Genomic DNA, 72,089 nt, shown 5'->3' with positions numbered 1-72,089 from the left:
TGCCAACAGCAATGACATTATTTAAATAACTGATCATATATTTTGCAGACTATTCCATCAACATTTGCCCTTAATCGATTTGGATGACCATGAAATGTCGCCTCCTCACCAAACTGTATTATCATTGCTGCTGCAATTGGGAACTGCTAATATTTTGTTCTCTTATGCACCACCTCGACACAAAAAGACGTCCGCGTCTAAAATGGTTGCATGAAGCTTCAGCTGACGACTTTCGGATGGAATTTTATTAAATTCCAAACTTGCCAAGCTTATGCACTCACACACCCAAACGTTCAAAAAAAATCTCACCAATCACCAGCTATTTTATATTATTATTCTCCACACAATCTATAAATATTTAAATGAAAACAATCAAATACATAAATCCATCCAAACCAAAAAAAATATAAATAAAATTGCGATACTTTTCTTCCTCTGTAAGCGAAAATCTTGGGTATGGGTGTAATACCAAACAAAGGCCAGGTCACCGGCATTGACACAACCCTTGTAAAGTTCCAGAATTTTTGGATGCAAAAATGTTGTCACTTTTCCCTTCATCATAAGGCAAGCAGCAAGCAAAAAAAAACGCACCACCATCCATTCAATCCTCCCAAAAATATTGCCACCGTTTTCTCCCAAATTCTTCTTCTTTTTTTATTCTTCATTGCCATCGTCCCCCCCTTTATTTTTCAAACAAAACGTTTTCGCCTGTTCTCTTTTTGTTCATTCACTCACATTCCCTTTACATTGATTTTCGTATGCACGCTACTCGTTACTTTTGTTGTTTTATTTGATTACTCGCTACACTGTTTTCGTTTTCATGATACTTTGGCAATTTCCAATAAAAGCGCCAAGCCAGTCCATGAAGAAGAAAAAACAACATTTTGTGTATGAGAATGGAGTGTGGATAGGAAAACACAAAAGTATAAAACACAACGACGACAAATCGTAGGGGGAGAGTGAGAGAGAGAGAGAAGTGTCGTTGGTGCAGTAGCAGCACCACGTACAATAACCTTGTACCTATAACACACAAAATAGCAAACACTCAACTCAATGTAATAGGAAAAAACATCAAAACTGAATGCACAAAATTTCCATGTTTCCGCAAATTGCACTCCAAACGTTGACACTTCTGTGTGAGAATATTCTATTCATTAGTTTGCCTTGAAATTTTCACAAAATTGCATCATTATTTTCTACTACACAAAACCACCTTCTTTTATTCGTTTTTCACAAAACCACCAACAATAACATTTAATTTTTTTTTCTTCTTTCCCATTTCCCAATTAGGGTATGCGAGCCAAGATTCACTTGTATCAGGTGAAAATGTTCCTCCAACAATTCTTGTATATCTCCGTACAAACACACACGCATACACTACACAATGCTATGTTAGGCAGTAGAATGACACCAACTTAGTTTGGGGAATACTTTTTTAGGGTTTTTGGATTTTTGCACACTTAAACTTTTTCAATTTCATGACATTTAGCTTTGCCTCTGTGTATTCTCCATTTTTGTCCATTGTTTTATTGAATAATTACCTTTTAAACACAAAAAAATAATAAATTTCTACGCGATCGATTTGTAAATCGCGATTCCGATTGCATAGTCGAGCAAATTATAACGAATGAAGAGAAAAATCCATTTATTTTGCCAATAAGAAAAAATTCACAACAACGAGTGAGAGCGTCGTGATGCCAGACTGTTGTGTTTTGGCAACAGTGGTGCCAAGTTGCTGTCACTTCATGTGGTTGTGGCAGCATTTATAGCAGGGTTGTATTAAAATCCTTTTAAAATATGACTTTTAAGGCATGACTTCTTCGAATTAGTAATGCTGCATTTACATCGAATGTGTTTTAGATGGAAATGTCAAACAAGGTCAATTTATCATGAAACACGTTTGATGTATAATCGTATTCTCAAAAAAAATTACTAAAAATGCTATGGACTGCTATTACTATAATAGTCATTAGTTTGCGCGTTTGTAAAGGGTGTAACAATTAGAACGCCATTTTGAAATTCTAATTAAACTTTAGATTTGTTCTTTGGGGCTTTTTTGAAATCGTTACGCGAATAAACCGATGATGACTCAAGCCTTAAATGTGGAAATTGGACGCTGCATTAATGAAATACCGCAGCATGTATCCAAAGCGGTTAATGAAAATCTCATTAAAAGGTCACGCGTGTGCTAGCTAGCCATCAGCACGATATCTTGTTTCATAGTATTGATTTAGATTAGGCGAGTTTACTTGCGGCGATTCTTATCGTTCTCTTTTGAACTTGCTTCATGCGTCTATACAAGGCAATTCGGTTTCAAAAACATTTTTTATTGCTTGCAAATAGTTTTTTCACATTTAAATAAATATAAAATGTCAAAAATACGAAATACACAAAACGAATTGCCAGAAAATTGTCGGTACGAGCAATTTTTTTACATTTCTATTCCCCTTGCCCCTCTCTCCAACAAACAAAGACTTGCCGCAAGTAAACTCGTCTAATCTAAATTGGGAGAACATAACCTCATTCTGTCTACTTTGCGATATAACAGTTTCGCGATTTTTTCTAGTTTACCCTTTAGTTATCTGTTGAAAAATGTCAAATAAACACAACATTCTGTTGCGTAAATTTGTTTTATTTTTGGCAGAAGAAGCTAGCCATCAGCACGATATCTTGTTCCACACATAACCTCATTCTGTCTACTTTGCGATATAACAGTTTCGAGATTTTTTCTAGTTTACCCTTTAGTTGAAAAATACCCTCTGTATAAAAATGTCAAATAAACACAACATTCTGTTGCGTAAATTTGTTTTATTTTTGGCAGAAGAAGCCACTACCTACAGAGTTATGTTTTTATACTATGGTAAAATGCTCGATCGTTTCCCTCTCTTCTTTATTTTCCCAAAGGCGGTTATGGTCCCAACTATTAGTTTCATCTCTATCTTACCTAGGGATATCAGTGATTTAGGTCTGCTTCTAGAAATAACCAGTCAGATGGATTTTGAGGTCCTGCATCTAGGTTTCAGCTTCTTCGAAATAAATCTTACGGATTTCGCCAATGTAGTACCTAAAACGTAGTTTAACAGTACATATATAGGCATCTGTCATAAGTCACTGTCTTCTACCATCTTAGAATCGTTTACTCACCCAGGACTCCCTGCACATATTACCAAAACAGAGGATTTACATTTAGGTTCGATTCTAATCAAAAATGACATTACTTCAATTCCGTTTATCAAAATTTTAAAAAAAAAAGGTCAATAATTTTCAACTTCCTGATCGTTCTTCTAAAAGAAAAAAAATTAGTTAATATTGTTAGTGGTCCCAGTTCATCAAATCTAGGCTTAGATAACTTATTTAGTCTGTATTCGCCTATAGTGGTCAATCGCCCCTAATATGGATATTGTATTTCCTGAAAATAATCAATTGCCTGATCCAGTTTCTAATTTAATTTAGCTACTGAGCTTAATTCTGAATCAACTTCAGCATCTACTTCTACAACCACAAATAAATTATCCTTACCTCCTGCTATTGTCGTTAATGACCAACCTTCAAATTCTGTAATTCCCCTTAATGTAGTGCTGGGCAAGCATGGGCGGTTTCTCATTTACTCTCCCAATATTTTCTGTTTTTCAGGCCTAATACTAATATTGTTTTGAAATTAGTACTAGAATATATTAAATAGTTATAAAATGTCCAAATGTGAAACTTCGCGTATAGCTTTTACTATTGCGAATAGAATACTATGCATATTTTGGTGATAAAAAGTACTAAATAATAAAACACTATGGAACTGGTAGAAATAGAAATCTGAACATTAGTATGTAGCTACCTCTATAATGCATAATTCTTTCGAAATTAGTACTAAATACTGTAGTATAATGGAACCGGAAGAAATAGAGCGGTACATGTATTTAAATATTACAAATACCATGTTATATTTATATATATAAAAGAGCTTAGTGTTAAGTGAGTGAGTGACTGACAGATCATCGTCCAGACGAAACGGCTAAAGCTAGAAGCTTGAAATTTTGAGTGTTGGTTGTTGTTGGTTTGTAGGCTTAAGAAAAGGCAGGGTTTTTGGAGATTCGTACTATAGAAGGGTACGAAAAGTACTAGAAGGGTACGAAAAATACTAAAATGTACCAAATATGGTACCCTTTGTATTAGACGAACGGGAAGAGCTAGAATTCTGAAATTTGGAATGTGGGTCACTGATGGAAAGTTAGAAAGATGTACAAAAGGGTTTTTGGAAATTCGACCTATAAGTGTACTAAAAGTACTAAATTTAGTTCTAATTCTACATGTATTGAACATATATAGCTAAAATCTTGCAATTTTATATAGAATACAGGTTGGGAAGTGGAGTTGATGTATATAAATGATTTAATATTTTCGTACTTATGTTTTTAAAAAGTACTAAATGGTACTAAATTTGGTACTATTTGCATTTAGTTGAGTGTATAAAGATGGAATCCTGAAAATCGGAATTAGGACTACTGTTGGAATACAGGATTGAGGTAGCTTTAAAAAATCGTACCTTTGTGTACGAAAAGTACTTAATGGTACTAAATTTGGTGCAAGTTGGATTTTGGTTCACATATAGAGCTGGAGTCTTGAAATTGTGAATTAAAATGACAGTTGCAGTGTAGAATTGAGGTAGTTTTGAAATTCGCACTTATTGGTACGAAAAGTACTAAATCATACTTAATATAGTACAATTTGGATTTTGCTTAAACGGGTGAGCTTAAAACCTGAAATTTAGAATTCTCATTACTGTTGAAGATTGAGCTATAGAGACATCTGTGAAAATTCGTATTTGTGTGTACGAAAAGTACTAAACGGCACTAGATATGGTACAATTTGGATTTGGGTGAACGGAGAGAGCTGGAAACCTGGCTTTTAGAATATAGAATTAAGGTACGGAAACATAGTACGTATGTGTACTTAATGGTACTATATTTGGTACAACTTGATAAGGTGGATAGAGTTGGACTCCAGAATTTTGGAATTAAAATTACTTTTGAAGTGTAGGATTGACGTAGTTTAATTATAGAAACAAAAAGTACTAAATGGTACCAATGGATAGGGTTGAGATCCTGAAATTTTGATTAAATTAATATTACTGTTGGAGTGCAGGATTGAAATATTTCGGTAGTTTTGAAAATTTTCCATTTCGTGTACTAAATGGTACTAAATTTGGTACAGTTTAGATCAGAATGAATGGATAGAGATGGAAAATTTAAATTTAGAATGAAAATCACAGAATTAAAGTAGTATTGGAATTTCGTACTCTTGGATACGAGAAGCACTAAATGGTACTAAATAGGGTACAATTCGTTTTGTGTGAGCGGGAACCCTAAAATTTGGAATCAAAATTAAGGGTGGAGTGTAGGATTGAGGTAGTTTTGAAAATGAATGATTATGTGTACTAAATGGTACTAAGTTTATTTAGATTGAGATAAAGAACTAATATTTGAAAATAAAATTACTGTTAGAGTACAGGATACGAAAAGTACTAAATGGTACTAAATATGCTACAATTTGGATTTATGTGAACGGATAGGGCTGGGATCCTGAAATTTATGATTAAAATTACTGTTGGAGTGTGGTGAACGGATAGAGCTGGAATTCTTAAATGTGGACTAAAGGTTATTATTGGAGAACATGACTGGGGTAGTTTTGGAAATTCGTACTTATGGGTACGAAAAGCACACAATTTTGTACAAATTGCACATTGGTGAAGTTGCAACTTAGGTTACTGTGGGAGTGTAGATTTGATAAAGTTTGGAATATGGGTACGAAAAGTACAGAATGGTACCAAATCTGGTACAATTTGGTTTTTGATGAACAGACAGAGCTGGAATTCTTAAATTTTTGACTTAAAATTACTATTTGAAATAAGGATTGAGGTATATTTGGAAATTCGTACTTATGATTACTGATGGAGAGTAAGATTGATGTAGTTTTAGAAATTCTTACTTATAAGTATGATGGTACTATATTTGGAACCATTTGGATTTGGTTGGATCCTGCGATTTGGAATTTAGATTAATGTTGAAGTGCAGTATTTAGCTATAGAGATAACTATGGAAACTCGAATTGATTTGTACGAATAGTAAATAGAATAGCAAATGCACTAAATTTCGATTTCGGCAACGGAATCACATTATACGGCATAGAATCACATTCTATGTCGATTTATGCATGTCCGTCTGTCTGTCCATGTTAAATTGTTAACAAATACAGGTCGCATTTATGATCCGAATTGGATGAAATTTGGCATACGTCACATATTTGGCCCAAGGACGAACCCTATTGAAATTGAGAAAAATCTGTTCAAATTTAGATATAGTTCCCATATATATTTAGTCCTTCGATTTACACGAAATTAGGCACAGCTGGCTGAATTACGTCTAGAACGATGTGTGTTAAACATCGTGAAAATTGGTTCCGATTTAGATATAGCTCCCATATATAACTTCGTCCGATTTAATGTAAATGGTGTACCAAAGTCCCTATATATCTTTCGACATGCACGAAATTTTGCATGGGGTACTTTACTACTTTCCTTACTGGTTTGTATCTGTTTAGTGGAAGTAAGAGAGATTTTGGAACATTGTACTTATGTGTATGAAGAGTACTAAATCGCAAACTATAGTACAACAAATTTACAGTATTTACGATACCATATGAAATATTTTTTGTATTCCCTTTCCGCATACGAAGTAGCGGGCACTTTGCTAGTATTAATATATTTCTGAAATTAGTACTAAAATGGTTCAAAATATTAACTTATAATGGAATAGTTAGAGATTGAAATCTGACATTTAGTACGTAGCTTAACTATTACAAATAGAGCGATATGCATAAATATTTTTGGGAAATGGTAATAAATATTGTACCACAGTGAATGAAAAAAAAATATAAATGTAAATTTAGAGTACAAAAATTTCCAGCTCTTAGTACAAATGTAGTTTTGTATATTATAAACAAATGGAATACATGTACTAAATATTGTGTACGGTAGAATGGATAAAGATAGGATCCTGTTATTAAATACTTATCTGGATAAAAATTATACATACATATTTTGCAGATATAAGTTCTAAAATGTACAAAAAAGTACAAAACATTGTATACGGCGGTACGGGTGGATATGGAATTTGGGTACAAGGTTTTTTTCTTTGAAAAGCAAAGCTTTTCGCAATTTTGTTTGACAAAACTACTAAATATTGTATACGATAGAACAAGTAGAGGTAGTGTCCTGACATTTTGTATGTATATTTAGTTATAACAAATTAAAAAAGGTATTTTTTTTAATTTGTAGTAAAGAGTACTAAATAGATAAGGTTAGAGACGGATATCCGAATTTTAGTATTTAGCTTACACTATTGCAAATATTTATTTATTTTTATTTATTTTTTTGAAATATTTTCGTTTCTTTTTTACGGAAAATTACTAACGGTTGTATAAAAATATAATTTCCAATCCCACATGGATCTATACTACAGCAAATGATTATGTGAACTTTGGTTAAAACTTCCAATGTAGTGAAAAACGGACGAGACTTCATATTCAAATAAGTGAAACATGCCGCTGAACCCCACAAAAATGTCTAAAATATTAGTACGGATATTTGTTTCCAATGATGTTTCCAACTACACTGAAAATATATTATACAGCAGCGACTTTCGATGTCATCAATAATGGACTGGATCTTTATATCGAGGATATACTAAAAATACCGAAAATTTTGTCCATTGAGGATTTTGTACTAAATTTCTGCAATTTTAATGGAAATCTTCCCTATAAAGACAGGTCTCTGCATAATAAATGATGCACTGTGCAAGATTGTAATTCGTACTATAAGGGTACTACAATATGTACTAAAACGTGCTACATATTTCACCATTAGTATTAAATTACCGAAAGGAAGGAAAAAGGTAAAAGAAAAATCGATTAAATATATAATTTTTGTTCAACTAAAATGCGACATGCCGACTATTTGAACATAACATGCCGACAATTGGAAAAAAGTGCCGACTATTGGCACAAAGGCACTATTTTACATAATTATTAATTTAATCCATCGGGGAGTAAACAAAATTTCGAAACAGATGAACCTAAATACTATATCGTGGAAAAGATGCACTTGCAATGGTGAAACCTTTAAAAAGCGAAAATTCTTAAAGTGCCGACTATTGGTGCACTTACCCTATAACACCTATATAAAATATTTCAAATTTATACATAATCCAAAATTATATTGTGTAGCTAAATTAATGTTTATTTTTTAACTATAAAAAAGAATCGCTAACAACGTAGCGGGCCTATGCTAGTACATATATAAAAATCTTTATGTACACTTACAGAACCCAATCTCTAATAAAGAAAACATCAGTACTAGGTTCACATTTAGTTAAACAACATTCACATTAATTTAAACATATGTGTGTTTAAGCGGCACGAAACCACTGTTCTTTACAAAATCACCAACTTCCCTCTGTGCCGGCGGCTGATGTACTTGAAATGTTACCACAAATCTGTTCAACTAATTGAAGTCAAACAATAGCAACATCATGTGGTTTTTTCTCCTTAAAATCGTAAATATTGTATTGGAAAATCAAAAAGTAATAAAAGGCGCCATACAGACGAAGGAGGAATCAACTCAACGGGTGTATTTTTTTTTAAAGAATGACGTTTATTTGGGAACATGACAATTGTCGTAGAAATCCTTTAACGCCTATCACAAAAAAGTAAACAAACAAAAAAAAACAATGCACACACACAATACACATACAAGCAACAAGAAGAGATGAAGAGATATAATAGGTGTGTCTGGTTACTTTTCCAGTAACATTTATTCAGTAAGTTCTAGTTCAGAGAGTCTGCCGCCTTTACTCTCTTTCGCGATAATACTGAGAAAAGTAAACAGACAACATTTAGTAAGATTTAGCAAATAAACAGTTGATTCAAGAAAACATTTGATTTGCGCCAAAATAACCAACAAACAAAGGACGAACACAATTATTTGTATTGCATTTAATATTTAAAATAAAATAAAATAAATAATAAAAGAAAATTTGATTTGGAATGTTCCCCGGGAACATTCAAGCTTCCTGCATCAATACATTGCCCTCTATATGGAACTTGCCTAAAAATATATAAGGAATTAGTTTCTAATTTAATGAAACTTTGCATTACTTACGACTTTTCTTCCATTTTCTGTAATTAACTTCAAATTGAACTTTGCAAATTAAAAAAATGTTTTGAATAATGTTTGTGTTTGGTCATAAAACAGCTGATCTAAAATGGCTGAGTTTGCAAAATCTTACTGCATAAAATTCTTTCAGTAAACTCTAGCAACTTTGTTGTTGTTCAACTGTCAATCATGCTCTCTCACTTGACCCTCTTTTACTGGATTTTTGGGTAAACAGACAACATTAAGTAACATTTGGAAACAATTGTTACCAAATATCGAGTAAACAGACAGAGCTAATGGCAAAAGATTACACAGTGCTACAAAATATAAAAGATTCGAAATGTTGAAAGTGTTCCGATTATTATTGGACATGTTTTGTTGTTATCATCGTTTATGCTTGATATGATATTATTTTTAGTAGTGTTGTGAAAACTAAATTAGATGACAAAAAGAAACATATCAAATAATGGTATGTGTAACAACACTCGACATTGTTTATTTTACAACAATTTCACTATACCCTTCACCACACTGTGGCACAGGGTATTATGTCTTTGTGCATATGTTTGTAACAAGCAAAAGGAATCGAGATAGACACATGGTTCCTTTTGAGAACATGCATAGAATCGCTTTCTGAGTCGATTTACGCACGTCCGTCCGTCCGTCCATGTATTTTTGTGAACAAAGTACTGGTCGCATTTATGATCCGATTTGGATGAAATATATATATATATATTTTCGTCCGATTTAAGGTAATTGATGCACCAAAGCCCCTATATATCATTCGATTTGCTTGAAATTTGGTATAGAGTACTGATTAAGGTGCAGAATGATGTGTGCCAAGTTTCGTGGAAATCGGTTTAGATTTAGATATAGCTCCCATATAGTTTCCACCGATTTTATGTAAATGGTGCACCAAAGTACCTATATATCATTTGATTTGCACGAAATTTGGCATAGCGTAATGAATTAGGTCTAGATTGATGTGTGCAATGCTTCGTGAAAATCGGCTCAGATTTAGATATAGCTCCCATATATATTTATCCGATTTTAGGTAATTGGTGCACCAAAGTCCCTATATATGTTTCGATTTGCACGAAATTTGGCATAGCGTACTCAATTCAATCAAGAATGATGTTTGTTGAGTTTCGTGAAAATTGGTTCAGATTTAGATATAGCTCCCTTATATAGTTTCGTCCGATTTTATGGAAATGGCTCACCAAAGTCCCTATATATCTTCCGATTTGCTGGAAATTTGGCATTGCGTACTGAATTGAGTCTAGAATGTGTTTAGTTTCGTGAAAATCGGTTCAGATTTATATATAGCTCCCATATATATATTCGTCCGATTTTATGTAATTGGTGCACCAAAATACCTATATATCTTTCGATTTCGATATTTTGGTACAGGTTACGGGATTTAGTCTGGAATGATGTGTGCTTAGCTTCGTGAAAATATCCATAGCTAGGACGATTGAGACAACGTACTGAAATAATATAAATTAGTCTCTGGCAAGTTTCCCTGAAATCTGTTCAGATATAGGTATATATCAAAAACGCGACGTCTGTTAGGATACATATGTAGAATATACCCAAAGTGGTGAAAGGTATCATATAGTCGGCCCAGTCCGACTTTACCACATTCCTTACTGGTTTGTTGGTGTTGTTGTTTTTACAATAACAAAAGAAAATTAAACAACATCGAATGAGTCAAAAATGCGTTAAGTACGACCGGCAAAATTTCCGAACCGAAAATCTTAAGATCTTTATGCAAGACACATAGCAAAGAAGTAGACCTATGTCGACTATGTTTTCGAAGGATATTTTGCAACCCATAGGCCACAAGAAATTTTCGAAAAATTAAAATGAACCCAAAATATCAAATTACAGCCAATTCGGTTTCAAAACGTGTTCAGAAACTCTGAAAATAACAAAATTTCATTTACAACTACTAACAACGAAAGCTTTGGTAGGGAATTTTGTCACGCAATCCGAAATAGAAATTTCATCGAAGACACAGTTTATAAAAGACTAAATTCAAGGTAGATATATAAGGTAGCCGCATCGGCGAATTGGTAACATGATATTTCAACAAAGCGAATATACATTAATTCGCAGACACATAACATTTGAAGCGAATTATTTCCACCAATCAGAACACAGAATTTTTGCAATAAATAATTTTTTGGGATGCATAGAAGTGTACCAAACATCACTAGAGTAACTTCGGGCTAAATATATTCCAGGTCAAACATTATATATATTTGTCTATAAAAAGGTTATTGCATTATAATTCAAAAAACTCTAAACTGCGAATACAAATAACTTGGCGGGTATGTGTGAGTAATGAGGATCAGTAAGTTAAATGTAGGTTGTGAATTGGTTGTGATAAATTTCAATTTATTGCACTCTTGAATAACAATGAATGCAAAAATATATGGGTTAATGTTTTGGAATATCCCCATATAAGGGTACCGCCCCATTTGCGGTATTTTGAAGGTCCTTGCTTCATTATCCAACCGAAGCACCTTGAATTTCGCATATCGAGTTTTGAGAGGATAGAATACCTTCTCGCATATTAAATGCGCCCATTTTTCGAACTCGTCCTCATGAAAATGTCGCACTTTTTTATAGTGGTCCACATTACCCGACATTGAATATTTTTATTTAAAAATAATTATCGGCTTTAAAAATTAATAAAAATTAAAAATCAACGATTGTAATTACAGCTAAAATGTATATTTTTGTTAAAGAAAACAAGAAAACCACATAACTTCTTTATATTCGAGGGAAACAAAGTGTTCGTCTATTTTGCAAAAACGTTCGACAATTGTGCTAAAAAATGTTCAAAACACACTTTTATAATGAGAGCTACATTTTCTACTACTACATTTTCAACATTGCAATTATATATTAAAAACCAAGTTTGATGTTTGTTTTCACTAATTAGGAAAACATTTATCAAGGCAGCATTGACATATTTCAAGCATTACCCGAAGTTACTCTATGGTTCCGAAAGTTTTTTAAAGCATATCATACAAAATATCAAATATCATGTCTGTTAGAAGTTTTCGTAGCCAGATGGCTCCCTTATTCTGGAAGTGAACAAATGAGAAAGCTACGCAAGATTGCTTTCAACAACACCAGGAGACTGATCCGCCATTCAATTGAAAAACGAATCCTGCGTTAGACTTTGCGATCATCTTTGCCTTCTTCTCAATTTGCATCGGTATAGTCTATGAGACAATTATTTTGGAAATGTTCACAACATAACTTCAGATAGTGTTACGAAGTGCCTTTTAGATAGCTTAATATGTGTTTTAATGCATTCCAATGTTCTTTTGTTGGATATTCAATCTTCCTATATTGAATTGATATACTCGCTGCAATGTACAACAAAAACCCAACTAATTTTTGGTTAACCATTATTGTTATCTAATTTTTCTGAAACCCATTTTCCGCAACCTGGATCAACTGGGATTATTGAGATCTTCGCTTCTTGAAGACCATATTCCTTTAGAAGTTTGTCGATATAGGATTTCTGGCGATAGCAAAAACGACCGTTGTCTTTCTTAATTTCAAGACCCAAATAGTGATGCACTTCTTCCAGATTCTTTATTTCAAAATATCCATTAGAATTCGTTCGACTTCTTGTATTCCTCGTTTTGAATTGGGCTGCGTTTAAAATATCATCGACGTAAACCAATATGTATATTGGACTATTCGTATCTATCGACGACGGACTTGGCTTAATTGTCATAAAATTGTATTCTAAAATGTTATCCTGATGTATATACTTGCCAGGGTTGAATATTTTTATTTTAATAACGGAATAATAAACCTAATATACCCCCATATGATAGATGGTTTAAAAATAAAATTAAATATTATTATGTTGGGCGCCAAATATTACGGATGAGCCGAATTTAACATCCCAGAAAACAGGACGCTTTATACCCAAAATGTTGCGGTACCATAAAATGAGGGCATTGTTAAAACCTTGTCATTACACCCCAAGAACATCAAAATAAAGTCCTTTCGGTTTGCGAGTAAATCCTTAAAAATTCCTAAAATTTGGAGGTACTGTTATATGGAGCTACTCCTAATTTTAAACCTAAAATAACTCAGGCTTTGGTGGGCTTATGTACGTATATCGCCATTAACGATAAATATTTACCAATTGCAACAAAAAGATCTCAAAGCCCCCTCTTAATATATCCAAGAATTTTCTCATTCATAGCTTTAAAGCTGCAAAACACTAAAATTGTTCTAATGTGAAAAAATAATCAAGTGTTACCAAGTGTGAAAATTTACTATCTTTGGAATAGATTTGGCATTTAAATGAAAACGACCACCCACCTTAATATCCATGCATACTGTCTTATGCGGAAAATTCAAACAAAAATGCGAAACCATAATAAAAACAAAAACCAAGAAGAGAAGATACATATAACGTTCAAACAAGTGAAAACAAATACAACAACAAGAACACCAAATGATCAGACCAAACAATGACCACTCTTTTTCTGCTGTGTGTGTGTGTGTGTGTGTGCGAATGAGTGTGTGTTTTCTTCTGAGAAAGAGTTTGTTTTCGTATCTCAGAGATACAAAACAGGCATGCACATATTTCGTGTTGTTTCGAAGAGACGACAAGTTCGGTAGTTGTTGGGTTTTGTGTGAGGCCAAGAGTTCCAGATACATTACAACTGGATAAACCGATCGATCGACAGATACATAGATGAATTGCCTGAGCGGTTGGGTTGAATGGTTGCTTGGCTGGTTGGTTGCTTGGTTGTGGTTCGTTATAGAGTTGAGAATTGAAATTTTGTGGTTACTCTCATCAGTTTATTGCTGGACCTTTGTGAGTGATGCACGTTTACCATACACTAAGCGGATAAAATACAAAAACGTTCGGTTCTTTAATTATCGATAAACGCTTAAAATAATTGTAATTTAAAACGCAGAATATTTAAAAGAAATAAATGAAATTAAGTGCTGTGAAAAAAAATTAAAGTAAAAAAATCTATATACTTAAAAATTTATGGTATATGTACACCATTGTGAACTAAAACCAGTTTGTTCTCGAAGTTATTGAAAACAAGAGCGAAAGAAGAAAAATTCACTTGGAAAAAAACTAAAAAGCAAACAAACAAAGCTCTTCTTGTATCAATATTTTGCATGCCTTGAGATCGGAAGGGAGAGGCTGTTGCTATTGTTTTCGTTTCTTTGATTAAATACTGATTGACAAAAGAGTGTGTAAAATTTGAAAAAAAGAGCTAGAGAAAGAGAATAAAGAATAACTAAGTTGGTATTTCCACCATCATCCCGCAACGAAAGAAATCCGAACGCATTTCTTTTAATTAAACAAATAAATTAAAATCATTAAACTTAATTAAACACGCGCACTTACACGTTGTATCGAGTCGTATCGGCCAGCATCCCACATTTCGCAGAGAGCCGAATGAATATTCGAGACAAACAATTACAAATTGTTTACATAAAGAATATTTAATTAAATACAAAAATACAACAAATTGGCAAGCCACGCGTAAAGCTACCCACCCGTATAGTGAGTTTGGGTAATTTTCACTCAAGTCTATTGATCGTTTTTAAGGTAGCAAACGGCCTTGACGTTTCTTAGAACCCATCACAATTTGATTTTGGGGCTTGCCGCCTGCATCAAAAAACTAAAAAATCCATACGCCGACCGCAGAATATCTCTCTCCTGCCTGCTTGCAGTGGTATTTTGCTTAGCGTGAAACGTGTGAAGAATTTATGAAGAGTTCGTAATTGAAAGCCCATAAATATTGTGCGATTTCTAAACAAATACAGGCAGTCAGGCAGGCGGACAGACACACAACATAACAAAACACACACACTCAAAATAGCTACGTGCAAAATTTAGAAAGAAAATAAAAAAAGAAAGAAACAGCAACAACAACAACGAAACACATTCAAATGTAAACATTGAATCCCACAGAACCGGATAATCCAGCCAACCAGCCAGCAAACAGATACAACAAACAACCAGCAACAGCTACTTAAGTATTGGCGCCTTACCCCGCTCTCGTTCTCACTCACACTTTGTGGCGCCTCCTCCTCTTACACCCACAAAACACAAAAGCTATAACATTTCGTACAGTACGAACCCTTAAACGATAAATATATTTAAAATTTATATATCATCGATAGCGGAGAACGTCAGAACGTCACACTTCTCAGTAACAGTGTAAATTATTACCAATAAATTCTCAAGTCCCTCAACGAACCGAAAGTTAGAGTGTTCAAGCTTTAATGTCAAGCTCGTAATTATTTGATTTGATAAACACACACTCACACACAATTTGCAACAATGTTGTATCACAATAAACTTGCCATTTTACTGAACAATTTCTGGCCATTACATCGAAAATCGGCCATAACATCATACGCCACCAAACCCCTATGCCTTTCAACACTTCTTGCGGCATTTGTTGCGGCTGTCCTGCTCGATTGTATTAGTGTTAATCCTTCGCAGACATTTCCCAGTATTATTGTGAGTGCCACACAATCTGGCATCTATGTTGACAATGGTCGCGATCAAACCATAATCCATCACGTGCTCGACGAAGAGGAAAGAATGGCAGCAGCATATGATATTCTAGAGTTTTTGGGATTGCCCGATCGTCCAAGACGAAAACGTGGTCATCTATCATTGAGGTGAGTAGTAGTAGTACTAATATTAGGTGTGTTCGTTAATATTTGCTGTTACAAAATTCTCAGAAACTTAAATATGTTTTTAAATAAATATTAAGGGGCTCCGAGAGATTCTTTCCGACTTAACTGCTGACCTTGAGTCACTTAAAATTATCCTGCATAGCCGTATTAATTTTGCAGGAATGCCCAACGCAGACATGGCTTTATAGTCGACGAATAGGTGAAATGTGTCGATGTGTTCTTCGTGAGTCTTTTCCCGGATTTGGAGCAGATTGAAAATCTGATCAATGGGGGATTTGCCAGGCCTGAAGCCGCATTGGTATGGTTCAATAATGTCATTAACTATTGGCTTCAGTCGTTCACACAGTGCACTAGCGATGGGAATGAGAAGTATTCCTCTATAGTTGGCACATATAGTCTTGTCTCCTTTTTTGTGCACGGGACACAGGATGCTGAGGTTCCAATCATTGGGCTTGCATTCCTCTAGCCAAATTGTACTAATCAGCTGGTGCATGTTCCTTACCATCATCTGGCCACCGGTCTTGAATAGTTCGGCTGGCAATCCATCGGTGCCTGCTGCTTTATTATTCTTCAGTCCATTAATTGTTATTCTGACCTCATATTGGTAATATATACCATCATCTATTATTGGTTCTGGGGAATCTCTTTCACCGCCTCTATTTGATACCAGATAGAATTCAGATTTTATCTGTATATGTAACCCTGTGTATCTGCAGGTGGACGTGCCTGTATAAAAGCCTTCCGATTTTTGCATTAAAATCTCCTAGCAGAATTTTAATGTCATGACCAGGGAATCAGCCATATGTTGTTTCTATTTTTTTTATAGTTCTCATGGGTGAACTCGTGGCACATATCAGCTCACTATTTGTACGGGTAATGAAAGAAGCTACCCCAGGTGACACCTCCCCGGGGTGTAGGTGACACCCTAGGGACCAAGATAAGCCTAGGATTTGCCATAATAAAGCCAATCAGAGCCGTTGCTTGGTATCTATTATCCCCTGCTTCACCCACCACCAATTTCGCTCATAGAATGGTTTAAAGTTAGACGGTTAAGTTTTAAACCATGGACAATGAAATTGAGAAGCTTGACCCAATAATGGGGTCGTCGAATAAGGGCAGATGAATTCATCCGAGTTGCCAATTTTGTCTTAATCGTATGAAAACGGAAACAAAAAATGTACAATATGGAAGATTTTCAAACTAAATTGCCGATAATATTCGTATATTCCTTTCAAAGGATATTAATTTAATCTCCAGCAAAAGTTTGTAGGGAGGTACTGGAAGGAGTGTTTTGACATTCTCCATCTTAGAACATGATTTATGTTTGGAAGAAATATTACGGTGGGCAAAGTTTGGAATATTAAAAAGGTCAAAAAGAACTACCTAGTTGAACACCAGATAAAATAGTAATATCGATCTATAACTTATCATATACCACCTTTTTCCAATTTCTGTGAAGTACCTTCCAAGTAATTTTAACAATAGTACTACTAAAATTAGACTATCCTTGATTGCTCCATTAATCGAATTTAACTACATTTTAACCACTAAATTCGAATTAGTGTTTAATGGTTAGGTTGGATGTAGGTCCATTAGTTCTTCGGATATTATGCCTTGGCGGAAATTCTATCGACTCTCTCTCTCTCTCTCTTACTCGCTTATTTTTTCTGATCTAATTACGATTTTATTTTTGATTCCGATTCCTGGTCTTCGAGAAATCCAAAAATGTAATCATCTCAAGCCACAAGGGCAGCTAAATATGCTATCTATCGAAGGGTAACATTATACCATCCCTCCAATTGCAAAAATTACAACACTCTCCATTCGTATTAAATAACAACGAATAAAAGTCATTCGTTTGCAAATAAAACACACATATCTACATCATATTTCTTGTTTACCTTTAAAGCTATTTTTTATTTTTGATTCGTAGACAAAACGGAGCCACAATACAAGTGATTATTTTTCTATAACCAGAAATGAAATGTTAATTAGTCGATAATAGAAGAACACAAAATAAAAGACGAGCTTACGAACGATCAAATATTTGCAAACTTGTCGTATTGAACAAAAATTTGCATTTCTTATAAATAACTGAGTTTGAATACGGGCTTTGTATGTCACCTGGAAATTCAATCGTTTTATGAAGAAATATAATCAAAATATTATAATTCAATAACACTAGTCGACAACATTTGCTATTTATACAGTGGAGGATAAAATAGTAAACTCTATTTTATTAGAACTTATTCAAATGCTTTAAGATTTTTCTAACTATTTTTTGTTATTAAAATCTGTCGTCAAATTATTTAAAATCTTACGGTAGTTAAAATATGTCCACTGTTCCATTCTGATCCTCTTTAATTTGTTTTTTAAGGAATAATAAATACCTTAAGGAAATAAATAATCGGGTATGTTCTAGCATTCTTTACACTTACATTTTCATAGTGAGAGTCGGGTCTATTCATATTTTTTTATATGAAAGAAAATCTGTTTGAAATAAAAAACGTACATGATGATAGATTGATATGTTATTATTGCGTATAATTTGTTTAAAATCACAAAAAGGACGTGAAACACCATTAAAAACAAATTTTAAATAGATACTAAGGTTTGTCTTGAATTTTCTTCAACTGAATTTCTAGCTTGACACAAACAGCTGATTTGAAGTAAGGCCGAAGAAGATAGGGTTACCAAATGTTCCCCTTAAATCAATCAACAAATAAATGATATTACAGATGTTTCATACATATATTTTATGTTGCGAATAATAAAATATTAAAAAATAATAATAAAATTGTCGTTAGAATTAACGAAATTACTAAAAAATTATAGAAACAATGTTAAAAACGAATACAGTTTATATTGTATGGCAACACTATTTCTGTAAAGTACCATGTCGACGTTTATTTTTGTCGCAGTTCAAAATTTCAATTCACGCGAGAAGCAGAACGGGATGTAGCTTCTGAGGTGAAGTGTATGTGTAAAGTGAAAAGAACATACCGTGAGTTCCAGAACATACCCGAATACCTTCATTTTGTTTAAGCGTACTTATTTTATTTTTCATCGACTATCTCATTACCTTCTATGTTACTGTGTTCTGGAACGCAACATAATTTAACTGTTTCACTGACTGTCGTGTATCATGTGGAGCAGCGATAGTCAACCTGGTCCCTACCGCCCACTAGTGGGCGATACGGATATGAAAATGGCGGATATGAAAAGTTGTGGCAACATAAAAAAATACATCTTTTACATCCAAATATGTGGAAAGAGGTATTCACATTATTAATACCTTTTCCTACCTCATATTTAGTCGAATCAGGATTTAGTGCTGTTAACCACATCATGAACAAAGAAAGAAACCGCCTTCATCTTTCTGAATGAGGAGACTTTCGCTTGTTTTTGACGAAAACATAACCAGATATTAATTTTGCAGCATCAGCCTCAGGGATTCCATTATATACTTAATAGTTCACTATACTTAATTAAAATTATTTAATAAAATGTAAAAAGCTAATAAATAAAAGCAGTTTATCAATAAACAACACTTTGGATTAGGTGGGCGGTAAGAATATTTTTATATCACTCCAGGTGAAAAAGTGGGTGGTAATTAAAAAAGGTTGACTACCCCTGATGTAGAGCATCCTTGCAGTCACGAACCGCTTTTGAGTTGATAGTACACGACTTAAGTGACTTAAGCGCCGACTGAGTATCGACATATATAGTCACCGGTACTATGTTATCGACAATAAGTGTTTTGACTATCTCAGCCGATTTCGTGATTGTTAGGATTTCTGTCTGAAAAACGCTACAAAGGTCTTTAAGTTTATATGAGTTGTAGATGGCTTGTTCCTTGCAGTAAACACCTGCACCAGTACCTTCCTCCATATTTTACCCGTCTGTAAAAATCGATAGACCGGCCAGAGGTAACTTGCAACTTGCCCAGGATTCCCTACCAGGAAACTCTACTCTATTGTCGTTGAAATCTCTCTAGAAGGACACAAACTGACGTTGTGTTTAGAATAGTAGCATGGCCAAAATTCAGCGACTTCCAGGCATAAGTTTCCTGGAGCCTCGGGGCACATCTTGCAGCCTGGAATTTAACCAGAATGTCCAGTGGAAAAAGATTCAGGGTTGTATTCAGGGCTGTCTGAATACAACCCTGTACAGTAGTCATTTTGGCAAGCAGGGTATACTTATTGACATAATTTATTTTTGACAACATTCATTTTCAAAATTTAAATGAAAATATCTTCCTTCGAAGTGTACGAGCACAGCATGTGTTCAGTGCCAAAACAATATATATATATATTTTGAAGTTCCTGCCTCTAAAACCTACAAATATTGTTGTAACATCTATACTTAAATCTTAAGAATAATGTGCAGCTTTAGAAAATATAATTTAGAAAAAAAATTATGGAATTTGATAGAAAAATTGGAAAATTCGATCTTTCGAGCTAAGTGTGACCTAATATATTAATGTCGGTACACAGTAATTACGATTTACTAGATCATAGCGACCGACTCTCTTTGCAGTATTTTTCACTATTTCTTCTACACGTTATCCACAATATCAACAACAGTGAAAGGTATTATTATGGTCTAAAACATAGAGTGAAATCTTGGTCTCCAGTTCTTTTTTTTTAGAGCCCAGAATCCGACTTTACAAGTCCAGCTTCATGCATTTGGACTGACTCAAACTGATGTATTGTGCCATTGGTCGTGTCCTGAGTATGATATTTCTATTTAGGATACACTTCACGCATATATATCAAATTTGATATTAGCCTTAAAGCATTTACATCGTTCTCGCATAGTTGAAAACAAGTTCAGCGTGGAAAAAGCTTTCTACAGATTGTACTTGAATTGATAACTCATAAAAGTGATTAAATTCTTTATTTTGAGCTTATCCATTTGAAGAATCTATACAATTGCGCCAGCATGATTGTCTCTAAGAATTGAATAAGTGTTTCAGTGCTGACATTGTTAAAAACCCTTTTGGCTCGAGGGTTATGCGCCCTAAATTGGATCATAGTTTTTACCTGTTTTTATATTCAAACATTCGCGAATTCTCAAAACAGCTACAAGAATAACAACAAACGAAACGAACTAATGAACAAATCGACGACGCTTGTAGCGAAATTTTTCGTACAATGCGAACATCCGCGAGAGATTGCAAATACTTGTTCATTCAGTGTAACTTTATCATTCGCGATACATTGAAAACATTCTAATTCTCGCCGTAAAAGAGCGTATTTTAATCATTCTCTGCACCCTGGTTTTTAGCCGAATTTACAAGCGTTAACGTCGTTTTTTACATATTGAAAATCTTTTTATTCCGTTTTTATTTCCAGAAAATCTGCGCCTCAGTTTCTTTTGGACGTCTATCATCGGCTCAAGGAAGAGGAAAATGAGGATGAGCCGCCGGCATCAGTTCGCTCAAAACGTGATCTACAAGAGCAGGAAAATTTCATAACAGATCTAGACAAGAGGGCCATACACGAAAGTGATATCATAATGACATTTCTGAATAAAAGTGAGTACAAGGGGAACAACGTAAAAATACTTTAAGAACTACTTAAACAGAGTACCAACTCATTTGGACTTTGGCGGGAGTTCTTTTCCGAACCCGAAAAATAAATTTTCAGTCATTTCATGAAAATTTGCGGCTAGAATGTTTAAATATCATAATTGGGACGATACCTGAAGTTTTTCTGCGGTTAGGTGTTCTACCTATCGAGAATCAGAAATGTTAAATTGTAGCGCAACTGATGACTCGATTTACTGTCAAAATGCGTAATTTCTACTTGAATTCGATGTGCAAGGTTGCCAACCATATGAAATATTATATGGAAAATTTTGATAGATGGTCGAGACAAAACAATGGTTTTTGTTTTGATACACCACCTTATCATTGCATCATGGTTAATACGGCTAGAGGGAGGGGTCCGTGGTATAGGGTCTATTCTAAAAGTTTCACCGAAATATAAAACATCCTATTTAAAGGTTCAATCTTAAATATTGCGACATTCAAGACTTAATAAAAATATTGACATTTGATAACCTGGCAAAACAATTTGCCGCCCATTGTTCTTGATTATACATTTTATTTAAAAATACATTTTTATAACAAAAATCTGATATCGGTACAGGATATTTGACGAAGTTGACACAAAGCCCACATAATTCATACGATAATCATTTCCTTTTGCTAATGACTTAATTAAGACCACTAAAAATAATCATCATTATAATCAGAAAGAACATAGCCATACTAAATGGGCTGCAGATCACTCGCCAGACAACAGGTAATAATATCTGACTGAATGGCTGAATGAGCAGTGAGAGATGAGGTGACTGTATTCGCTTTGTAATATCCGAATAAACGTTTAAAGTGTACTGGCGCCTTATTTGCTTGACGTAACGAAATTTTTGTTGTTTTCTACCTGAGTATGGCCGCCAATAACGTTTCCAAGAAGCTGCCACGAAAGGAATGTCAGAAGATGATAACAAAAAATCCATTTAAAACACAGCTTGAACCCGTTTTTGTTTGCTTTGCCTTTGCATGCCATACAAATTGTGTCTGACAATGAGTCTGATTTTGTTTGAGGAGAAGCCTAACCGCCTACTCTATTGATTTTGCAGACAGCGAACAAAATTTTGTTGTGCACTCCTTTCATTTTTTTAAGTCATTTTCATCGTGCGTATCCTTCGTTAAGAATTCTTGTGAACTAATTTTTGGTATTTTATTTTTTCTTTGTTTTCTTCTGCTAGACCACCACGTCGAAGAGGTACGTCATGAACATGGACGTCGTTTGTGGTTTGATGTTTCCGAAGTACCCGAAGATAATTATCTGATGATGGCCGAACTGCGTCTCTACCAAAATCCTTCACAAGGCAAATGGGCAACAAGTGGCAGAGAATTCACCATAAATGTCTATTCGATAGTCAAGACCAATGGTCATGATGTACAGCTACAAATTTTATCATCCGTTAATACCACAGCCGATTATCAGGGATGGTTGGAATTGAATGTGACAGAAGGTCTGAGTTCATGGTTACATCAACCGAAAGAAAATAAAGGCATCTATGTTGGAGCCCATCCCACAAATAAACCGGAAAGGGAAATTAAAGTAGACGATATTGGTCTGGTACATCCCAAGGGAGATGATGAACATCAGCCGTTTATGATTGGTTTCTTCCGTGGTCCTGAGGTGAGTTTTTTTGTTAATTTATTGAGTTTGGAAATCTTTATTAATGGAGATTTTGTTGTTGTAGTTGTTAAAACAAGTGAAACATCATAGCCGCAGGAAGCGTGATACCCACTCACGTCGCCGAAAGAAGTCCGATATTGGCAATCCACTTGTAGATGGCCCCGGTGAGGGATCACGCAGCTGTCAAATGCAAACATTGTACATTGATTTTAAGGAACTTGGCTGGCGTGTAAGTAAAATAATTCAATAGGAATAAAAAGCGAGTAGCATGTTATAAGGGGAGGTTTTACGATCGTAATTCAGAACTTAGCTTGGGCTGCGAATTATTGGGTTAGTTGGAAAGTTACAAATCTTGAAAATTCTCCTTGAATTTCTCTGCGCCTAAAAAAGAAACTAGTTAAATTTCATGGGACAGTGGGACCAGATCCATTTCAGAAAATTTTGGCTGGAGTATGGGGTATATCCCCCATAGCGGTTCCGTCTAAAGGGACAGTAACTTGATATTCCGATTTCTTGGAGGGTAAAAACTTTTTCTGTGGAAATTTTTCGACATAAATCAATGTTTACGAAAGAGGCTGTGTTTAGGCATTCTGTGTTCTTTGAGGATAAATAACTTCTTCAGGATGGTTGAACATAGATCCCAGAGTCAAAACCATAACCAATGATTCATTGAACTGGAATAGTAATAAATCCTTTGCCAGGATTTAAGCAAGCACATAAATTGAAGACGAGGCATATCGTGTCTAACCAATACATCTATCACTATCCTACGTTTTCAGTCATTATGTATGTATGTACTTGAGACTTGACCAGTTTGGATTCCCTAATGTGAAAATTTCGAAAATCCCATGTAATATTTCTTGGCGTGAAAATTCTCGAAAGCTTAATAACCACAGATCGAAAAACGTGCTTCTTAGAGTTTTGCTTTGTTTCGGTGAAGGTAGAAGACATAAAAGAAAAAATGGGATTTCAATTTCTGGTTCTGTCTACAGCTATATCTAATGCGGTCCCTTGATTTTTTACTATGATATCTAACTCAGCCTTCTATAGAATTAAGATTTACGACCCTGTATTCATAGAACATGTCCATAAAGCGCTGATGTAAGATTCGGCTCATCTGCAACATGTGGCGCCCAACATTTGTATTTTGAACGGGAACATCTGCATTCAAAAACCCAATTTGAATCCGCATATAGGCAAAGCATTCCATGCAACATCCTCAAAATTATATTAAGGATCTTTTACGCCTATTCTAACAAACTTTTTTTTATTTAGAGTTCCAATTATAACCAACTCTCCAAAATTTTCTGCATTTGGGACACTTTTCTAGCCTTATTATTGGTTTAAGGTTGATATTTTAGGTTATCATTGAATATCAAGTCTTCATCCTTAAAATTATTAATATAGGTTCACCTTTAGGTATATTCCAGACATAATTTGCGAACCTAACTAAAGTTATTATTATCATAGTTATCTATAGCGTCCCTACAATGGTACTACCAATTTTCTATATTTTGAAAAGTTCTTAATTTTGTGAATATGTTAAAAAATTTGGTGTCTAATAAGTTTCAAAATATACTTGGACATTTTTTGAAAAATCCACTTTTTCAGAAATACTGAATCTTATGGTTTAGGGTAGAACGTAATTTTTTACTAGTTAATGTTAAATTTTTTAACTTCTTCTAATTTTCCTTTTGCAGGACTGGATTATCGCTCCCGAGGGCTATGGTGCTTACTACTGCAGCGGTGAATGTAATTTCCCACTCAATGCCCATATGAACGCCACAAATCATGCCATTGTTCAGACACTGGTGCATCTATTGGAACGTAGTAAGGTACCCAAACCATGTTGTGCCCCAACACGGCTGGGTGCTCTTCCTGTACTCTATCATTTGGACGAACAACTTGTCAATTTGAAAAAATATAAAAATATGATTGTGAAAAGCTGCGGTTGCCATTAGTTCCGAATGTATGAATATACATATATACAAGTCCGCAACAAACAATACTATACTGAGATTAATTATAAGCCATATTTTTATGTAAAATGTTTTAGTGATCTTTAAATGTTTAATTTTACTTAATTGTAGTATTTGTCGAATATATGATTTTTTTTGTATAATTGTATTAAATGTATGAATTACACACACACACACAACTTGAAATTGTGAAGTGTTGCGTCAATAGGGAGGGGGAAATGTTTTGGATTTATTAAAAGGAACGTGGGTATACCAATATACCAGGGAATATGAATCTAATTTATTAGAAGAAAAAAATTTAATTCCTAATGGAACAACCTGCGCCATCTAGCTGTGAGCATGCAAACGTATGAAACTATTAACAGGGTAACACAAAAAGTGATTTAAAGTGCTTCTTCTGACAATAGCTGTGTCTGGTTACTTTTCCAGTAAGTTTTACGCAGTAAGTTCTTTTTTAGAGAATACGCCGTTTTTATTCTCTTTTGCAATAATACTAAGAAAAGTAGACAGACATCATCCAGTAAGATTTTGCAAAATAACACGTAATTTCACTTAAAATGCTTGAAATTTACATTTTAGGCTTATTAAGTAATAAAATTCATAAAAAAATAATATTTTTGACTTTGGTTAAAATTATAAATTAACGACTAAATGAAATACATCGAATGTGCTGGATAAATCTGAATAGAAGAAATTTACCCAGTAACATTCAGTAAGTTCTTAGCTCACTCTTCTCCCTCTATTTTATTGGACTTTGGAGTAAACATACAACATCGAGTAACATTTAGGAACAATTATTACCAAACAGACACAGCTAATGACATTATTTGGTAAAGCTAATAAAAGAGCACAGTAAAAAGTTTTGGTTTAATTTTAATGCCGAGCCGGTGTTTATATATAACAAATCCAAAAAAGTATTGAATCTATTCCATAATGGAATACTTTTAAGTAGATTGAAAGAGAGAGAATGAGAGAGAGAGAGAGAGAGTTGTTGATTATTTTTTATAGCATTAAAATAAAACCAAAATATTTATATTGAATACCTAACTAGGAATTAATGTAATGCCCTGTGGAATAAATTATACACCGAACTAAGTGTTATTTTACTTCTTAATACGAATTTGATTAATACTATTCGGAATGTTTTATATTATATAAAATTTTGGGAAATGTAAGATTTATTTCCTAGGAAACTATCAAATTTTGCCAAATCAAGTATATGAAACATGTGTGTCTGTACCGTTAATTAAGCCTTTGTGGCCTAATGTTGACTACAGGCAGCAAAATGTTTTAGAGCTTATATTTAATATACTGCTAGTAGATATACAGTGGTGGTCACAGAATTAAAACATTTACTGTGGTAAACATTTTGTGATCAGCTCTCGATTCGTTTGAAGTATTATTGAAAATTTTTTAATTCAGAACAACTCGATATTCTGCACTTAAGAGATTTAGTGCGAAAATAGAAAATTATTGCATGCAAGTTTCCATAAATAACGGTTTTTATGAAAACACATCGGTTTTGAAGTGGCCATATAATTAAAACATTGTGTGATTTTTTAGTTTACTGCATTTTTTTGAAAATATTTTTAAAAAAGCTCTTTAGTTCAATTATGTAAACTAATCACTGATAGAATCATTCACAGATAAAAATATCGGAAAAAATCTGTAAAATCTATCAAAATTGCCAAAAATTTGTACAGTACACCTAACATTCAGAAAACACACTTATTATAGAAAACTAGCGGGACCCGTGGCGCTGCCCCTGCTGAAGTTATCAAATTCAAATTTAGATATGGTCAATTAGTAAGCATCCTATATGCAGCTAGTAGTTGTATAGTAGTTATTAAATAATTCGCTGTTTTCTGTAATGGTGGTAATTTTTGTTTTCTTGAAACACATTTTTTTCGCAAAGTAACAACCATTCAAAAAATATATATTATCACCTCCATCTGTTACCTCCTCCACAAATTGTTTAGAAGCCTTGAAGAAAGTGTTTAGCTCTTAGTACTACAGTATAAAGGAATAAATATGCAGCCTCAAAAAACCCTTCACCACACTGTGGTACAGGTCTTTGTCCATATGTTTCTAACAGGCAAAAGGAATCGTGATACACCCATAGTTCCTTTTGAGAATATGCATAGAATCACTTTCTGATATAGCTCCCATATATAGTTTCGTCCGATTTTATGTAAATGATGCACCAAACTCCCAATATTTTCAATGAAAATCGTTTCAGATTTAGATATAGCTCCTATATATATATATATAGCATAGCGTACCGAATTGAGTCTAAAGTGATGAGTTGTAAGCTAGGTATAGCTCCCATATATATTTTCGTCCGATTTAAGGCAAATAATGCACCAAATTTGTCCGATTGCACAGCGCACTGAATCAGGTCCATACTTATGTATGCAAAGTTTTGTTAGAATCGGTTCAGATTTAGATATAGCTCCCATATATGGTTTCGTCCGATTTTATGTGAATGATGCACCAAACTCCCAATATTTGTCCGATTGGGACAAAATTTTGCACAGACTACTGAATTTGGTGCAGACTGATGTCTGCGAAGTTTTGTTAAAATCGGTTCAGATTTAGACATAGCTCCCATATATAGTTTCATCCGATTTTTTGTGAATGATACACCAAACTCCCAATATTTGTCCGATTGAGCAAAATTTTGCATACCAAATGCTATTGAGAAAAAATGATGTGTGATAAGGTTTGTTGAAATCGGTTCAGATTTTGATTTAAGTCTTATATATATAATTTCGTTCCATTTTATGTAAATGCCGAAAGGCCTATGTCTGTTTGATTTACACGATTTAAACAAATGTTATATGCAACGGTTGCTCAATTAGATCCATGTGCTTATATATAGCTCCCATACATAATTTTACTCGATTTCATACAAATGGTACCAAAGAATCCAAGTCTGCCTGTTTGACATGCAATTTTTCATTGATTTCAAAATGGTATGTGTATGGTTTTTTCATTGGTGCAAATATCTATGAAGATCACACATTTAATTTCGCCCAATACCAATTCAATGGACCTTCAAAGATGCGAAGTCTGTTCTATTTACCAGATATTGTATATATTTGCATCTCTTGTATGTACCCAAAGTTGTGAAGGGTATCATATTGTCGGGCCCGTCCGACTTTTGAACGTTCCTTACTGGTTTGAAATAACAGTGGTGTATCTGAATTTACCCTATCCCAGTCTCTGACTTTTTCCAGGTGATAAAACGATTTATAATTAAAATGTTGTTTTTTTTTTTTTTTTTTTTGAAATCCAAATAACACTTTGTTTGATTTTGTTCAAAATAAAATTTTTTTTTCACAAACTGACAAAAATGAAAAATTATAATGTCAACCATTTTTTTTCAATTCTACACAATTTTTATTTCAATATACATACATGCATATGTATGTATTTCAAAATATATCCTCATCATTCGAAAGTATTTCCTCATCGGATGATGAGTATTTGTATCCATGTTACTCAACCATATTTTCAAGCCGCTACGTTAAGATATACCCATAGAAAATGTTCTACATATGTATGTACATTCTTTCAGATGTATGAATACTTCTGATGCTCAGTTTTTTCCAACCTATGTTACTTCCATGGGATCGTTTGACTTACTATGAACATTTTAATAAAATCTGCTTAATGGTTTTTGAGTCCACAAACAATATTTTTTTCTATTTTCTACGTATAAATTTAAATGCAATGAGTTCTGCATTTTCCCTTGTCCGCTGTCATGTTGTGTGGATGATGCGTATTTAAACTCACGTTATTCAGCAATAGTTTGAAGTCGGTATCTAAACCGTACCTAAGATATACACGATTTACATGTTCATAATTTTTGAGGTATGATAACGTTCGATGCTATAACAACGCATCCTCGGGAAATCTTAGAAGTGGAATCTTAGCATACGTTATTCCCAGGGCATGTTATGACGTTCTGTGAAAATCTCATTCAAATCTTTTCAGCATTTTAGAGTCTACAAACAAAATATTTTCAATTTTTAATATGCTGATTTTTAAAATGCAGTAAAAAGTGCATTTTCCGTTGATCGTACCATGCTCATTTTTGTATGGATGGTGTGTATTCACACCTTCGTTATTCAGGCAAATTTTGAAAACGCTATCTGTAACCGTTCTTAAGATAAACGCATATTATATGTTGAGAAATTTCGAGGTATGTTTACTATTGATGCTATAAGTGCTTGGTAGTTGTGCCCTACCTTATAATAATTATACCATGGGTGGTACGGTAGATGGGAAGGTTTGACACCCCATTAAAATCAAAAGTATCGAATTATAGTCGATTCAGATATAAAACTTGGCTACATACTCAAAATGTCTAATAATGGGAACTACAAAATGCCTCTGGGGACTACCCCTATATTAATAATTCTTGGTAGGGGGATTTTCTGCTCAATGAGAATTCAAAATATAAAATTTAATCCACTTCAATTGAAAAACGCGCATAATGTCACCAAAACACCGAATAGCGCTTTCTAGCATTTTTTTCATGGCTTAACTATACAATGTAGTCTCATGTAGTCATATGTTTCCAATTTTTTAGAAATTTTCCTTTGACAGTATTCAGTATTTCAAAATTTAAAAGAATATATCTTCCTTCGAAATCATATCATGTGTTCAGTGGCAAAAATTGCTAAATAATTTATTATAAATATAACATTTAACAACCATGGTTAAATATTGAGAGCAATGTTCAGCTTTAGAAAATATATTTTGTTTAATTTATTGAAAATATGCCAATCGACATACATAACATATTAAATTAAAAAAGGTTGCCATCTTAAAAATCTCAAATGAGACTACCTTCTGTAATTATGCCATGAAGAAAATCTAGCATTTTTTATCAACAAAGTTTTAGCCACACTGTATCCATCTATTACATACACATGGCTTCGTACAGCGCAATATTTAGTAACAATTTGTACAAAATGTTGCTAAATATTTTCTTCTTTTATACAAAACTTCGGTGGTGTTGATTTTGAAGGATTGTTATTAAATGTTAAGATGTTTACAAATTTTCATTTTCAGAACTTTTGTATTCTTGCTATTAAAATGGTATTGCAACAGAAAAATAGTTACATATTTAAATAAATATTTTTTGTCACGGTTTGACATAGGAATACTTATAGAAAAACACTGTTGAACCCACTTTTCAATCCATTTACAACAATTAAACATAATAAGCTACATTTTGCGGTTATATATGTTTGTATGTATATAGTATATATTGATAAGCAAGGTAAAATGCATGTACATTCGTAGTCGACACGTACCTACATATGTATTGTATAAGCAAGAAGACTTAAATATTTCAAAAATGAAAACACAACCATTCCCAGTGAACAGTTAGACACAGTTTCTAACATTATTCTTGCAAACTGCTGTAGTTACAATTGGAAACTTCATTGGAATTAAATGTTAGTAGGTCTATGGTGGAGGGTACAGGTAATGGCCTTTTATTTTTTCCTTTGAAACCTGCATGTGTGTTAAGTCGTATGACAAAATAATTTTAGGCATGTTTTCTTGAGCAGATACTACTGTATCTGTATTCATCTAATCTCATTTATTGTGTGAAAATCATTGCTCTATATAATTGATAAATTTAAACTCTATAAACTAAACTATTTAAACCAATTTAAACTATAATTTTACAAACCAAACGAAATCGTTTGCTGGGTATTCCACATGTGTCCGTTACGTACAACAACCAACAGGCATAACCGAATGTTGGAAGGATTAACGGACGGTGTAAAAAGAATCGAACAATAACAGTTCATTAAACGTAACTGTCATGTAAGACATGGATTTAAAATTAAAGAAAAATACACCTTTGTAAACAAATTTGGAATGTAACAAAATATGCATTTAAATTTCACTTTTACCGACGCCTGCATATTATTCGTCTGGTTATATCTAAATTTTTCATGGCATAATTTATGCACAATAAACACACCTAATTAAAGGTATTCTCACCGCCATGTAATTTCAAATATTAGTTGTGTTCCCTACTCATTTATAATTGTAGTAAGGAATACATAAATCCACCCATGGTACAATTATAAAAGGTAACAGCAAATCCCAACTGATTTGATTCCAACGTAATACTAGTGTCGATATGAATTTGACAAATATGTTTTTAAAAATCACCCAACAGGAAAATTGGGAACGCATACAATTTGAAATTGTTCTTTATTAAATGTGCTCCCGCATATGTCAAATAAATAGAACGACTTGTTGCATTTGTTTTCATTTATTCTGACATTATTGCCCATAAGGTGGAGGTGTATTTTCTCTTTTCTGACAAAAGCTACCCTACCTTGTATAATTGTACCATGATTCTAATGAAATATCAAACTCTGACCAGTAATATAAATTATTTAGATCCAATTATCTATATTTTTATTTTTGAATGCCTACAAATTCTAATATTTTTAGGTACTGTGTTGCATAAAATATTACTTCCATGCAAGTTTTTGAACAAAGCTAATACGAGTATATGTACATACTCTATTATTTAAGATTGTGAAATAATAAATTGATTTCAACAGCAGCTGCATTCGATTTAATCACTATCATTTTGTTATTTACAAAAGTATATAAATATAAATTAACAATTTATAGAAGTATTTAATTGATAAGAATAAGACACGACTTGCAAACATACATATCTATTGGTCTGTTCCAGTAATTTTTTAATAGTAAAGCTAGTAAAAGGGAAACATTTTAAAACCGTTCTCAGCTAGTAAAAAAGGAAACATTTCAAAATCGCTCTGGAACGGAACTTATATGTTATATGAAAACAAATGATTTCTTTGCATACACATGACAATACTGCTAACTGGGTGTTAATAGAGAATTGGTGCCGACCGCGGCAACAATTTTTTGAATGTGTCAGCGTGTGGTACACCACAATTATCTAACCATCCTTGGTACGGTAGAATAGTGGGGCGAAACATCAATGTTCACCAAGGATGCAGAACTAAATTCTTGTTGGGCTAAAAACCACCACACAGATATATCTGTGTTAATAAAATAACATAGATATATCTGAGTTAATAAAACCTAAAATCTCGTTTGCTTTAAACGATTGTTATACCCTCCACCATAAGGTGGAATACGTACTAAATGTACACAGCGGAATTCACTTATAGTCCATTGCACTTATGGGAAAATTGCAGATTTTGCAAAAATGCAATATAAAAAGCAATGTCCAAAAAACGATGTTATATTCTCTTATACACATTTTTAAGTCCAAAATTTTTGAAAGTTTGGAAAACAGCTGTTTCAATCCACACAGTAACAATAACCGACTATTCGGATAAAAATCGGCTTCAATTATGATATATTTTTGTCAATATCGCTCTATATCTATGTTTCATCCGATATATCAAATAACCCGACGTAATAGTCGCTATTTTCTTATTTTTCATTAACAATGAGTTATATAATATCCCGCCCGACTTTGGTCCTTTGGTTTTAATGTGGCATTACATTCCAATAATGTCAACAGTAGCCGAACCATTTCACTATTCACTATATCAAGCGCAAAATCAACTGTCATACGTATTCTTATCTCACTTTTCCCCTCACAGTTTGTAATTCACACATATTGCAAGCCGTCTGTTTGTGGTTTATTTCAGCGATTAATTACAGCAACAAAAACAACAACATTTTGTTCTATGTAATCACAGACGCGTATTTATTTTCAAATTTTAAACGTTTAAAATGAACTTTGTAATCGTTATACATAAAAATATATATATATATATTCTGGTGTATACATATTTACATGTAGGACAGTAATAAATATTACCTATATGATAACATTCACACAAGTGCACGTACATGCATTTAATAAATTGCAATTATCAACGAGGTCGGCTACATGATACCCTACGACAATAAATTTAAAACAATATGTATTTTTTTGAGCTCATAATAATACCTGGCATAGATAACCTGCATCGGTCATTTCGCATATATAGAGGCTCTGCCTATCGAGATCAAGTCAATCTAGCTGGCTAATACAATTTGGACAGTATTTGCGCTGATTTCCGAAAATATTTTTGCAGTGGATGATCTTTATGCCCTATTCACAATAGAATGCTTGTCTAACATTGTTCAAATATTAAGAAAATCACTACATGGTGATGTTTTGAAATGTTCAAAATTGCATCTTTTAAAATTTTTTTAATGTTAAGTTTTGGAGTAGAGTATAATATAATAACGTTTAAAATCTCATTATAAAAAGGCTGGTTAAGATTTACACAGTAATTAAAACATCAACTTGTTAATAAGATATATAAATACGTGCACACAAACGTACGTAGATTTACTCTGTAAAACAACCTCGAGATTAAATTCCAACATCATGACTATAAAAATGTGTATTGGATAGCGTTTGTATTGACATCTATCTATCATGGAAAAGCAATAGATAGGGAGCAATTAAACGAATATGTGACCAAATGATTTGAAATTATACTTTAATAGAAACAATTAGAGAGGTAACGAAATCAGATTCAAAGGTGCATGTATGTATCATTTGTAAAAATAGCTATTATTTTAAATGTGCTATCAAAAGAGAAGGACCTACATGATCTAAGTTTGGTAAACGTTTTATTGATTTGCGAAAATAATTCTTTTGTAAAAATTCTAAAGTTTTTGGGTAGAACGACCCTTTGTGGGGAGATAGCAAACGGAGTTGCTCGATAGTCAGTTTATTTTGCCTTTATCCAATTTTCATGAGGTAAACTAAGGATCGATAGATTACTGTACCAGCATTATATTCTACATGATAGTACACTAAAAATGTTGGCTACTGCAGTCGTAACACTTATAGTCGACGTAATGTTATAAATTGACCGATCAAAAAAAATAGTTTTTCGAAATAGATAGTCAACAGAAAAAGTAGCCCGATTTTCAAACATGACTCATATTCAAAAGGAATATTAAGAACCACCAAGTTTGGACCAAAACAGTTACTTCCTACGAATATTATTCTGATCCTACATATAATTGAGGTCAAAAATTCATATTCCGTTTAAGCTACATTTTAGATCGTGTCAAAATGTGCTTAATAGAAATCTTGTTGCGAACGTCTGATTATACATACATAAATTCATACACATATCTAGCGAAATTATTTAAAACATATACCCAAGATATATGTAAAAGAAACAGTTAGCAGAATGACTCAGGTTCTAGTCAACCAAATACTGTCACTTCAGATCGATCTGTAACAGTAGCTGCTAAAGTAATCTTATTTCTTTCTAAAAGAATAAAACAGAAAAAATAAAAAAAATATATAGTAATCGCTTTTCAATATTTATATGTATGTGTGTGTAAATCTAGTTTTGTCTAAAATTTTATCGGAATTTATATTTCTCTCTGCATTCCTTGAACTTTGTACCCATTACATATTATAGTCATACTAACATTATGTTTATTCCATAAACATTTTAAATGTTTGAATAGTGAAAACGATTATTTTGGACATATTTGATAATTTTGTGACCTTACTAAAAATTCAGTTATCATAATTCATTATTATTTTTGTTTCAGAAATGTTATACAAGGTCAAGATATAAAATAACAAAACAGAATAAACTTCTCTATTATTGCAGAAAATATATGTTACTAGAAAATAAAAAAAAGAAATAAGAAAAGTACCAATCGTAACTTAATGTAAGATACTAAGGTCCAAGATCTATTAATAAGGTCACCCAGCTGTAATGTTTACGTTTTCATAATGGAAGTCAATTCACAATAATGGGGTTTGAAAGCAAACTTGAGAAGCAGCTGATATTCAGTTGGTCTCGCTGGATGTCCCTATTAATAGACCATTCTGAAGTCAAACTCCATGTTCTTGCTGTCTATTTCTGAGTAGTTCAGAGATAAAGACTTTTTTTTGGAAAAATTTAATCTACATATTTAATATCATGCAAACGCAGCATTCAATTTGATCGAAAAGTTTGCACAACCTAATCACCTTATTATGAAAATATTGAAAAAAAGTAAAAAAAATGGAAGATGTGAATTTCGTAATATACAATGTCGGCATCGTACTAAAACTAAGTAATATAAAATCATCCTTATTAAACAAATTTGGAGAATTAATAAACGGATTTTCTCAGCTACGCTTTGAATTATTACGTATCAAATTTTATTTTGCTTTCAATTTAAAACTGTGTTTATAAAAAACAACACAATGAATTACAAAATAAAATATGTAGAAATAAGATATTTCATAATAATATAAGGAGCAGACAAATTAGAACTCATTACTTCTGTAATGTGGTAGCAACAGTTTTTATTTATTGTTATTATTATTATTTTTTGCTTCAATTCAAAATTGTTTTTTTTTTTTAATCTATAGAGTAACTTCTGGTAATGTGGACCATGCGTCAAATGTGGACCACCCCCCATATATAAGAAAATGCTTGAAATATGCCAATGCCGCCTTGATAAATGTTTTCCTAATTAGTGAAAACAAACATCAAACTTGGTTTTTAATAAATAATTGCAATGTTGAAAATTTAGTAGATGAAAATGTAGCTCTGATTGTAAAAGTGTGATTTGAAAATTTTTTAGCATAATAGTCGAACGATTTTGTAAAATAGTCCAACATTTTGTTTTTCTCGAATATAAAGAGGTTATGTGGTTTTCTTGTTTTCTTTAACAAAAATACACGTTTATCTGTAATTACTTTCGGTTATTTTATTTTTTTTTTTCATTTTTGAAGCCGATAATTATTTTTAAATAAAAATATTCAATGTCGGGTAATGTGGACCACTATAAAAAAGTGGGACATTTTCATGAGGACGAGTTCGAAACAAGGGCGCATTTAATATGCGATGAGGTATTCTATCCTCTGAAAACTCGATACCCGAAATTATAGGTGCCTCGGTTGGATAATGAAGCAAGGACCTTCAAAATACCGCAAATGGGGTGGTACCCATAAATGGGGGCTATTCCAAAACATGGATATATTTTTGCATTCATTGTTACCCAAGAGTGCAATAAATTGAAATTTATCACAATTAATCCACAACCTACCTTTAACTTACTGATCCTCCTTACCCACACATACTGGTCCACATTACCCGCCAAGTTATTTTTATTTGCAGTTTAGAGTTTTTTGAAACATAATGCAATAACATTTTTATGGACAAATAAATATAATTTTTGACCTGGAATATAATTAGCCAACTCATCTACCATCCTGTGAAAACAATTTGTTTTTATTTTTTACCGTTGTTACGCCCACAATATCAAAAAAAGAAAATGGTGGTCCACATTACCCGAAGTTACTCTACTATGATAAACAATATCAATTACGGAGAAACATGATATTTAATAATAATAAAAAGAGCAGAAAAATTAGAACTCTTCACTTTTGATATGTGGTAGCAAAAATTTTTATTTATTTACTTTTTTGAGTAGTGTCTAGATAAGTCATATCAATTATACCATAATATCCGCATATTGTAATGCAGATATTAATCAAATAAATATATACATAAATCGAGGAAATCCATTGTAACCAATTAAAATTATTCCTTTTGTGCTATGCGTGTAGTGAATGAGTCAATTTTTTTTTTAATACTTACATTGTAAAATGCACATAGCAACAAGTTTTCAAAATATCGCAAACTTGTAATTTGCTTTTCAAACAATTCAGAAGAAAATTCATACATTATATGAATAATTATAAGAATTCATTTTAAGAATTTCATTTCAAAACAAATCCAGAACCTATCAAATCATCCATCTGTTTAACAACCCAAAAGCGGAAACATGATAACACTCAATTAATCATTTCAATCGTATATTTTATTTAATATTCATAGTTGCATTTCCAATTTATATAGAAAAAAATTATAGAGAAGGGAAAATAGCAATTGTAATTCCAATGGAAAATAAGAAAAAAAAAACATTATACAAAACACAAATGATTAACACAAAGAAAAAAAATTGTGGTGATTATGCATTCTTAAACAGTAGTATGAAAAATCTTTTCATACATTTTCAATTTACTGATAAAGCTCAGATTTTACATTAGTCATTTCGAATGGAGAGGAATTGTACGTAAACAACCATTTTTTTTTTTTTGTGTATACAGTATTTCATATTTATATTTAATTATACAATAAAAATTTCGAATAATCATTAATTTCTACTCAGATAATGAGATTTTTCATCATAATATATATTTATATATTTTTCGATTTCATACAAAAACACAATTCGATCTTTATTTACCTTACCTTAATTATTATTTGAGATTTGTAAAGAAGACTAATGAAAATAATTCAGTATATAATAGTAGTAACTAGTTTTCTTGCAATAGTATGTATATTTGTTTACAATAATTTATAGTTGTAAAAATGGGTTTAATATTTTTTCATGATCATCATCGTCATCATAATTGGAATCATGCTCTGCTACTTTGTTGTTGTTTTAAATTAAGTAAACTTTGATACTTATTCATCTATGTACTATAATAATTATTATTACTTTAAATGTGACCAATAAAGGGGAAGGAGGGGCGACACTATGGCTCGTCACAACACACGGGCTATTTTTTTATTATTTGTGGCTAGTGTGAATTTATAGGCAAGGTGCAAGGTCTATATTTAAATTGTTTGCTTTTTTGTTTTGTTTTTAATTAAATTTAAAATTATGGAACAACAACAACAGAATACATCATTCAACTGAGTGTGTGTGCTCTGTCTGTCTGTATTTAATTTATATTTTGTTTTTATATGGTCCATTGAAAATTGTTATTTGATAAGAGAGAAATTGAGATTCTTTTGTTCAATCGTATGTTTATGGGTTATTTTAGCAAATCCTAAGGTTTGTGATAATACAATTGTTGTATGTCAGAGATTTCCACTTAAAGTCAAGTCAATAATTGAAGCTCTTTTTGTTCAAATGTCCCTAATAATTCAATATTTATGTATGTACTATCAGAATACTTATCTATGAAATGTAACATTATGCCAAGAACCATAGATATTCATTTTACCACCCCTCTACTATACATATCACCCTCCCTTTCTCTTATATCTTATACCTATACCTTTTTCATAATTGCTCTTTCTATTTTTTTTTTAATTTTTTCTTCTTTAACTACATTTTAACCGGAATTTAACCCTGATATTACGAAAGAAACTGAAATGAGTACACACTTTTGTAAGCGCTAGAAAACATAAAAGGCAAATAAACCTACATTTTAAACGACAATTTGCTTACTTTTCAAGTACGTTACTAACTGTACGAACAATAGTAGGAAAATTGCTTGTAGACTTAAAGTACCAGCATTGCGAACAGCGCCGCTGCTATTGCCTGTCTGCTTGTGGGCTTTGGCTGTACGACAAATTGTTTCGTTCTTGATGAACCGGAACATCGATTCGGCAATGTTGGCTGGCGTAGTGTCATTGCAGGTCTCCAATTTTCTAACGATACACGTCTCCAGCTGTTCGATATCCTCGCATTGTTGGGCACCCATGACCAGCTTGGGTAGAGTCTTCACATTGTCAATACCTTCGGCGGGCAAATAACCGGAAAAGGTGCTGTTAATGCAGTTCTGTATACCTTCCTTGTTCGCTTCCAAACACTCAGGTCCCTTCTCGGCAATGAAGAGGGCAATTTGATCGCCACCCTTGTGGCAGACAAAATTCAAAAGACTTCTAATGATGCGCATGAAAACATCCTGGCTGTCGCGTTCTTCGTCATCCAAACAGGGTGTCAATTTCGAGTTGAAGGCCTCGACACAAGCCATGGCCTCGGGACGCTTCAAACAGTATTTGTTAAAGACCACATCCAAATCGCCGTTTGGCGAAGCAACAGTGATTTCTTCCTGTATGGCTGTATAATTGACTATGCCGTTTACGCATTCGGCCAAGGTCATTGTTGCCGTTTCGATTTCATTAAATGCCTTGGTGCCGTTTTCCTCGCCAGCCTGCTTAATGCATTTGTCTTTGATCAATTCCTTGGCGTCGTCAATTTTAATGTTAGTCTTTGGCAAATCGCCCGGTAGCTGGCTTTGCAAGTCATTGATATTAATATTGCCAAGATTACTTAGATCAAGATCCGGCGACGACGACTTGCTTGCGGTAGTAGTGGCTGCGGCTGTGCATGTAACCGCGAACACGGCTACCGTTAATAAACAACACCTGATCACAATCATTTTACTTACTAACACTTTGTTCGTCTTTTTATGTATTTTTTCTTCTTCTTCTAGTTATTTTCTTAATATATTCTTGAGACAGTAAGTAGTCAAGTGAATCACTTTGATTTGTTGTTACTGTAATTGCCTGTTGTTTCTAGAAGTAATGATTTTAGGTTTGTTGCTGTTCACTTTCACTAGTTTGGCCAAAGGGACTTTGTTTGTGGTGGTTGTTGCCTTACAACAATGTCTCTCGATTGTGTTCAGCAACGGATCTTAATTTGGCACTGCAAATAAATTTGCTTTGTTTTGGGTTGTTGTTCTAACCACGACCGACCTTACGTTGCATCTGCCTTCCTGTTTCGCTAAATACTGTTTTCGTTCGCTATTTTTTTTATTTTTGCTTTCTTGTGTTCGTCGTTCTTCAGCAGGGTTCTATAGTTTTGATTTCAAGAAATCGTAAATCGATTGCTGTGCAAAATATAAATCGATTAGTGTGAATGAAATTGTGACACTACGTTTAGACTAGTTAGTACATAATAAAATAAAATGCGCCATAAATATATGATCAATTGGTCGTTAAAAGGTCCAATTGGTATTAATAAAGATCAATTGGTCGTTATAAAGACCAATTGGTCTGTATAGAGACCACTTTAAACCACTATCGATATTGTTAAATAATTTCGGTATTTTTGGACACGCTTTCAACCCAAATGGCTGTAATTGTATATGTATATGTTCCCGTACAGCAAGAATCTACTAGATTTTACCATTTTCTTCGATATCATAAAGGAAAATTCGTTATCGTAGTAAAAAGTAGTAGATTCTTGCAGTACGGGAACAGACTGTATAAGTTGCTATGGCCTACCTTGAATAATTGTACAATGTGTTGGGTTCTATTAAAAACTTCCCTATCAGTGATAGGTGTGTCTAGTTACTATTCCAGTAACATTTACTCAGTAAGTTCTAGTTAAGAGAGTATGTCGTTTTTACTCTCTTTTGCGATAATACTAAGAAAAGTAAACAGACAACATTTAGTAAGATTTAGCAAATAAACAGCTGATTCAAAAAAAACTTTTTATTTGCGCCAAAATAAACAACAAACAAATTATTTGTATTGCATTTAATATTAAAAATAAAATAAACCATAAAAGAAAATTGATTTGGTACGTTCCCCGGGAACGGAAATAATTAGTTTCTAATTTAATGAAACTTTGCACTACATACGAATTTTCTTCCATTTTCATTAATTTTTATACAACTTAATTTCAAATTGAACTTTACAAATTAAAAAAAAAATGTTTTGAATAATTTTTGTGTTCGGTGATAAAACAGCTGATCCAAAAATCTCCGAGTTTGCAAAATCTTATGACATGTACAGACGAGCGTTGTTCGCTCTCTCATTCGTTGTTCGACCCTTAATTATGAAGGAATTACTTATGGTGTTTTTACACGATAAGTATTTACATATGTGCTGTCACTTATTTCATCCATATGTAATTCCTTATGTGTGTCAAAATTAGCAGTGTACACAAAACATTTATTTTTGTGTTCAAATCGGCATATGTATTTCACATATGACATAACCTATAAACAAAAAAACACTTTTATTTTTTCTTAAATCAACATCATTTTTTTATTAAACACCTACAAACGAAATAATAATTTGTAATTGTTGCCTTTTCATCCTTTTCATTGAATTGCAATTGAAATATTTTCTTCCAACAATGTGTTTCATTCAAACAGCTGATTTCCTTATGTTTCACATACGAAAATAGAGCGCGTCCTATTCGGAAAAAATACATATGTAATTGCATATCGTTTTGACACATTGAAATTTCCGTATGTTTCACATGACGAGTTCGATTTCCATATGTAAAAAAGTGACAGCACATATGTAAAATACATATCGTGTAGAAACACCATTAGATCCCCATACAAAATTGTCTGAGCGAACACCGACTTTTGTACGTTGTTCAATTCGAATCACTCTCTGAATAACCAATAAATTTGTCCCATCCCTAACCATTGAGAGTATTTATCGAAAATAAATTAATTTTGACAGTTTGAAAATATTAATGAAATTTTCAAACTATTTCAGTAAAATTGAAAATCATGAATGAAAAGTAAAAAATTGTATAGTTTTTATATATGCAGCAGGATGTAAATTTTGTTTTCTACATAATGCAATATGCATTTCTTTTCCCTTGGTTCTGATTAGCGTACAAAACAAGAAACAAATGTGGGGCAACTCAAACAAACAATTCTCAAAATTTTTATTTGTGACAGTATGTGACATTTGAATTGAGAAAATATAAAAATGTATTAAAAACAACAACATTTTCAGAAAAAATGGAAAACATGAATGAAAAGTAAATAGATATGGGTTCATACTATAGTCAGGAGAAAGAGAATTATTTTTTCTATTTAGATCCCTATGTAATTCACTAAAATATGTTACATTTTTGGTGTAAAACAAGAAACAAAAAGTTTGAAATAAAAAACTCTGATGATATGAATTATGAATAGTGTTGTATGAACGGGTTAATTCATGTACGTAATTATGAGAGCGAACTACGTTGTTCGGATGCGCGTCAGAACATGGCATTACTACATAAAATTCTTTCAGTAAACTTCAGTTAGTTTTTTGTTGTTGAACTGTCAAACTTGCTCTCTCACTTGACTCTCTTTTACTGGATTTTTGGGTAAACAGACAACATTTAGTAACATTTGGCAACAATTGTAAACAGACAGAGCTAATATTGGCATGTGTTTTAGGGTAGACCCCATATAACGTTACACCATATTTTTTGGTATATTTTGGGCACGTATTTCAGCCGAATAATATTGAATATGATATTTCGTAACAAATTACATTTTTCGAAAGACAATTTCTTTTTATTTAAAAAAGAAAATATTTTTTATTGCAGGTTTGTACGATAGCTTTTCTTGTACAAATTACTCTGTAACATATGTTGAGAAATAAAATAGATCATACCCATGCCCCAAAAATATGAAGTCATAAAGAAGGCGAATTTCAGGAAATACACAACCCCGTATTTAATTTTTCTGTCAAAAGTTGTTGTTGTAGCACAAATATCTTTGAAAAATTTCGATTTATTTTGCAATTTTTTAACGCACACAACTAAATTTAAACACAGCACTGATTTTATTTTAATAAATAATTGAATAGTTACCACATTCGATAAGGCTTTTTTGTATTTTAGGATAATTTTTAAACAAATTGAAAAGTTTGTCGATGCCTTTGTCAACGCTAACAATGTTTATTTTTTCAATTCAATATATTTTAACAAAAAATGTAGATATCAGCTGACCTTACTAGATGGCCCAATATATAGATCTTGATCAAGCCGTTTCGGTTTTTTCAAATTGGAGTTAGAAGAAGAACAAGTGACGCTTGTATAATCTTCAACTCAATATTTGCTTTTAATTTAGTACGGAAATCAGTAATTTAAATTGGAAATTAAAGCCAACAAATTGAATTTATTTAACGCTTAAAAATTCATAATGGAACCAAAGTCGGTAGTCAATATAACCACAATTTCGTTATACATCCACGTCGCTGTTTATAAGAATTTGCGTGGAGATTTTTTTAAAATTCTTAGACCACAATTCCTGGCAATGGTAATCTTTGAAATGGGAAAGTTAACGTTCTGCTAATAGTATTACAGTCAGTAAAACAATTGTCGAAAATCAAATCGACTTCAATTTTCATAATACAAGCATCAGCAAACTCAACTTGATATTAAAATAAATTTATATATCTTTAGTACAAATCAATTCGATTTCCAACACCTGTCTGCATAACAATTCATTTTTTTTTTCGTACGTTCCCACGCCTCACTTTCCCACCCCTGTCGACCGAGGGGGCGACCTCCCCTTTCGTAGGGACCGCGTACACACTATAATCCGCATTATGATGGAATATGAGAAGGGATTGAAAACCAGGTACAGAAATCTACTTCAACAGCCAGTTTGTTATTAAGTTGTATTATTCATTTAATTTTATAAAATACTCTTTATTATCATTTATGAATTTAATGAATAATCACATTTCAAAAATGGTTAATAGATTGTATATATACTTTATTGTAATAAAAATATAATTGATATGTGTTAATTGCGAATGTATATAAGTCATATTAATACATACGATATGTAAAAAGTGAGATAGCATTTTCATGAAAAAAAAATTAAATAAAATTTATCTAAAATTGCAAATAATCGAAAATAAAATAAAAACAAAGAATATTATTAAAGAGTTTACACTCACATTTCAGCCCATGTACATGGAATTTAAATTAAAAATTAAATTATAAGTCTTTCTAGTTAATTTCATTAAGATGCGCAAAAAAAAAAACAAAACAAATGACGAAACTTTAGACACAGGCAATGCATAAATTTAATAGAAAATATTTGTGCTAAATAAAATTGTTCGTTTGTAAATGTAAATGCTTACTTTCATCGATAAATTGTGGTCGATGTTTTAGAATCCAATGACAGCATGCGTTTCTGTTGCCGTTGCTTGTTTTATATCGACATGTATTAGCAGCGAAGCCAATTCCAATTCTTCACTGAATTTATTGCGTAAAGTAACACTTCGATAACCAGTTCTAATACAATTAAGGGGGTAACAAGCCTGCGCAATGAAATGTGTCTCGGCAAACATGTCCTCATCCTGAACCTCAAAACGCAACAAGGCAAAGTGTGGATTTTTAACTGAAAATTCACACATCTCGTTCCAAACAGGATTGAAACCATTTTCACATAACTTTGTGCGATGTTTAACACCCGTATCGTAGCTGGCTCCAGCAATTTCTACAACAACCAAGGGATTGCTGCACTTGCCCGCCCGAAACAGATGTCTGGCTGCAATAATACGAATTGTGACTAGTTTCTCTTCCAGTGGACTAATGGTCAACGGATTATTTGGATCGAATCCTTCCAACTGCATAAACTTTGGTTTCAATAGATATCCACACATGCCATTGTCGCGAAATTTAGCCTGATTCAATTGCATTGCCTTGTCTCCAGTCTGATAGTTTAGTGCAATCATTTGGGAGCCAACATTCCAGAAAGGCACCGGATTAAAATTGGACGAGTCTAAACGTTGACCCTTCGGATAGACCCGACTAATCTGATGGCGATGATAGGCCACGAAGAGCAATGTATTTTGTTGTACAAATTGTTTTTCCGCCTTTGTTTCGGGAAAACTGGACATTTCATAGAATACCCATGAATGTTCACGGAACGGTACACTGCGAAAGTAAATAATCAAGTCGGACATTTCCTTGGCCACACGAGCCGAGCGTTCCTTTTTTCTTCTCTCCGATGCCAACTGATTGGCAATAAGAGCTGCCTCCTGAATGGCTTTGAACCAGTCGTAAGCCTGTTCCTGATTATCAAAGCCAATCACAAATGAGTTTTGCATTGTTGGTGTTTGTATTTGAAGCTTCAGCAGAATGCCAGGTTCATTTGATTCGAACAACGAAGCCACGGCGCCGTGAATTTCAATGGAATCGGTGCGTGAAAACTGTTCATTGTTCAGTTCATCATTGAATGTATTGTAATCGTCAGAGCTCGAATCAATAACCTTGACGTAGTTTGCCGGGAAATGACGTTGCTTTAGGCCACCATAATCGCCCTTCCACCACATTGAGCTATTGCGTTGGACGTTTGTAATGATGGCGTGTTTAGGAAATGATAATTCATCTGCTTTGTCGGCCTTATAGCTATATAGAGCTTTGCAGGTGACGGTGTCTTCAAGACTAGAAGCATCCATGTAACTTGAGGCATCATGAAAGTCGCCATTGCCATGATGATCCAAGGAGGCTTGACAGGCCAAAAGCTTTTGCTTCAGGAGCTCTTGTGATACGGGATAGACTAGCTTTACATTACGATACAATGGATTGCGCATGTAGTGTTTCACCAATGATACCAACGATTCAAATTGATTGGTGTCCACCACAAACAAACGGCCTTCTTGCATTATCCGACAATGCTTTATTTTTCGATTAATGGTGAATGATATTACAAAAGCGTTGGCACTTTGTACCGAAGGCCTCACTAAAAATGAACCCACTTCTAGTTTTATTAAAACCTGCTCCGCCTGTTCCTTGGTGGTGTGCGGATGGAACCATTCTTGCGATTCGTGTTTCTTAGGTTGCGGCACCGGCTCTTTAAGGGTTATGGAAAATTCTGCACTGCGCAACATATTCTTGCGATAGTATACGATCAGAGAGTACAACGAATCGAAGACAAAGTTATCTACTAGATAATATTTAGTAGTGCCATTTTCGTGTTTAAGTTTAATGCGACAATGGTTTGGACCACGCCTCCAAAACGATAGACTGTAGTCACCGACAAATGTTGCCGATTCGCGAACCAAGAAAGTACCATCGCCCAGATGCTTATAGGCTTCCAACAGTTGATCTGCTTCACTGCGTCCACCTATGAAAAGCAAATCGTGTAATTAATATAATCATTTGTAAAAAAATTCCCCACTTACCCTCAAGTTTGCCGTGAAACCAATTTTCACCGAAATGCAACTCATCATTCATTAAATTATCTTTGGCCTTTGGCATTAATGTGTTTGTGGAAGACACAGCAACAACATTGTCATCATCATCACCTCCCGCCGAATTAGTATCTTCCGTTTGCGACGAATATATTAGCTCTTGCTGAGTCAAAACGAAGTGATAATGATTCCAAATTTTATCAACCGGATCTTTAAAGTACAAAAGACCTTCTTTTAGGACATTTCTTACACCATCACCCTGATCATCCGGGCCAGAAATTGAACCTCTACTTCCCGAAGATGTCAACATATTTGATGAATTCGATGAACTATTCGAAGTCAAAGATGTTGCCGAAGTGTCTTCGAATTCGGGTAATTTTTTATGTTTCAAAATGATTTTTCTCCTGAGCTGGTATGGCGATGGCAATTGGGTTTCCGAGCGATCGATGCGTTGTGTCAATAACATATCACCAAACACTTCGCATAGTGCATGTGCCATATTACGTTGTTGCTCCAACGAACAATTCTGTTCAATTGACAGGATTACTGGAAACTCGGATGTGACAAAGGCATGTTCCTTTATGGTTTTGATGACATCTTTAAATTTAATCTTGGATGTCATGGTGTGGCCATGGAAAATATGCGGCAAATTGTCCGGACCATTCCAGCAATCCAACTCAATGCAACGACAGCCCATTCGTAAAGCCCTAGCGTAGGCTTCACATGACGACTCCGAAGAAAACTGATCACCCGTAAGATAAGTGTTGTGCGACGAGGCAATCCAGTAATTTGATAATGGCTGCTTCATGTCCATATAGACACGATCACAGTCGTTATCCCACAAATCATTGTGCTTCGAAAAGAGATAGTCGACAAATTCACTAATTGTAAAGTAAGGGTCGTGAACTTCTCGTTCTATGTCTTGCAAGAATTCACGTATAAAATTGGAAACTGCCACACTATCCCTGCCTATCGCTTCCCGCTGCTCCGTCAACAGGAAATGTTCGAATTCTCTCAAAGTCACGTTTTGTCTATCCTTAGAGAAGGCAAATTCTCCGCCAGGCAAACTATGAAAGACATCTTCAAGAAATCCGGCGGGCTGTAACAGCTTCCGATAGAGGCGTGCGAAATCATCGAATCGCAGATCGTTTTTCCGCCGAACATCCTCCTCCGTAAAACAGTCCATTAACTTCGATGTGGTCATTTTGCAACTAATACTGCCGAGGAATGCCTTAAAGTCTTTAACGGTCACTTGGCCACCATCTTTCGATGACGACTGTGTGCTCGAATTCTCTATGGCGTAATATTCGCGCCGTAGCCAACGTTCTACTTGCAATGGATACGAAGCATTTATAGTGTCCTGCACCATATACCGCAGTCCCTTCACCCAATTTTCAGCTTCGTGTTCCGAAAGGGCAACGACCGAGAATGTTTTAAGTTTGAATGAGCTGCCATGCAGAACGACAAAACATTTACCGGCCTCAAAGCGTTTGGCCTCATCCGGGCAGTTACGAAACTCTTTCGAATTCTTACCCACCCGAATCTCCTTGATTTCCCGCAACTCCAATGAGCCTTCATAATCGATGCGGGTGTTAGCCGTTACTTGCGACCAGAGAAGTTGCCGTGTTTCTCTTATCAACATCAATCTACGCTGTTCGGGTTTTCGCTGCTTGCTGTATAGTTTGGTAACAATTGTACCCCTCTCCAGCATGCAAATAATTTGTTCCATTTCCCCCAGAGTGGGGACACTCAGCGAACCGAAACAGTTAATCATTATCACTCCACTACTTTAGCACTCCAAATCGCTTCTAACTGTTCAACAGACGTTCGTTCTACTCCGCCGTCGTTCGTTTATCTATTGCTTTATCAATAAAATATGGTTACGATTTCCTGCTTGTCCATACCAACATGCCCATCAACAACTGATCATCGGCTTAACACAGATGTCAGTATACCAAAATAATTGTTGTTTTGTTTTTACTCTATGTGTGTTGTTGTTGTTTTTGGATATTTTCTTACAATAAAAATTGTCGAGTATATTGTGACCATATTTAATAGGAATTTTTGGCGATCTTATGTATATTTTGAAAATAATTGCACTTGAATTTGTAGATCAATAGTTACGCTTTATATTTTTAACAACATTTAATTTGATATGTAATAATTTATTTAAATAAATAAATAATTTTAATTTAAGGCACTGTTTTCTTGCACATTCAAAAACAAAAAAAGAAAGTGGAAGTTGGGAGATAATGACCGAACCGAGCGAAATTAAAAACGTTCCAAACGATCCAGAGCGTAGTAAAAACAGAAATCAAAGCAGAAATGGCAAAAAAGAACATTGTTTACGAATGAGATGTGAGGTACACATGATCAAGGAAAGGATATTGTTTACAAGGAGACATTGACAGATGAGACGTTAAGGAAATGGGAATTCATTGCAGTAGTTCAATGGTGATGCATTTTTCGGTCTTATCTAATATCTATATTGGTTCACGATTTCGTGTAGATCCTATATAACAGAACTGCCGATTTTCGGTATTTTGAATATTTCAGACATGGTTTTCAAAGGAATTGACTGCTACCATCTGATTACAATTTTTCCTCAAGATGGCTTGTTCTATCAAATCAAAATACATATTTTGTTTATGTGTTGTTTTGAATGCTATGTCAAATAAATTCAAATTAAATTTAAAAAAATCAAATATAATTGAAATGAAAATCATTTTATACCGGTTCATTCATAAAAATATAAAATTTTGTTTTAGTCTTAATAGTCCAAAATATATTTAAAGCGACTTTGTGATATTCACCAAATTGATTTTTAACAAATTTGACATAATCCCAAGATCGAAATGTCAACTGTTTGGCAAGAGCCGAATATATTAGTTTTTAATGAAATATCCATCTTATTGCGGAGGATATAAAAAATTGTTTTGTATGAATTATATACGCAAACTTTTTCTATAATAGCGTATTCTGTTAGAATTGACATATCACTTTCTGAAATCAGTCTGGAGCTATATCCCACAACATTTCAAAATTCTGAAAGCAAAATTTTTGAATTGTATCCTAAAACACAACTCTAGATGTACACGCCTTTCTAAACATATATTTGGTATTCATATTTATTAAAATGGAAATTGGAAACCCTATTATAATACCGATTACTCGCTACTAATTATTAGTTTATACATCGAATAGATACTCAGTAGTCAGGACATATGAATGAAAATATTTTGCAGAAAATTGTTTCGAAAAATTCAAGTAATTTCCAAGGTAATCTGATAACAATATTCCTAACACCCATTGGAGCGAAAAATTGAACAACAATTTGGAGAAATTGAAATAAATGCTGTACTAATGTTGCTGTAAAAATTGCCACCGCCGAGGAGGGGGAAATCAATGGAAGTAGGAAAATATACTCAGCAATTGAAATTAGGGTGAGTCTTTTTCGATAATTACATCCAGACATTTGTGAAAACTTTAATGCAATTCGGCATTTCTTGCAGAAGTTTATGAAAGTTTTGTAAAGCGCGAGGAAAACACCCATATCTACAAGAAAAATACCGTAACCACCTTACCAAAAATGGACACCTTCGACGTCAATGACGAAAACAGCTGGTACTTCGGACCAATGTCACGTCAGGACGCCACCGAATTACTAATGAATGAACGGGAACGAGGCGTGTTCCTGGTGCGTGACAGCAAGTCCATAGCTGGCGACTATGTACTGTGCGTGCGGGAGGACACCAAAGTTAGCAACTACATAATCAATAAAATACACGACCATGAGATGACCGTCTATCGTATAGGCGATCAATCGTTTGACACCTTGCCCGATCTCCTAACATTCTATACATTGCACTATTTGGACACTACACCACTGCGGAGACCAGCTGCCAAGAAAGTGGAACGTGTTATTGGCAAATTTGATTTTGACGGCAGTGACCAGGATGATTTACCGTTTAGACGTGGTGAGATTTTGACGATTGTTAGAAAAGACGAGGACCAATGGTGGACAGCCAAAAATTCACTTGGCCAGATTGGACAAATTCCGGTGCCCTATGTACAAAAGTACGATGATAGCAACGACGATCATCATGTTATGGAACGACCATCTTCGGGAAATTGTGGTGCCAGTGTCAACAATATTATGAGACAACAGCGGGTAGCATCTGGAGGTGAGCCAGTACCATCCCCGCCAGCATGCCATCAATTGAGCAACACGCTTAAAAAGTCCGACTTGAATCGCAAGTTACCAGCGTACGCCCGAGTTAAGCAGGCGCGTGTACCCAATGCCTATGACAAGACCGCTCTCAAATTGGAAGTGGGCGATATAATTAAGGTCACAAAGACTAACATAAACGGCCAATGGGAGGGAGAGCTGAAAGGCAAAAAGGGACACTTCCCCTTTACACATGTCGAATTTATAGATGATTGTGATCCCAAAGACAATGTCCAGGCGGCGGACGAGCACACACACACCAACAATGATTGGGGCGAATAAGCCATTGCCATTTGTGATCGTCGATGGTGTCGATGACATTGTCATTGCACCCTCGATAATCGTGTATAAATAAATTTAAAACCCCAAAAAATCCAAAATGACAAAAGTGTACAACAAACCACAAAAACAAATTGAAACGCACTATATATGAAAGAAGGTAACAAATATTTATTCTCAAAAACACGCATAAGGCAGTAGGGCGCAGAGTATTGGCAAGCACATTTGCATGTAACATTATTTACCAAAAGACCGATACGGAGCCAGCCAATATCTCTCCATAGTCGGTAATCGATTGATTGATTACGTACGTATATATACATATTTAAATATTTAAACTCTATATATAATTTTTGTTTGTTTGTTTTTAATTTTGTTTGTAGAATAGAAATCTCCACGAATTCTCAAAAATAATTTACTAAATATATAATGAGACACACACATACATACACACCTGTACACCATACATTTATGAATCTAATAGTTTTCTTTTGTGTAAAAGTATTGTTAACGTCGTAATTCCGTAACGATCAGCTATAAAAAATATATATAAATAAATAATTATGTAATTGTAATTCTCTCTCATATATAAATTAACAATCACAACAAAATTATGAACCTATATATACAAAACATATATAAATTTATTAAAAAAAATAACAACAAAAATATCTGTATTATTTTTCATTAATTATTTCAGGGAGATTAAATTCTAAATATTAAGTAGTTATTATATAATTAAGAGACAAACAAAATAACAACAAAATCATTCTCCAAAAAAACAAAATTAAGTAAAAAAGTCATGTATATAAATTTAAGAAATAATAAAGAAAACCCTAATAAATTAAAACAATCCTTTTAAATATTTTGCTGGTTGGTATAAGATTCGATGTAGACATTCTTGGGTATCCATATATGACACAATATGGTACTCCATGAAAAAGCAATTTGGAAATAAAATTTAAATTGAGATGTTTAATAAACAGAGCAGTGACAAGATAGTCGTAAACAAGAATGCATTCAAACTCTTGTTTATTTACTTTACTTCGATAGTGTTGTACTGGCCTTGTGCTCACCATATGTTGAAATGATATACAAAACGAACTTTTACAAACGCACATATGTTTCTGAATAAGCAGACCGTTGTACGTTAAGAAAAAAAATATATTTTGAATGTCATGAAGAAGAAAAAATTCATTCACACTGTGGTAAATAAGAAATTCAAGCTCTTATCTGATTCCCAATACAGAACGAAGACATTTGTGTACCAAACGTCACGAAATATTCCCCGAATATTTTCTCAGTTACCACTTTTTCCTTTAACCTTTATTACTTACTCTAATTATATAATTTGTACATTTTGGGATCTGATTGGAGCAGATCTAAGTTCGGCATATTCTTAATGTACACTTTGCTACGATTTAATGTTTGAAATTGGGCTAAACATTTTCAAACTTTGTAAATATTGTATGAAGGAAACGGAATATCCAATGTTATCCAAATATGATACATCGTAATATTGTACTCGGGTATATATCAAGTCCGAAGATGGGGCCAATCGTTCTACTCCTTCTGGTGGTGTGAACATTTTAAAAATTTGTAAATCTGATATAAAGCTATTGGAATGGAAAGTCCGATTAGATGAAACTAAGCTTAAATTTTTAGTGTACAGATTAAGTCACTACATAATTTTCTGGTTCAATACAGGTGTCGACCTTTATATTTTCTCCTCCTATATTGGTAAATCTTTTAAACCGTTAATTAATATTATTGTCAATTTATAACCACGTATGTAGAATAATTCAATTATACGATTTGAAAGATTTCCTTTGCAAATAAAAACAAGTAACAGTTGTCCATTTCACCACATACAAAATTATCACATAATTTTATGTTACCTAAATTATAACAAAATATTGTTAAAATGTTTTAACAAGCCCATTGTAAATGATACGAAAATGCGGAACCAATTTTACTCCCTTTCCAAATTAAATTTATTAGAAATCAAAGTTATATAAAATTTGTATATTCGCGATTAATTTTCATCTTATTTACAAATTCTTTTAAATGTATATTTATAATATCAAGGCGCTAAGGTTTTAATAATTCTTTTATAACATTTGATACATTTTAATCAAAAATGCTTTCTGTAATGGAATGTTTACATAAGTTGTATATACTTTCTTTTGGAATTTAAGTAACTCTTCTATATATTTTCTAATTTATTAACAACTACTTGTATATTAAAATCATTAAGACTATTTTCAATAATTTTTTTTTTGTGTAAAAATGCTTACAATTATAAATACTTGAGACAGTGTCATAAGTTACAAAAATATTTAAGGCAAGATCTTAAGAACTATATTCTCTAATTAATCTACTTGATAATAACATTCGTGTGACAAAGGTTCACAATTGTCATATTCAGCTATCATAACTTCAGTCGTATCGAAATCTTCTTTTCTTAGACAGGCACACCGGAAATTCGTATTACCAATTTCAAACAGTTTACGTGGATAACCAACCCAATTACGATTCTTGCCACCACTGCTTTTTGTACACCAAACATGACTGCCTTTGTCTGCCGACCATTCTATATTACAATCCGGATATTTTTCTCGTAATTTCTGATTGGCAGCTTTCTCATCTTGAGCCTGCTCCAATATGGCCAGGTATTTGTGGTGATATTTGGTTAGCTGTCCCTGTTCATCGTAGAATCTGCCAATAAGTTTTCCCTTATATTCGTAATCTTTTTCATAGAATTTTTGCCAGTTGTGCAAGCCAAGAAGATCGGCCGGTTTCAAGCTAAGCACATCATCAGCTTCCTCCTCGACAAAGTTATCGAATTCTCCGGTTATAAACGACACCGATGCATCTCGGCCTACGAAGAAATTATATTCACATCCGGAACCGTAATGTTTAGCTCCGCGTGTAACATTGTAAACTCTTCCCAATAAGGCCAAATATAAGGGTTTATCATTTTCTCCATTGAACTGGGCCAGTTCTTCTTTGGTAAACAACTTTTCTTTGTGTTGTTGTTGTTCTTGTTTGGCACTTTCAAAGCTCACGTCAACACTTTTGCCCAAAAAGGTTGTTTGTAAATGTTCAATAATTAGTGGATAGTATATTCCAACGACAACGGCCAATATTATAACTAAAAATTGTAATTTTAATATGGGTTTTAGGAAACGTAACATTTTTTGTAACTATTAAATAAATAAACCAATAAATTTTCAATCCAATTTGTGCGTTAAATTGAATAAATCAAACCAGAGGGCGAAGCCGATGTAAAATTCTCGGCGGCGGCGGCTAAGCATAAAAAAGTCGGCGGCGGCTAAAAGTCGACTGCAGCCGAAAGAAAATCGGCGGCGGCGGCTAAAGCAATATACGGCCGGCGGCGGCTAAAAGTCGGCTACAGACGACGACTTTAACGTGAACAAATAATTTCGGTTGTTTTAATAACTGTCAATTCATTTAATTTAAAATAAAAATGAAAATATAAGTTTATATGCACATTTGTTGCTTATAGCACATTAAAAATTAATAAAAATACTTTAATTTGATAAAAATGGTTCGACGACTGCCTTGTTATCGTGAACAAACAATTGTTTCTTTACTGTTGCCGGATGCAGGCTGCTTCTCTTTGCATTTACACAATTCCCGGCATATGAAAATGCTTGCTCTGAAGATGCTGATGTGGCTGGAATTCCAAAGCACATATTTGCTACAGCAACAACATTTGGAAAGATCTATAAAAAGTAAATGGTCAAAACGTATCCTGCTTAAAATAAGTTTAAGATGTGAATCTTTAACGTACTTGTTTGTTCTGTCGCCACCAATCTAGAGGCTCAACCGCCTCGACTTTCATTTCCAAATATTTTCTTATTTCTAACTCTACGTTATTTTGTACATTAGAAGGCGATGGTCCCATAAATTCCAACATTCTTTGACGACTAGCTGATATTTTCTGCAAGTAAAATATACGTTAGTTAAGTTTACCTTTACATTTATTAAAACATAATACCTGTTTTTTTGCATTTGGTTCAGTGCTCGTTGATGGCTCATTTAATAATGTGTCATCGATTTCCTTTAATTTTTCAATTTCTTCCATAATCAAGTTCTCCTTGGAAATTGGAGACAGAACATCATGCACAAGTTCCAAGGAGTTTGGCGATTGTTTGGGTATCTGTAGTATATATTTATCTAAAACAGGCCAGTTTTTTTGGCATGGGTCCATAAGCGCAGCTACAACATACATTCTATATACTTTGAATCGCTTCGTAAAGTTTTGCACAGCGAAATTGCATAAATTGATTGTTAGTTCAAAAGACGCTTTTTCTTCTTCTTTCTTCAATGAGGACATAATGGATTCCTGAAAATAAATACACGAAGATATCGTCGGATAATCTTGGCCTTGAAGGTGTTTTGTGGCGTCCTCAAAAATTTTTAAAAACGTGCCAAATTCCGTTATAATTTGCATTTCCATTGTCCCAATCACTAACAGTTCCTTTTAACTTTAACTAATGCTATATTTATAGTGGATATATTATTCGTATAGCTTTGAATCATTGCAAGCAGAGAGTTCCAACGTGTTGCAACGGAATTTTTCAAAGAGGTGTGGTGCTTGACGTTTAAAGTTGCTTCATATTGTTCAGTAAAATAGTCATCTCCATGTGGAAATTGTTCGCAACTATCCAAACTCTCCAAAATTATTTCAACCTCTGTAAATATTTTTACTAAATCGTTTTGTTCCTCCATATTTTGAATATTTGATATTTCTTCATAGCTATACATTAAGCTGCCATAAATTTTTTTTAATTTTGATATTATGTTATTAATATTTTCAAATGAGTTGTTGTTTAGTATATCTTCCATCAAAAATCTGTGTAAAACATGAGCCATACAACCATATCTTGGTATATTTTTAATTTTTAAAGCTGAAACGATGTTGCTTCCACCATCAGTAACAGCACATATGTTTTTTTCCAACAGATTAAATTCACATAAAGCTTCTTCAATTTTTTCTACAACTGCTAGTCCAGTGTGAGGTCGTGGAAAGATCTCTGTCTTGAGCGTTACAATTTGCATTTGAAAATTTTGGCAGAAATGCACTTTTATGTTTATGTAAGACAAGTGCTTATGTTTATCTGACCACATATCCAATACAAGTGTAACATTTTCGGGCGACTCTTTAAGGCTTGTTTTTACGTGGTCCAAATATATGTTATAAACATCGTTTAAAGCCGTTGTAGCTATTGTCCTATCTGTGGGGAATATAGCCTTTGGGTTTAAGAAAGATACCAATTTCTTAAATCCTGGCCTTTCAACAATTTTAAACGGTTGCAAATCCCAACAGCACATTTCGGCGACCCGGCGAGCATTTTGTTGTTTGTTGTTACAACTTGTTGAGGATTTCAATGCATTTTGTGTCATTGTTGAACTTTTCAGGTTATTTAAAGATTTCACGTCCAAGTTATGTACAGCTCGTAGATGGTTCATATAATTTGTGGTTGATGTTGATTTTCCAAAACTAAAATCATAAACAATTACACACATGCGAATGGAAAAAATTAGAAATTCTTACCTTTTTAAATTGGTCTTTTCATCCAAACACAATTTGCAAAATTTATATTTTTGAAGTATATGCCTCTTTTTAAAATAGAGATCACCAAAATATTTCCAACACAATGATATACCACCTTCATTTACAACAACCTTTGCCAAATTTTTAAATTCATTTTTCTTTTTAAAAAGATCTTCATATTGAGATACATCTGCATATTGAGAAATATTGATTTCAGTATCAACAGATTCGTCAGAATCGGATTCTGATTTAGTCAAAACTGTTTGACCCTTTCGGTTAGCGGAAAAATAATTTTTAATATTCCTTTGGCACATTTTGCATTCTTTTCTTTGAACAAGCAAAAACACAACGAATCTTTGGCAAACAATATGGTTGCCACTCCATCAAAATTCGTAAGTTACAAAAGGTTGCCAAAGGTTTTGTGATAAAAAAAAAAACAAATCTATAAAGACATAATACCCTTACCACTATGTGCTGTAGGGTATAATTAATATAAATAGCCTACACGTTTTTGCCTCTCGAAGACGAGTGCACAATGTAAATTATCGTCCAATAATGAGCATTATAATATGTTAATTTATCGATAAGATTAAAAGACATATTTATACAAATTTGCTGTATAAATTTATATTTTTCAACGGCTTAGCCGACTCAGTCGGCTAAAAATTTGAGCCGATGAGAGCCGCATACATCAGCGGCGGCTCAGATCACTTAAAAAAAGTCGGCGGCGGCTGCACGCCGACTGCGAGCCGATCGGCTTCGTGCTCTGAATCAAACTTCTTGAACGAGCCTTTAACCAATTGAACCGAACAAATTTAAAAACGTTCCACATGCTACGAATATGGGTAAATAGTAAAGATAATGTTTACGAAAGAGTGTGATGTATAACGGCAATAACTTCGTTTGGTTCTCCCTGCAAAGTAGGGATACGTAAGTCGAGTTTCAATGCGTTACTTAAAGCAACACTGTTTATAGTGGTTTGTTCCGTCAAATGTAAAGGAAAACGAACAATTATTATTAAAATTAAATTATTATTATTTTTAAAATGAATGTTTTATTAGAATTTTAAATATTTAGAATTTTAAAGTTCGATTTAATAATTTAATCGAGATAATTAACCATTATCACGATAAGAGCTATAGTCTAAAATCAACGTATAATTTTTGGATTTACGGGCATTAAGTATTTTTACTTGTTTTTGTGTTTGCTATCAAAATATTTGACAAAAATATGTATTTATTGTATATTTTTTTAATGTTTAAATATTTTATTAAGAATGGAATTTGCAAAAAGTAGCAATTGAGGAACATACTAGAATTGTGGAGAATAATTGACTTTTTGATTTATTTTTGTCGTTCAATTACCCGAAGAAAAAAATCGTTTAAAAGGATATATGAATGGATGTTGGCTGATGAGGCAAAGGTGCAATTTGAAGGAATTTTTGAACTATATAAGGCTGCAATTTTTCTACAAATTAAATACTTTGTTAATTATTGTTTAGTATTTCTTGATGTTCGTTTTTTGTTCACGATGAAATGTTACTATTGTTGAGTCAAATGAATTTCTTGAAATTAATATCAATAAATTATGCTATTTGCTAAATTCAAATGAAATTGGAGTTACGTTTTTCCTACAAATATAAGAGTTTTAATAATGCACAGCAGTTTTTTGCTAAATATAGAAATATTAATATACAATATATCACCTTTCAATTTCCCTCGGATTTCCTAATTTCTTCTATTAGAATAAATGTTCCTGTCCGATCTAGTAGACACTATCAACTCTTATATGTAGACTTCCACCGCAAGAATTACTCCATGGGAGATCCACTTAGTAACATGTGTATTGACTTTATACAGAGTTAACTCTAATGTAGATTTTTGCTTGAGCGTAGAACAAATAAAATCTAATTTTTAAATGAGTAGTAAAACTTAATAACAAACTGGCTGTTGAAGTAGTTTCTGTAGCTGGTTTTATATTCCACTCTCAAATCCCATCATGATACGAATCATGGTGTGTACGCGATCCCTACGTAAGGGGAGGTCGTCCACTCCACAGAGTGGAGGGTATTTATTATACCCTGTTCGCATCTATATTGATCAAGTAACATTAAATTGACATGGCGGAGCGAAGATTGCTTCGTTATATAGGAAATAATCGGACCGCGTTGATATCTCCACATTGATGTTGGGCGCCATTATCATACACCTCGGTCGAACTATTGCCGGTATAGCTTGCCTTTGATACCATATTCAAGTCGACCGGACTTAAACCATGAAATATTATTGCTGTCTTATAAACGTTAGGTCGGTCAGCACTTAGGTAATCACAGTAGTTGCGACTCAATTCTTTCTGGGCACTCTTTGATTCTTGTTTCACATAATAATAACATTGCAAATCAAATCACCTCCTATGACACGTCACTAAACGACTCCAGCCTAGATAGTCACCTTCAATAGAGGCCAAGTCATGTATAAAAAAATAATAACGCAACGGAAACGGAAATTCAAACAGCCATTATTTTAAATTACCCACCTGTGAGTGCTACGAAGAACACACCGCCCACCTTGCAATAAAACCAGATGCAACAGCTGGAAAATATTTTATGTGACAGTAACAATCATCAGCATCATCCTACCACATATACAAATGACCAGATGACCAATTGTCCAGAAACACTACATCGACGGCTATCTCCTGCTGAGGGCGATGCATCCGTTGTACTGGCTCGGACGACCCAAACACCATCAACAACAACAACTACAGCCACCAACATGCCGTAGAACAACAACGGCGACAAAGAGAAACGGAAACAAATGGCAATGCTTCTTCTGTGATTTATAGACATGTAACGATGACCGACATAAGTGATGCGGCCATGGTGGATGGACAGTTGCAAGCGAATATGGGCCAGTTAAAAAATGACATAAAATATGGTGAGCGTCACGATGACAATGGCAATCATGTCCACAATGACAATAGACATGGTGAGCAATTGAAATGGCAAGTGATTAATATACACACAATTAAATTTTAAAAATCTTCATTGGGAAGGAGCTGTTTTCTATGAAGAAAAAATCATCGGGGATAATCTTTTTTCCATGGAAAAAGGGGCTGAACTTTTGTCAATAGAAAAAAAATCTTTATTGATAATGTAACATAAAATTTACACAATGGAGCGAAGATTTTTGTGTTGTATCAAAAATCATTCGACCGAGATGATATCTCCATAGTGATGTTGGGCGCCAATTCAATACACATCGGATTATGACACACAAGACCGTGTTATAGGCAGGTGTTGGTAGCCTTTGATACCATATTTATGGAAAAAAGTTCATTGGGGCTTTTTCTATGGACAAATTTTATCCGAGATTATTTTCTATGAAAAAATACTTTTCTGAATTTTCTGCATTTTTTATTTTATTACCGGAATACTTTCTTTGCCAATTTCATTATTTGTATGTAAATTACATATTTATTGTATCTATCAATCGTGTTACTGCCATCTACTGATTTATTGTTGATTCATTTTACATTTGTTGACAGCATTACAAATCGCAAAATTTTCATATTTGACGGTATTGTCCCCTATGGTGGTGGTGGGGCTTGAATACACTTTGCTTGGAAAACTACACAAATGTGTCGTGCCGTTGGTGGATGCCACCATTCAGACATTGCAGCCAAGTCACACAAAACGGCAAAAAGAATCGGGAACTAAATCAGCAACTGTCAACGCAACCGATATGGGTCTCACAGCCGATGCCCATCCTAGGCATGACAATGAGAAGAAGATCAACGGCAGCAGATGTAATGGTGACCAGAGCCAACAACTTACCAGCGTTCCTGTCAACAATAAATTTGACATTTTTGGCGACCAAGTACTTTGTTGTGATGCTGGTGGCGGTCTTACAGCCGATGCATTGGAATGGCGTCAGTTGTCCTATATACGCTTTGTACCACGTCATCATCGTCATGCAGTTGCGGTGTGTAATGGTCTAATTTATGTCATTGGTGGTGTACGAAGAAACTGCTCAGGGTTGTGCTAAAACAAAATCGGTTTGTATGTTTGGCTATTTTTTTGGTTGACATTTTTTTCGTTCTTTTTTTTTTGTGTCATTCTCAAATGGTATTTTGTTGGTGGGTGGTGGTGTGTGGCAATAGTTTGTAAGATTTTTTGGTAAGAAAAATGTTCTGAAGTGTTCAGGTCAAAAGTGGTATTTGTTTAGTCTGCAAATATTGAAACGGGATATATAGTGTACCAACCGATTGTCGATATTTTGATTGAATTAGCAAACTTCGATAATTTGCAGAATATTCTGGCACACCACTATAAGTAACATAGAGCTGTGGAACCTAACGAACCAGCAACGCATAAAAACAGATTAAAAGTAGCAGGAGCCGATGGATTACCAGCCGAACTATTCAAATGCCGGTGGTCAGACGCTGGCCAGGAGCATGCACCAGCTGATGATGTACTACATCCTGTGTCCCGTTCAATAAGTCTCTTCCCATTGTATATAAGGTGGTATCCAGCGTGCTGTGTGAATGACTGCAAGCAATGGTCAATGACATTATTGGACCATAACAATGCGGCTTCAGGCCTGTCAAATCCACCATTGACCAGATTTTTCACTCTGCGCCAGATCACGGAAAACACATTCCACCTATTCGTCGACTATAAAGCCGCATTCGACAGCCTTATCCGTTCAGAGGTATTTAAAGCCTGAGTTTGGCATTCCTGCAAAATTAATACGGCTCGGCTAGGATAACTTTATCTGGCACAAGGTCAGCAGTTAAAGTCGGAAAGAACTTCTGTCTGGCAGTAAATGGCGAAAATACCAAACTGATGGTATCACCGCGTAAGACGTCCAGCCAACCGTGGAAATTGTAAACTACATCTTCGAGGTAGTCGATGATTTTATATACCTTGGTACCGTCATAAAAAAACTAATAACATCAGCTTCGAAATCTGGAGAAGAATAGTGTTGGCTAAGAGATGCTACTAAGGTCATAGTAAGCAATTCGAAATCTGGAACATGGTCACATCTCGCCAGTCCAAACTCCCACTCTACAAGACGCTGATACTACCTGTGTTGTTGTATGGATCCGAAGCAGATGAGGCAGCTCTTGGATCGTGTATGAGAGAAAAAATTCTCCGGGAAATCAATGGGCCTTCGCCGATCTGGGTTGATAGTGAATATCGCCGTCGAATGAACCATGTATTGTAAAATCTATTCTCGGTTGTGAGAATGGATGAGGATTCCCCAGGGCAAAGGGATATAGAAGAGAGCCAACTGAAGGTTCACGTAGAAGACAACATTTCGGAACATCTTTCTTTCAAATAGGAACTTTTTTAAGCACGACTTTTGGAACAATTGTTTATTCACAAGCCAGCTAAGTAAGTAAGTCATTACAGTATAGGAGTATCTGTATCCGTCATGAATCAGCTTTAAACGTCTAACAATTGCGGCAGAGGACGCAGTGTTGTATAGAGGAGATTCTGAGGCTGCTGGTAATGAAATACCATAGATCCTGTTAGAGAGGGTCGTCCTCGAACAAAGAGGAATTCTAAGGAGGTGTTGAGAGCAACACGAAGGAATGGTCGTAGGATGTGGGAGGATGCTCCTCTGCGTGGCCAGTGGCGTTGAACACTGTTGCTCACAAGGCAGTTGAGACGTGATCTATGGTATTGAGGTGTTTGTTGGAAAATATGTGGATACGAAAGGCCCAGCATGTTCAAGCCCGGTACATTGTCGGAAGTGTTCGTTCAAATGTATTTTGTGAGAGCATTTAGTGTTGTTGCCCGCCTATCCTTTATATGGGGCATTAGCCAAACGCATATCGCGTTTGGCAAATGCCAAGCAATATTTATGAATATTTTTCGAATGAAATGTGCTGCTGCGAATATTGTCCCAAAATTGCATCCAAAGGATCATATTTGGTAGCGAATCAAGGGACAAGACAAAAAAAGCTTGTCTAGTTCGTTTTTGCTCACTGTATTGATCAGACCTTTTACAGCCAAATCTCTTACGAATGGGCTACATATCTGTGCAAAATGATCACACTTTACTATTAATATTAACTTGCCCTAAATTATATTCGTTTCGCGTTTTTGGAACTTCACATTTCCGATGAATTTCTCTTCGCATATATGATTGTGTGGGCCTGTGCATTTTGCATTTCTGTTGTTGTTGTTGGTGTTGTATTTGAGCAGTTGTACATCTAACACTACCGCAAGTTTGTTTGCATCTATTCCATTTAAGGCTATTATCATGTTTGCTGTTCCAATTTTGGGTTTGAGTGTGTGTGTGTGTGTGCGTTAGTTTTTGTTTTCAACTGTTTGTGTGGCAAGCTCCACTGTTGAACAAAGTTTGCTTATGGTCCGATGGGTTCGAAGTTATTTTTTCTCCTCACTCTTTTCTTAAATTTGGTTATTTGAAAAGTTTGTTCTTTTCCTTATTGGGGTTTATGGCAGAGAAGCGAAGAAATGATGGCGTTGTTATTGGTCGTCATGTTGCAGTTTGAGGCATCTTTTTAGTTTCGTTATGGATTTTGTTTGTTTGCGTTGCATTGTGATCTGGTTTTTGTTTGGTGGCTCGAACGTCGGCTGCTGTTTTACTGTTATGAACATTTTCCTTTTTTAGGTTATGAATAAATATTATTGAATTGGGCACTTTGAAGATGGGGAGGAAATAATTGACAAAAATGAATTTAAATTTTTTGTTTTCATTGCACTCGGTTATCTATGATACATGTTTGGAATTAATTACGTTGGTTGATGATGATGTCTATTGTTTAGTTAAGTGTTTATAGTTGAATTCATTTATTGTTTTAAAGAAAAAATATAGGAATTTATGTTTTGATTTTTAAAATTGTACTTTGGTGCGTGGTGGCGTATGGTAGTTAACATACGCTCCCCGTTATCCATACGCCCTGTTGCGTATGATGATTGAAAACAATTCTGTTGCAATTGTTTTTTTTTATACCCTCGACCAAAAAGTCAATTTTAAATGTCAAAGTCATAGTGGAGGGTACAAGTGCGGCCCGGCCTAACATAACGACGTTTGTATTTGTTTTTATACCCTCAATTTTTGACACGTTTTTCCACCGAATTTTAGCACTATTTGGAAGTCAAAAATACAATAGCACCTCAATGACGTATTTAGCACTATTTCTAAATTGTGTCAAATTATTCTCCCTTAAAAGTATTATAAGTGCTTAAACATACAATATGGAATGAATCGCCATCCCCGCTGTCGTTACGAATGGATGAATTTGCCATAGTTTAAACGCAGTGTCCTATGCCGCTTCAAAATTCAGTATTCCCGATCAGATTGATAAATTCAGTGAAGATATTAATATTAATTAATTATTATTTTTTGTAACTGTTCTATGAGAGACATGATTTTTCAATGTTTTAGGAATAATTCGGTACAGATATTCATGTTGTTTTTAAATACTCAACAACTCGATGGCTTTCACGTCAAGAAGTTGTTGAAGCAATTTTGGCGCAGTGGGAATCACTTTAATATTATTTTACACTAAATGATTTCGAAGCTGATTCCCAAAAGTTAAGACTCTATTCTATTATTTCAGAATTTTCAAACCCTTTTTATACCCTCCACGATAGTGTGGAGGGTATATTATTTTGTCATTCCATTTGTAACTCATCAAAATTTTAAATAAGTATTGATCAGTCATGTCCGTCCGTCTGTAGTAATCACGCTATCTTCTGAAGGAATTGAGATAGATCGTCAAAATTTTGCAGGCAGGTCAAGTTCGAAGATGGGCTATATCGGTCCACGTTTAGGCATAGCCCCCATATAAGGGTACAGTCCAATTTTCGATATTTTGGGGCTCTTGGGCGCGCTATTCAACCGAATTCGCCAAATGTCGCGACTAAAAATTATAAATATCGGTCCACTTTTTAGCCCCCATATAAGGGCATCCCCAATTTTGGTATTTTGGGGTTTTTGAGCGCGTTTTTAAACAGAATTCGCTGAAATTCGCATATGGTAATAAACCTCCCTCCCAAAAATTAATAATATTTGTCCCCTATTAGGGGTAGTCCCCATATAACCCTTTTTTATATTAAAATAGTTATCTGATTTGTTCCGCGATTTGGGTCGGGTCCTAAGACTTTGTTGTAAATTGAAATTTGAAATTTGTATTTCATGTATGTCGGCAGGATTCAGACATCTTCTCCATATAATGATAATTCCTGAAGGGAAGAATTGAGATACATAACTAAAATATTGGGTTCCAAATTTATATATATATATCGGTCATTAATTAGGCATAGCCCTTAAATATTTGTATAACCCCAAATATTAGCTAATCTAAATAAAAAGTATATAAAAAATACATTCGGACTGAAAAAAGTACACTTTTTATTGAAAGCCAGTACAATTTGAATAATTTCATTTCGCATCCCTGGTGTGTGCTAAGTTTTGTGAAAATCAGTTCAGGTTTAGATATAGCTCCCGTATATATTTTCTTCCCATTTTTTGTAAATTGTGCATTGTGGGAAGGGATGTGTATGTATTGATGTTAGTCGGTTCACTTTTAGATGTTCCTTTGAAAAGCCGAAGTCTGTTAGGAAACATATGTAGAATATACTCAAAGTGGTGAAGGATATCATATAGTCGGCCCAGTCCAACTTTACTACTTTCCTGACTGTTTTTTTATTTTTAGTCATTAGCAACAATTATGACCCCAACATCACGAACTTTCATACGGGGATGGGAATCTGGACAATGATTATGCATATTTTCATTCTACGGTGGGGACATAGTCCGGAACAGTTGCCAGTATAATCAAGAGAAGTGGTTAAGAGGGCGAAAATGTAGCCCAAACTTAGGGATTAGCTTGCGAAATATAATCACACTGTGCAGCATTAAAATCATGACCCAATCGGGACTGCCCAAATTTGAATGTTTATGATGAAGAAAACCCCAAGTGTTTTGAATTATTAGCTAAGGTTTTTGTTTGAACCCGGTTTTAATTTTTCGATTTTGGGTTGATGGTTGCGTACGCTTATCACGCGAACTATTGATTTTCACATTTCAGCAATGATTTACCCCATATTGAGATCTATTTTGCATTGAGATAAAATCCAAGACAAGAGATAAAATCAGCTATAGTCAATGAATTCAAATCGAAATAACTAATAAAACCTTAACAAAACGACATGTCACGAATAAATGTCTTTTCTAATTAAAATTACTTCTTCCGATTGATTGATTGACAAACAATAAAAACAACAAACAGCGACATAACGAACAAATCTATTCCCTTCTCCTTTTCAATTAAAATAATTTCGCTGATATCAGCCTTCAATTAAATTGCAAATTTCGAAATGAAATTAATGTGACCTTGTTGCTGCTGCTGATGTTGTTGTTCTTGTCGTTGTTGTGAAAACATTTGACATGTTGTCAATAAACATCGACAAGTATGCAAATTTAACGACCAATTTGAAAAAAAGTGAAAAACGAAATACTTTCATTCATTCATTTCGTTTTAATTTAATTTGCCATCATTAATTCCCCAGCTCAAATCCACTGACACGCCAATGATTTATGTATGTGTGTGTGCGTGTGTGTCTGTACCGCTGATTCCATTGTCCTCTGTTATTTTGCTATTTATTTCGGGTGGTGTTGCTGTCACCTCCCACAGAAAGCTGCATTGCAAATGGGCCGATATGGTTTAGCGGCTGCTATGGCGAATAACGAGATTTGAATAGCTGGAGGAATTGTGGAAGGTAACCAAGGAGGCAACAACAGGGCTACAAGTAACTGTAACAACTGTAGGAATAACAATACCTACGGCAGTGGTGCTACCAGCAACAACAAAAACAAAAACAACAATAATGTCATAGCTGGGTGCTGTAAATTCCAGCCCACCACATGTAATCACCGATACAATGGAGATTTACACTCAGAAATGTTCTCATGAAATATTCGGGGGCAACAATTCAAAGGAAACAGGATTTGGAAATATTTTTCACTGCTGTGAATACTGACGCTGCTGCTGTGGATGGTCATGTTGGGTGTCTGGGGTGTCTACGATGATGATGATGATGCGAATAACAGCGATGATGACATCAATGGGGGTGCCAAGGCAACTACAATAACAACAAAATGACTTGTAGAAATATGTAACTGCAGTACTGGTGTAGGCCTGTGGATTAAATCTAAGCTTCATTTACGTATACCAAGGTAAGCGGATTATTGGTTTGGGAATGTGTGTACTTCTTCTTTTTCGACTTTTTGTTTTTTTTTTTATTAAATCTACCAAAAAATGTTAAGTCAATTCAATAAAGCTTCTTGAATGTTGAGGATTTTCTGTGGAGACAGAGTTAGTTAAGAGAAGATGACACAACTGATGGTTGACATTGAAAAAAAAAACAACAACAACAATATCGAAGAAAAAAATAATGATCTGTGGGGGTAAATTTGAAATTGTGAAGATGGTGGAGTAGTTTTCTAAAAGCAAATAGAAAATTTGAAATGGGGACACTCAAATTGGGAAAAATACTTTTAACTTATAGGGTGGAGTTATTATATTTCTCATCCCGCTGTTAAATACTTCAAATATTCAACAACTATTTATCGGATAACTCATAATAGATAAACAATTAAAAACGATGTTGGAGTGTATAACTTGTTTTACCCTCTACCATGACTATGATATTCAAAATATCTAAAATTAATCGGTGCTCCTGGGAGAAATAGTACCTCGAACACACACTCAGAGAAAAAAACGGGGATCGATATTGATATTTTTTGGTAATGAAATTTGACTGGCAATGAAAATTCAAAATAAACGTCGGTTGAAAAACGTCTCCAAAATTCCCAAAATACTGATGTGTGTTAATATTTATAATTATAGTCTTCACCACTCGTTTCCTGTGTGACAGGAAACGAGATAGACACAGGGTTCCTTTTGAGAATATTCATAGAATCATGTTCGTCCGTCCTTCTGTCCGTCTGTAGATGTTAAATTGTAAACAAAGTACATCGCATTTATGTCGCATTTATGATCCGATTTGGATGAAATTTGGCACAAGTCTCTTATTTGGCCCAATGACGAACCCTATTGAAATTGAAAAAAAATCGGTTCAGATTTAGATATAGCTCCCATATATAGTTTCGTCCGATTTTATGTAAATGGTGCACGAAAGTCTCTATATATCTATAGATTTGCAAGAAATCCGGTATAGCACATTTAGATAAATATCGCATATTTTATTTCATCCAATTTCATATTAATAGTTCTGTTTAATATACCCATAGTGGCGAAGGGTATCATGTAGTAAACGTATATGTGGCGGTATCGTTTTATGGGCGCTGACCCCAAATTGGGTCCATATTAGTAATTTCTAGTACAAGCACAATGTATATTTTTTAATAATTTTTAGTATAATATAAATATATTTTTAGTATAGTTATATGGGGCTACCCTTGGGTCAATATTAATCACTTTTGGTACGAATAATTGTTATACAATGATACCCAAAAATACCAAATTACAGCCAATTCGGTTGAAAAATATGTCCAAAATCCCCAAAAATACCGAATATTGGGGGTAACGTTATTTGGGGACTACCCTGAAACTTGGGTCAATATCAATCATTTTTGTACGAAAATTTGCTATACCATGAGAATATCAAACAACACCCTATTTGGTTGAAAAACGTGTGCAAAATCCCCAATCTACCGAATTTTAGGGGAAGGGAGTACCGTTTTATGGGGGCTATCCTGAAACTTGGGTAAATATTTATGATTTTTAGTACGGAAATTTGATATTCATTGAGAAACCAAAATACCAAATGACACCCCATTTGTTTGAAAACCATGTCCAAAATCCCAATCTACCGAATATTGGGGGATACCGTTATATGGGGTCTACAACAGAGCTCGAATATATCGAACGTTTGGGTAGGGTTGGTCCGATAAGTCCAGTTATCAGGCATTGTGAAAAGTTCGGTTTGGGTTTGGTTGGTGGGTCCAAAATCAAAATTTCGAAGTGGAACCTTTTAATAGGAAGACTGTGTATATATCCTCATTAGCCATAAAGCTGAAGGTATAACCATTTACCATCACATAGCCCCTATATCGTTTGTGTATTTTGAATGTCAACCTCATAGCGAAGGGTATACAAATTCGACCCGGGCGAACTTAACGGCATTCCTTATTCTTCTAACATAATACTAATAATTCCAAGTCTCGTCTTCTTCGTAAAAGAGCTGTCAATCAATCAATTAGTCTGTGACATATGTACGTCATTTTCAAATCCTGTAATTATCTCACAGGATGCCTTATTAGAGACACACAATAACAATGCAAAAAGCTTCGTCTTATCGGCGAATTCTCCATTAAATAAATAAATGATTTATCATTCAATTCAATTGTCGAGGAATGAATTGTAACACATTTTTAAATATCTTTTCTTCCGGCATTTCATAATGGGAACTTTTAATGGCCATTTTTTGTTCCGCATCAGATCCCACACACACAAACAAACTGTAGACGACTAATGTGGAGCGGCAGCCAATTTTCTGCATTGTATTCTCTTGCCCTCATTTTTTTCCACGGCATTTGGAAAGTTTTGCAAACTGCCAAATGGCGGATTGTATCTGGTAGGTGGTGCTGGTGTCAATGGCAAAGCAGAATTGACATCATTAACCGATGCGGACCATATTCAGGTCAAACATGAACAGTAACAAGGGCAACAACAATGACAGCCTTATGGTGACCTAAATTGGCACAGGTAAGTGTTCATCCATTCAGAATGGAATTCATGGTCGGTATTTGAACTGTCAAGGGTGCTTGTCGGATGGCAGGCGTAAAAAGAACGTTAATAGTTTCGCTCAAGTTACAAAAGAATAACAATGGTCAAACACTCGATTGACTCGCAAACATAAAATAAACATTAAAAAGTCATTAATTACAAAGTTTTCCTTTCAATCTCCTACCCTTCGTCCCTCTTTTTTCCTCTCTCACTCTGACTATAACTCAAACTATACTGAACTAAATAAATAAAAAATATGTTACGTTGGGAAACATGAAAACCGGGACATCGTAACTCCACGGATGGTTAACTATCACATCAGACACGGTCATGATGTTGGTGTACTTAATGACCATTGTTTTGTTGTTATTGGCGGAGTACCAACGAACGCCAAAAGGACACTCAGCCGGGTGGAGACGTTTTGTACAAAAACACGCCAGAATAACAATATTGTACCCGACCAGCCACGGCCACTGTCTGGCTGTGTCATAGCTATGCTGAACATAGATTCCTGATAACCTTTGTAAATATTTTTGTAATGATGTATTTGTGTGTGTGTGTGTTTTGTAACAAAACTTTATTTTTTTTTATAAAATTACTTTGAGAATTAATATTAGCGGGTAGTTTTGAACCCATCCTTTGACTTAGATTAAATAAAATAATTAAATTTGTTACATTGTGTCATTTATTTAGTTTATTCTTCTACGTGTCTTCACTCTTGTTGTAGTTGTCATGTCTTTTTGTGTTGGCTCTTTGTTGCTCAAGTTGTTGTTGTTGTTATTAATAAAGGTAAGTTGATTAATATTTCAGCAACAGAGATACCCGGCACCATTCTTTCCTACATTCTTCGGTAATCGCCATCCCTTTGTTGAAGACTGCGGCCATGACAGGTTGACAGGAAAAGGAAACGCCATTAAAAATTAAAGAGGAATTTAATAAATCGAGAGAGGCGAAAACATTCCACGCTATCGGCCTGTCGTTTGTATTAACCGGAAGAAAAGAATAATGCCTTAAAAATAAAGCCCAGTTGGGGATGGGGTAGTGTTATTTTTGGGGTAACCAAAAAGAAAAGGTTGTAGTAAAATGAACTGAACTGTAAGTTAAACATTTGCAAAGCATGCAGTGAACAGAAAAAATAGGTAGCGAAAAATGGGCAAAACATAATGAAGGCTCAAATTGTTTGGCACAGTTATACGAGTATGAGAAACAGGTGGCCTGTGTTTCGGTTCACTTTCACAGTTTTTGAAACGAGTTCAGCTACATTATGTGTCCAAAAGGTTAAGATGTCTGGTGAATTAAATTGGACATATTAATTGTTGATCACAAATGCGGTCCTCAAATGCTGAAAATTTGGCGGAAACCATATATGGGGCATACCTAAAGGTGCCGATATTGATAATTTTGGTAGAAATGTGAGTTCAAGTTACAGTCTATCAATAATGCTAAATGTTTTAAAACATTGATAAAAATAAAATTTTCTTAAGGGGACTCCCCATTCTCGGGGTCAAAATCTTTTTTGATTTAATTCGAATCTACACTAATTCAAGAATGTCCCTACAAAATTTTAAGTGAAAATCTCAAAAACTCTTGAAGATTGTGTGGCTTCTCAAACTTTAAACGCGTTTTTCTCTAAACATTGGTTTGCGAATGGCGGGCACGATAACTCAAAAACTAATAACCCAATCAATTTTTACACGTTTCTCTGTGAGTGTATGACTATCGTATGTACTAGGATGAAGCCAATCCGTGAAAATCTTTCTTATTTTTATACCCTTCACCACACTGTGGTACAGGGTATTATATCTTTGTGCATATGTTTGTAACAGGCAAAAGGAAACAAGATAGAACGAGATAGATTTGAGAATATGCATAGAATCACTTTCAGAGCCGATTTATGCATGTCCGTCCGTCCGTCTGTAGATGTTAAATTGTAAACAAAGTACAGGTCGCATTTATAATCCGAATTGGATGAAATTTGGCACAGCTCATTTGTTTGGTCCAAGGACGAAGCTTATTGAAATTGGGAAAAATCGGTTCAGATTTAGATAGAGCTCCCACATATATTTTCGTTCGATTTAATGTAAACGGTCCCTATATATCTTTCGATTTGCACGAAAATTGGCACAGCGTAATGAATAAGGTCTAGAATGATGTATGCCAAGTTTCGTGAAAATCGGTTCAGATTTAGATATAGCTCCCATATATATCTTCGTCCGATTTAAGGTAAGTTGTGTACAAAAGTCCCTATATATCTTTCGATTTGCACGAAATTTGGCACAGCGTAATGAATTAGGTTTAGAATGATGTGTGTTAAGTTTCGTGAAAATCGGTTTAGATTTAGATATAGCTCCCATATATATCTTCGTCCGATTTAAGGTAAATTAAGTTTAGAATGATGTGTGCAAAGTTTTGTGGCAATCGGTACAAATTTAGATTTAGCTCTCATATATATCTTCGCCCGATTTTAGGTAAATAGTCCACTAAAGTCCCTGGAAATCTTTTGGTATAGCGTACTGAATTTAGTCTAGAATGATGTGTGCAAAGTTTCGTGACAATCGGTTCAGATTTAGATATAGCTCCCATATATATTTTCATCCGATTTAAGGTAATTGATGTACCAAAGGCCCTATATATCTTTCGATTTGCACGAATTTTGGTATAGGGTACGTTGGTCAGCTAAGTACTTCGCTTTGTTACAAGAGATATTTGGGTTTGAAAGGTTTTTTGTATAGAAGCAATAGCTTCTGGAATATATATATAAAAATATAGGGAACTGATGAGGATCAGTGGCGTGATTCGAAACTATAGTCTTCCCTGCCTTTCCCCTCGGCAATCAATGCCATACATTCCCCACTAATAAATAGTTGTTTTTTAAAAAAACAAAATACAAATGGTATCCCAAATAAACCGCCAACACTACTGAAGTACTGAATTAAGTCTAAAATGATGTTGCTAAGCTGCGTGAAAAGATCCATAGCAAGGCCGAATGATACAACGTACTGAAGTAATATAAATTAGTCTCTGGCAATTTTCCCTGAAATCGGTTCAGATATAGATATATAACAAAAACGCGTCGTCTGTTGAAATACATATGTAGAATATACCCAAAGTGGTGAAGGGTATCATATAGTCGGCCCAGCCCGACTTTACTACTTTCCTCACTGGTTTCTGTTGACAACAATTTATGTAAAAATCTAATTTTTAGTCGATTTTGCAACAGTCGGTAAAAGCCGAAAATCGATTTTGAACAGTTTTGATAAAATCGAAAAATCGAGTCAAAGGCAAAAATCGAAAAGTTTAAAAATCGACTTTTTGCACGACTACAT

At 34.1% G+C, this 72,089-nt stretch overlaps 7 protein-coding genes across 7 annotated transcripts; 2 read left to right on the top strand and 5 right to left on the bottom strand.

The window, feature by feature from the left end:
• Nucleotides 1-15,554: 15,554 nt before the first annotated feature.
• LOC133322582 (protein 60A) lies at nucleotides 15,555-25,097 on the top strand. The gene is made up of 5 exons (XM_061531563.1): nucleotides 15,555-15,901; nucleotides 21,277-21,458; nucleotides 22,697-23,136; nucleotides 23,201-23,365; nucleotides 24,837-25,097. Exons 1-5 carry the CDS (start codon nucleotides 15,555-15,557, stop codon nucleotides 25,095-25,097), a joined length of 1,395 nt encoding a protein of 464 aa, XP_061387547.1.
• A 13,284-nt stretch (nucleotides 25,098-38,381) lies between these two features.
• Nucleotides 38,382-39,363, bottom strand: LOC133322581 (27 kDa hemolymph protein). Its single transcript, XM_061531562.1, has one exon. It carries the CDS (start codon nucleotides 39,361-39,363, stop codon nucleotides 38,407-38,409), a length of 957 nt encoding a protein of 318 aa, XP_061387546.1. The 3' UTR covers nucleotides 38,382-38,406.
• A 4,486-nt stretch (nucleotides 39,364-43,849) lies between these two features.
• On the bottom strand, nucleotides 43,850-47,660 carry LOC133322578 (1-phosphatidylinositol 4,5-bisphosphate phosphodiesterase gamma-1). Its single transcript, XM_061531559.1, has 2 exons — nucleotides 45,872-47,660; nucleotides 43,850-45,813 (listed from the first exon to the last, which is right to left on the bottom strand). The coding sequence occupies exons 1-2, from the start codon at nucleotides 47,652-47,654 to the stop codon at nucleotides 43,850-43,852; spliced, it is 3,747 nt and encodes a 1,248-aa protein (XP_061387543.1). The 5' UTR covers nucleotides 47,655-47,660.
• A 1,537-nt stretch (nucleotides 47,661-49,197) lies between these two features.
• Nucleotides 49,198-50,412, top strand: LOC133322584 (adapter molecule Crk). The gene is made up of 2 exons (XM_061531565.1): nucleotides 49,198-49,323; nucleotides 49,393-50,412. The coding sequence occupies exon 2, from the start codon at nucleotides 49,470-49,472 to the stop codon at nucleotides 50,388-50,390; it is 921 nt and encodes a 306-aa protein (XP_061387549.1). The 5' UTR covers nucleotides 49,198-49,323; nucleotides 49,393-49,469; the 3' UTR covers nucleotides 50,391-50,412.
• Nucleotides 50,413-52,759: 2,347 nt separating this feature from the next.
• On the bottom strand, nucleotides 52,760-53,584 carry LOC133322586 (neuferricin homolog). Its single transcript, XM_061531566.1, has one exon. The coding sequence runs from the start codon at nucleotides 53,582-53,584 to the stop codon at nucleotides 52,760-52,762; it is 825 nt and encodes a 274-aa protein (XP_061387550.1).
• A 357-nt stretch (nucleotides 53,585-53,941) lies between these two features.
• On the bottom strand, nucleotides 53,942-54,898 carry LOC133322580 (uncharacterized). Its single transcript, XM_061531561.1, has 3 exons — nucleotides 54,412-54,898; nucleotides 54,205-54,354; nucleotides 53,942-54,136 (listed from the first exon to the last, which is right to left on the bottom strand). The coding sequence occupies exons 1-3, from the start codon at nucleotides 54,871-54,873 to the stop codon at nucleotides 53,942-53,944; spliced, it is 807 nt and encodes a 268-aa protein (XP_061387545.1). The 5' UTR covers nucleotides 54,874-54,898.
• LOC133322579 (uncharacterized) lies at nucleotides 54,885-56,396 on the bottom strand. Its single transcript, XM_061531560.1, has 2 exons — nucleotides 55,972-56,396; nucleotides 54,885-55,917 (listed from the first exon to the last, which is right to left on the bottom strand). The coding sequence occupies exons 1-2, from the start codon at nucleotides 56,283-56,285 to the stop codon at nucleotides 54,885-54,887; spliced, it is 1,347 nt and encodes a 448-aa protein (XP_061387544.1). The 5' UTR covers nucleotides 56,286-56,396.
• Nucleotides 56,397-72,089: the final 15,693 nt, after the last annotated feature.

Source organism: Musca vetustissima, unplaced genomic scaffold (assembly GCF_032173495.1).
Source record: "Musca vetustissima isolate MV318-11 ecotype Yass unplaced genomic scaffold, APGP_CSIRO_Mvet_v1 utg8237, whole genome shotgun sequence".
Taxonomy (NCBI): Eukaryota; Metazoa; Arthropoda; class Insecta; order Diptera; family Muscidae; genus Musca; species Musca vetustissima.
The sequence above is the reverse complement of the archived record's forward strand: the minus strand, read 5'-3'. Positions and strand labels throughout refer to the sequence as shown.

Coding starts and splice junctions, on each gene's coding strand:
- LOC133322578 (XM_061531559.1), bottom strand. CDS start 47,654: ATGATTAACTGTTTCGGTTCGCTGAGTGTCCCCACTCTGGGGGAAATG. Junction 45,814..45,871: donor GTTTCACGGCAAACTTGAGG/GTAAGTGGGGAA, acceptor TGCTTTTCATAG/GTGGACGCAGTGAAGCAGAT.
- LOC133322582 (XM_061531563.1), top strand. CDS start 15,555: ATGTTGTATCACAATAAACTTGCCATTTTACTGAACAATTTCTGGCCA. Junction 15,902..21,276: donor CGTGGTCATCTATCATTGAG/GTGAGTAGTAGT, acceptor TTTTATTTCCAG/AAAATCTGCGCCTCAGTTTC. Junction 21,459..22,696: donor AATGACATTTCTGAATAAAA/GTGAGTACAAGG, acceptor TTCTTCTGCTAG/ACCACCACGTCGAAGAGGTA.
- LOC133322586 (XM_061531566.1), bottom strand. CDS start 53,584: ATGTTACGTTTCCTAAAACCCATATTAAAATTACAATTTTTAGTTATA.
- LOC133322584 (XM_061531565.1), top strand. CDS start 49,470: ATGGACACCTTCGACGTCAATGACGAAAACAGCTGGTACTTCGGACCA.
- LOC133322579 (XM_061531560.1), bottom strand. CDS start 56,285: ATGTGCCAAAGGAATATTAAAAATTATTTTTCCGCTAACCGAAAGGGT. Junction 55,918..55,971: donor GAAAAGACCAATTTAAAAAG/GTAAGAATTTCT, acceptor TTATGATTTTAG/TTTTGGAAAATCAACATCAA.
- LOC133322580 (XM_061531561.1), bottom strand. CDS start 54,873: ATGGAAATGCAAATTATAACGGAATTTGGCACGTTTTTAAAAATTTTT. Junction 54,355..54,411: donor AACCAAATGCAAAAAAACAG/GTATTATGTTTT, acceptor TTTTACTTGCAG/AAAATATCAGCTAGTCGTCA. Junction 54,137..54,204: donor GGTGGCGACAGAACAAACAA/GTACGTTAAAGA, acceptor TACTTTTTATAG/ATCTTTCCAAATGTTGTTGC.
- LOC133322581 (XM_061531562.1), bottom strand. CDS start 39,363: ATGATTGTGATCAGGTGTTGTTTATTAACGGTAGCCGTGTTCGCGGTT.